Consider the following 72,089-nt stretch of genomic DNA (forward strand, 5'->3'; position numbering starts at 1 on the left):
AGAAATAAACAGCACATAGATAGTATATAAGACAGAAAAATTAGGAGAGTATATATTGTGAATACATGTTATAGGTAAGTTATAATACAGGTACTCGATTTAGAGGAAAATGTTTTCTCACATCGTACGTTAATATACGTATATTATATATGAAAATATACATACATATGCACATATCTATATTTATATGTACACGTATATGTCCATATGCATAACCAGTTAACTTGTATCATTGGGCACAGTGTGAAATACGACATTGAGATATCTAGACTGGGCAGTTACATTGGTTTGCGATTGTTCGCTTATGGTTGAAATTATGTAGCTAAACGAGACATTCTGTAGTACCAGGCTGTTGCATCCCTTAATAAACGAAAGTTAAGGAGGTGTAAACTGGAGGATTGTTCAGAAAATGTAAGGCCTGGCAGAGACCTTCCACCTAAAAGAAACGTATATAGGTCACGACTGCCAAGTCCACACAACTCAGCGTAAAAGTTAATATCAAAATTCTCTACTATTGTTTGCCACCAAGCTTCTCTAAATACAAAGGTTCCTTTGCATGCTGTTGAAGCATGTTCAAATACATTTGTAAAAACACGATGACAAATTATACACGTTTCAGGTGGAGTATCCACAAGAGTCCAAAGTTTCACTATAAATTTGCAAAGTTGAACTTCGTGCATGTCAGTAGGAATTTTCCAGAGCATGCTGGGATTTCTATTTTGGGTTATACATCTGAAGAGTGTGAATTCAGGGTCTCCGAGTATACGTGCTGATCTAGTTTCTGAGAAATGGTTGAATACAACAGAGTTTACAGTTCTTTTCCATTCTACTTTGGTGAGAAACATTCCACTTTGGAGATATGAGTGGAGATGTATTTGAAGGCAATACTTGTTAAGGAGATCGATCACATCCGGTATGAACCCATAATGTTTGTATTTTGGAAAGTCGATGTTTCAAAAAAGACGGTTAAGAAAGATCTGTTTAGTGAGGTTGTTTGTTTCCATCCGACATAGGCGACCAAAGAACTGTAATTTTCGTTTGTCTATTTCAGACACTATTGGCATTAGTCCGAACAGTGACTCACACATGTCCGATCGTGTTTGTTTGGGGAGATTCAGAGCATGTTTACAAATAAAGTGCTAAAAGATGTTAAGGGAGCGAATATCTTTTTGTCTGAGATCACACAATAGTTCACTTCCGTATAAGACGCCAGGAAGAATAACTCGTTTATACAATTTGGAAAAAGTCGCAGGGTTGAGGTGTTCATTGATTTTAAGGGTAAAATAAGACTGTTGTCCTTTTCTGCATGTATTGGCAATCCTATCGCTGGGATCCATTTTTGCATCAAGAAGAATACCAAGATGAGTGTAAGCTTTTGAGAGTTGAATAGCATCCTGGCCAAGTCGCCATGATGTGGAGTTAATACCTGTATCTGAGGGAGAGAAGCGCAAAGCACTAGATTTATTTGTGTTGAAGGTAAATCTCCACCGTATTGAGTAGCTGTAGGCTGTGTCTAGAAGAACTTGGAGTGACCGTGGTGAGATGGCTACACAGGAAATATCATCTGCTAAGGCTGGATTTGAAGATTTTATATTGTAGATTCCGGTATTTGTGCAATTATTTTGCAGTTCCTGTAGAAGGTCATTAATAAACACTAGACAAAGAAAGGTTGAAAGGACACCACCTTGCCTTACTCCTTGGGAAATGGGAAACCAGTCAGAATTCGTCTGGTTCACGGCAACTGAACAGAAAGTATCCGTGTGGCAATCATCAATGAGAGTCCATAAAGGTCCTGTCACACCGAGATGACGTAATTTGAGCATGAGACCATGCCTCCAGACTGTATCGAAAGCTTTCTGCGTATCCAGAAAGGCAACATAGACAGGACTACCATGTTCTAAGTTGTGGAAGATAGTTTCTTGGAGATTGAATGAAGCTGTAATGGATCCTAGTCTTGGTTGAAAGCCTTGTTGTTGTGGGTTTGGAAATTGGATGGATGGTAGTATGTGATGGTGAATCCTTAGCATCAGTATTTTCTCAAATAATTTCGAAGTAATTGGCAAAACAGTTTGCAATGCAATCAGGCTTGTCGAACAGTTTTCCGTCAAATTCAATTTCTGGATATGATTTTGTTTTTTGGGGACGCTGGCGTTTAACGAGTTTCCAGAATAACCTCACATCACATTCAGAGGCTTCATCAATGTCATGGAACACCGATGCCATGTATCTTTCATGTTCAGCATTTAACTCGTTTCGAAAGTCTCTTTTAGCTCGTTTGTAATTTTTATAAGATTCGTGTACCATACCTCGAGGACGGCCTTGACTTAACCAGATATTCCGTAAGTGGCGTTCAGGCGTCCATTCTGGTCTTAAGTGAGGTTTAAATTTAGCTGAAGGAATAAAAAGGGATGCAGCAGTGTATAACATATGGTACAAATCGTCGTTTGAAATTAAAATAATTACCTTCAACACAACAAAACATTAAAAATCAATAAACGACAATGTTCATCTTTAAAATGCGGTTGGAACACTTTTAACAATGAATTTCATACAATAAGATTATCCTTATAATTTTTAAATTTTCTCATCTATCTTTTGCGAAAAAAAATCTCTTTTCTTTGTTTAGTAACTTGTGTTGTAAGTCATCCATAAACTCTTTTTGATCGATTTGACAGTGTTTATCAGTATATCTTAAAGAAATGCAATTTACTCTCCTTGTGTGTCATACATCACAGAAAATTGTGGAATTAATTGTGGGAAACAATGATATTAGATCACCTAAACATTTAACCGACCATGGAATGGTAAAAACAGGTTTCTATATACATGTATATAAACGAGATAATCAGTTATAAGGAAAATACCTTCCAGAGACAAAATGCAAATAAAAACATACTTCACAATAGCACAACACTCAAGGTTACCGAGAAAAGACTGGATAATTTTTATCAAGAAGAAATAAAACCTATAGAAAAACGGAACGACCTTCCATGAATTGTACATGTGAAAGAATGATCAGGTGTTATATAGTAGCCTTTCCCCATATCATCTTTTTCTCCCGGAAAGCTGGCTGTATAGTAGTCCCAACGGAAAACTGGGTATATAAACATGGTCTGTCCGCACCGAAATCTGGCTATATTGTTAGATTTTCTCCCATTTCAGTCAGATTACCTCCAAGGAAAACTACATGTAACCATATAGTAATTTTCCCCTTCTTTCCATTTCGGTTATGTCTTTGCAATATTTAAATTAGCAATATTTGGAGAAGTATGGTGGCGTAAAGAGTAGCAGTTCATGCCGTCATGTATTTTCAAAAAGGAATTTTTGTTGATGATTGATTGAAATTTTCTGTTCTTGTATTCGTGCGATTTTTTGACGTCACTTTTTTGTATTGATTTATCGCAGAAAAATTGCATTTTTATTACCCTTTTTGTGCAGAACAGTTCTCAGAAAATATTCAAGGTACAAATGAAAAAAAAAAAACATATCAAGATACGTACAAAGCTACATGTACATCAGTTAAGCGGGTTGTGATTTTTTGGACGCTAGAGGCACACAGCGTCGGAGCGGGTTATGTCGCAAAAATTTAGAATGAAAATTGTTGCAGAATTTTGATACCTTTTGATCAATGTTTTTTCCCATTTAATATTTTGTACAAAAATTTAAAATAAAATTTGTCAAGTAAACCAATTTAGTTGTATCATCCCCGAAGGTTTCAAGATTCAATCACACGTGTTCTTTGTTTCTATGTAAATGTGTACCTCCGGAGAATTGGAAATAAAATACATTATTTATTGCTTGGATATCCAGACATAAAAAAAGATAACTTGAAATTGAAGAATTACTCGTTTTTCAACATCTTTCGGTTAGCAAATTACAAAATGATACACATTGAAACTTTCTTTACTTTTACATATACATTTTAGAATTCGGGGGTGGGGGTGGGAGGGTATAATTAGTCTCTATAAACAAACACATTGTTCTATAAAATATATATAATTTATTCACGTCTCCCCACCCCAACTCAGAACATAATCCATTCTTATAGAAATATTTTTCAAAAACATTAAAATATATGGGTATTATTTCGTTTGAACTTCGTGGCTTCATGGAGTTTCGCTCTCTGTGACACCACCATAGTTTCGCATTAGACCTACTGGGAGCTTCAAGACAGCCTGCCACACCTCTTTCTGTTACTACCCCTTCCCGTTCAGAAAGTTCTGAATTCGCCACTGTATGTAAATAAGTAAAAATATAATACACAGAAAAGGGATTTATACGTTTCTTTAAATCTAGAATATGGTTTAGTCCTGATTTTTCGAATTACTACTACATGCACTGCACACTAATACTGTTAGCTATTCTTAAAACAAATGCTTTAGGTAAACCAGCTATTACTAACGTGAAAGAGGAAGAACAGGATGTCATATATGTATTAATATATTTAAACTCACTAACACAGGATGTTGTTTTATGGATTAATTAAGATTAGCGTTAGATTGGCTGGGAGGTTTCACCTGTTGTACATATGCGGCAGGTAAAAATACCACACAGGAAACACGGAGTGACCTTTCTCCAGAATGTATGATGTGTTTTGTTTGCTGTTGCAGTAAATATTATAAATTTGCCCCTGTGGTCATCGTGCAGGTAGTAATAATCATTCTAAAAAAATTCACTGAAAGCAGTATTTGTCATATAAATCAGTTCTTTCTCTCTCATAAAACACACTTTCAATGCTGACTTGTGTGTAAAGCCCCTTTTCATCTTAAAAAAAAAATTCAAAACAATATTAGTATTATTGTCTTTTACACAATTAATTGGCATCAACATTTCAAACAGCTGGTTTGTTCTACATCAAATGTAAACGATAGGTTCATTTTCAAATTTTGTTCACATTTTATAGGGAGTAAACTTTTCTGAAACCATTGAAACACTTCTAAGTTTGTTGCTATAGATGCATACTGGATGTAGAGACAAGTCTTATCGAGAAGATTTCTATATTTATATCATGGCTGTCTCATTATGAATCAATCCGTACTCCAGCAGATCCCAGTTGCACAAAAGTTAGTTAAGCTTGACTAACAGTTAATGTCAAGTTATCGCTATATAAATGTAAGAGTTAATGACGAGTTAACTGTTAGTTAAAGTAAACTAATCTTCGTGCAACTGGGTCCAGCGTTAAATAATGAACTAATGTATCAGTATATGTTTAAAGGTGATTAAATAAAATTAACATATTCTGTTCTGAATTTACAATATATGTGATTTGAGTGAATAAAGACTAGTAATGTTTGAACAGACTTTGTGAATATATTCCAAAGATCATAACGTCATTATCAATATCACCATCATTACTATTAATGATTTCTTTCCGGACATAATCATATAAGAACAAGATATTACAGATATTATCTTGTAATTTCTGAAAATAAGCTATAGGTCCAGATTGCAGTAAGTCACAAAATGTTAAAAGTCCTGTAAGGACACCATTTCAAAATCACTCTGCAAATTATTCATGCAATAAATCACTTTCATTAAAAACCTTTTCCAGACTGTTGGAAATTAGCACATGTTATTCCATTATTCAAGAAAACTGGCCTCTCTGTTCCTTCCAATTACAGACCAGTGTCTTTGTTGAGTTGAATAAGTAAAAAGAAAGAATCAATTTTAAATACAACTACCTGCTTTCACAGAATCTTTTTATGAATATCAAGCATGATCTTCACCAGGTCATTCTACATTGTATGAGCTTTAAGAAACATATCACTCTATCATAGAAAGTGTTGACAATGGTAATTACTGCTGTATGGTCTTATGTGATTTATCTAAAGCCTTTGACAGGGTCACGCATAAGGGTCTAATCCACAAAGTTCAAATGTATGGACTCAATGGACCAATTCTATAGACTGGCTGGGCAGTTATTTAAGTAACAGAACACAAAAAGTAATGTATAGAAATTTATTTTCTCCCGTGGGAAATGTAAAAGCTGGTGTTCCTCAAGGTTCTGTCCTCGGACCATTCCTATTTTTGTTGAATGTAAATTACGTAGCTGATAACATGATATCTAATTGTAGATTATATGCTGATGATAATTCGTTACAACAAATTTCTGTCTTCTTGAGCTAAATCGATCTTAATCCTGATCTAAGAATATTAGATGAATGGTCAAAGAAATGGTTACTGAAATTAACCCTCACAAATTAAAACTGTACTTTTCCTCTAAAAATGTACAACAATTTCCTAAACTATATTTTGATAAATGCCAGTTAGAATCTGTTGCACAAACACTTGGGATTTTGTTTTCTTCAAACTTACGGTGGTCTGAATGATACATTGATAGCATAGTAAGAGACGGCTTACAAAAACTTAGATTACTTAAAAAATTCAAATTGTCTGTGTCAAGGGATGTCCTACCTCAGATGAAAAGATGAAGACAACGAATAGTGATCTCATAACTCCTGTAAGGAATACAAAATTAAGAGATGGGCAAACACGGACCCCTGGCATACCAGAGGTGGGATCGGGAGCCTAGGAGGAGTTAACATCCCCTGTCGACCGTATCAAAATCATTGTATAAAGAACGGTCTAACAATTGGTATGACACACGCCAGACAGCGTTTAACCCAACGACAGGTTGTATTGGCAAAGTAGATCGTTATAACGACCATAGAATTTGCGAAAGTCTTACTTTAAACGAGACTGTTGAAACCCCGTTAACATCAACTTGTTTGTCAGTAGCCTGCCTCGATTTGAAAGCTGGTCATACGCAGAACAAGCTCTTGCGTATCAAATCAGTTGAGAGACATAAACACTATCTGCAGGTGATGATGGAATATTGCTATATAAATACACGAAGTTGACGTAGGAAAAGCTGAATTCCTCCCGTTTGTCATCAAGTGGAATTGCTGGTATGGCGTTATAAAATCTTTGTTCAATAAAATATCCAAGTACGAAACAAATATGGAAGACTATGTGGTGTCTTTTATTTAATTTTCACTGGAATATATCAAATCGACATTGTTAATAGATAAAATGTCGTCGATATATTTAAATGTCGAGTTGAAGGCCACAGCAAGACATTTTTTCTTCTCATGTAGCTGCTTTTGAATAAGTAAGAATACATTCTGTCTCATAAGAATATAAAACAAGTCAACTAATAAAGCAGATATTGCATTATATATGTATATTTCATTTATCAGACCACAACGTGAATATGCTGCTCAAGAATGGTCTAGGTGCACAAAAGTTCAATTATTTGCAGCTAGAATAGTTACTGGTCTGACATTAATTGCTTCCAACAATTCATTATACCTAGAAACAGACTGGAAACCTTTGGAAGTTAGATGAAATAAAGCTAAGCTTGTAACAATGTATAAAATATCCAAAAATTCAGTTCCCGTGTATCTACAGAATATTGCACCTAATATTAGAAGCACAGTTTCTGGATATTCCACTCGAAATTCTTCCAATTACTCATTAACAAAAAGCAGGTTGCAATCATTCAGCAAACCTTTTTATTCCTGATACTGTCAGAAACTGGAATACGCTTAATGTACATACAAGGGAAGCAAATTTTATTAAAACTTTTTTAAAAATGTCTACTAAGCAATGTTATACATTTGTAAAACCACCAAAATACTTTTCATATAAGAAAGGATTTTTTAATATAAAAGGCTGAGACATAATTGCAAATTTAATCTCGTATTTGAATTAATCCTTGTAAACTTATAGACAATCCAAATTGTTCATGTAAACAATTATAATTTGCTTACCATCTGTGTTTTTGTGTGTAAAAATATTCTACAGGAAGACATTGTTTAACAGTGAACAAACTACATGTACTACCATTTAATGATGTGAAAGGCGAAGATAACGAACAGTGATCAATCTGATAACTCCTATAAGCAATACAAAATAAGGAGTTGGGCAAACACGGGCCCCTGGATATACCAGAGGTGGGATCAGGTGCCAAGGAGGAGCAAGCATCCCCTGTCAACCGGTCACACCCGCCGTGAGCCCTATATCTTGATAAGGTAAACGGAGTTATCCGTAGTCAAAATCAGTGTGTATTTAATTCTATGGGGGAATTGTTCTCTTCCTGATGTACAAAATGTAAAACTTTTCCAGACTGTGGCCGTTTTTCTGGGGGAAAATGATTATGAACTTGTTGAATATAATTGCGTAATGATATCTCCTGTACACTCTGTAAACACAAATAATATTCACGTATTGCATGTATTCCTTTGTAGCCGTTGTAGATTACACATAATGTATGACTACTTTATAAATCATTGTAAAGAGAGTTTTTAAGTTAATCCTTTCAATAAAAGAATCATCCTTGGTGTGAGATGGCCAGATACGATTAACAACAAAGAACTGTGGAAAAGAACCAAACAAGAACCAATTGAGATAACAATTAGAACAAGAAGATGGAAGTGGATTGGACACACATTAAGAAAACCTAACACCAGTATAACTAAACAAGCTCTAGAATGGAATCCACAAGGCAAACGTAAGAGGGGCAGACCGAAAAACACTTGGCGTAGAGGGATCAATGCAGAGTTACAGGCCATCAATAAAACATGGGGAGAAACCAAAAAAATAGCCCAAGACAGAAAAAAGTGGAAAGCTACTGTGGTTGCCCTATGTCCCCCATGGGACGAAGTGGATTAAACTAAACTTTCAATAAAATATGTTCCATTCAATCATTATTATCTTCATCGTCATTGCTACAGTATATTTAAATTCAATCAGATTTAGAAAAGTGTTCCCAACAGTATAAATGCAAGGTGAAGATAACGAACAGTGATCAATCTCATAACTCCTACAAGCAATACAAAATAGATAGTTGGGCAAACACGGACCCCTGGACACGCCAGAGGTGGGATCAGGTGCTTAGGAGGAGTAAGCATCCCCTGTTGACCGCTCACACCCACCATGAGCCCCATATCCTGATCAGGTAAACGGAGTTATCCGCAGTCAAAATCAGTGTGCCAAGAACGGCTTAACAATTGGTATGAAACACGTCAGACAGCATTTGACCCAATGCGAGGTTGTATTGACGAACTAGATCGTTATAACGACCATAGAATTTGCGAAATGCTGATTTCAATCGAGACTGTTGAAATCCCTGTACCATCAACTTGTTTGTCAGTAGCTTACCTCGATTTAAAAACTTACTATACCCAGAACAAGCTCTTGCATATCGAATCAATTGAAATATATAAACACCATATGCAGGTGATAATGGAATATTGCTACATAAATGTGGGAAGTTGACGATGGAGAAGCTTAAATCATCCCGTTTGTCATACAGTTGAGTTGTCAGTTTGCCGTTAATGTCTAATTTCAATAAAATATCTAAGTATGAAGCAGAAGTGGACGACTCTGTAGTGTCCTTTATTTCCAGCTCACAGGGATATATCAAATCGACATATGAATGAAAGCTATCATTGTTAATAGACAAAACGTCATCGATATATCTAAAAGTCGAATTGAAGGTCACAGCGAGAGATTTTTTCTTCTCACGTAGAAGTTTTTGAATAAATTCTGCTTCATATGAATATAAAAACAGGTCAGCTAACAAAGGAGCACAATTCGTGCCCATTGGAATTCCAACAGACTGTTGGAAGACCTGATCACCAAAGACCACGAATATATTGTCAATGAGGAACTCTAGCATATTTTTTATTTCAACTTCAGAGTACTTGTGCGTGGAATCAGAGTGGTGTTTAACAAAGTAAGTTTTTGAATGACTGATCACTAGATATGAATATTTCCGTTTTCCGTTTTTGTTGAAGAAGCAACTGTCTATGATGTCAAAATGTCTAGTCTTTAATTTATCGTGAGGAATGGTCGTGTATAGTGTTGAAAAGTCATAGGTTTTAATGCTATTGATTTGGGAAAAATTCTGTGATTTCAAGTTTACTAAAAGTTCTTTAGAATTTTTTAGAATCCACATTTGATTAACACCACTTCTGGCATATGTAGTCGCACAGTAAGTTTGAAGTTTCTCCTTCACAGCTGTTAACATTTTCGTGAGGAGCAAAGATAGGGGCTTGGTAGAGCATTACTGGGTCCAGCAATGTATCTTTGTTTGTAAGGGTTTTTATGTAGTTTAGGAATTCAGTATAGGTACGGTAACTCATACTCATTCGACCCATTGACTGGAATATTAAATGTGTCTAAAACTGAAGCATGGTTTTGAAGAATTTCGGCTTTTGAAAGGGCAGTTGGAGTATAAGTAAGATTACCAAAAGTGGAATTAATGCCAAGTTCATTTAAAATACAGTTGTAATAATGAGCCTTACAAACAAAGACAATGTTGTTACTAGCTTTGTCAGCTGGAACCAAAACATATTCCTCATGTAACCTATCTAATTCTTTTATCACTTCTGGTTTACTAAACACAGAAGGATAGATGGTACGTACTTTTGTTTTCATGTGTCTAATGCGGGATTTTAATATCCCTCTTATGCTTTTAACCCATTCTGACAATGTATCAAGTTCTTCTTTTTCATATTTAGCCCATCGTCTGGCATAATCTTCGACAGAACTCATAATAGAGATGAAGTTCTGTCGCCAATTAAAAGACCGAGGTTCTCTGTATTTAGGACCTTTAAGAATAAGTGATTTGAGGTCCTCATTTTCAACTATATCAACATCACCAGTAATGACATGTCCAGCTGGACTGTAGTTGAAAGAAGATGAAGAACAAGAACATTTTGGTGGATTACGTATAAGATGGTCTATATCTAAGCACTGCAAAGTTTGTTTATAATTAAAAAGTTTGGATGCAATAGTAGAAGTATAGCTGTAGGAAATACAGGGTGTAGACTTGAACTTGAAATAAGTTGGAATACATGACTGAACCCTTTTATGACGAAGAATGTTGCTTATGTTGACGGCATCTATTCCTTTGTTTGTAAATTTGAGCTTAAGGAACTGACGGCATGATTTGGAAGGAATATCATCCATGGTCCGTGTTGGTTTATAGAGCCTGTGGTAGGCAACATCCATAATCATAAAGTTCAGTCTATATTCAGGTGTTGAAAAATCCAAGTATAGACTAGCCATAGCTTCTTCAAATAACGTATGTAAAACCCTCAATGGAATAGAGTAAAGTTTTGTACGAATATGATGTGGACCCGATTGTCTGTTGACGTGAGGCAAAAGTGAATCAAACGTGACATCATTTATACTTGGTCTTTTATATGAACGATGTCCGTGACTGCGTTTTCGTCTTTGGGTATTAGGAAAGAGTCCCATCACATTAACGTTATTACCTTGTGGACTAGTCAAATTTCCCACATCATATACATTATCATTGCATCCATATGGAAATGTAGTGCCTAAGGTCCTGATCCAGTGATCTTCTCGTTGTCTACGAAAAGGGGTGCTTAATGTAGGATTGTTTGTGTGATGGTAAATTTTTTCTAAAATCCTTACCCTCATGGACAAGATGGAGTGGTCCGGTGCATTAAAATGCTTGTATAGAAGTTGGTTACCACCATTATTAATTTGAAATCTGTGCCCCGATATTCTTTTATTAAGTGAACCCTTGGTTTCTCCCACATAAATTAAGCCACACAGGTTACACTCAATGGCGTAGACAACGTTAGAAGATTTACAAGTCAGATTATCAAACGTTTTGGTGCAGAAACTACGTCCAGTTAGATTACTATTAAATGAATTTTTAGTGATCAGTATATCACAAGTTTTGCAAGTTTTTGCAGAACATTTTGAGGTTGAACACATGAGGTCTGAAAAGGAATTATCAAATATATCTCGTAAAGGAACATAACAGTCTTTAATTTGGGTATAAGAATTTTGGTTTCTGCACCAAAGCTGACAATCTGACGATTGTACAAACGACAAATCTTGGATATCTCGAAGGATAATCCGAGGGCCACCAACCGATCTGTAGGAGCCTGTGTCCCTTATAGACTCCACAGAGTGACACCTTTTTATACTGGGCGACGTGTCAGCCAGTATTGTTTCGTTATTGTGTATATTCATGAAGGAACATATATCGAGCGACAAGTATCCTCGGGGACAGACTGTCCACCAGCAGAGATACAAACTCGATGGTTAAATGCAAGGTGAAGATAACGAACAGTGATCAATCTCATAACTCCTACAAGCAATACAAAATAGATAGTTGGGCAAACACGGACCCCTGGACACACCAGAGGTGGGATCAGGTGCCTAGGAGGAGTAAGCATCCCCTGTCGACCGGTCACACCCGCCGTGAGCCCCATATCCTGATCAGGTAAACGGAGTTATCCGCAGTCAAATCAGTGTGCCAAGAACGGCTTAACAATTGGTATGAAACACGTCAGACAGCATTTGACCCAATGCGAGGTTGTATTGACGAACTAGATCGTTATAACGACCATAAAATTTGCGAAATGCTGACTTCAATCGAGACTGTTGAAATCCCTGTCCATCAACTTGTTTGTCAGTAGCTTACCTCGATTTAAAAATTGACTATACCCAGAACAAGCTCTTGCATATCAAATCAGTTGAGATATATAAACACCATATGCAGGTGATAATGGAATATTTCTACATAAATGTGGGAAGTTGACGATGGAGAAGCTGAAATCATCCTGTTTGTCATACAGTTGCATTACTGGTATATATAAAAAGGGGGAAAAAACCTTGTATATTCAAATTCAAAATTCAGTATACTCGATAGGAACTACATTTTGAAACGAGATTTTCACGATGCCTCATTTATCTCATACATAGAATGGACTAACATAAACAGCAGATATCCACTTAACATTCTTCAGTCTTTGATGTAACCTTTGAATTCAATGACAAATCTGGGTGCATCCATCATATCTGTGCTTATGGTATTTCAAAGTGGAGAGACGTAAAAGGCGTGCAAATGTAGGATATAGAAATGTATATGGTTTTGTCGGTACATTGTACATAGGATATACAAATGTACATGGTTTTGTCGGTACATTGTACGTAAACGTAGGATATACAAATGTATATGGTTTTGTCGGTACATTGTACATTACTGTAAGATATACAAATGTACATGGTTTTGTCGGTACATTGTACGTAGGATATACAAATGTACATGGTTTTGTCGGTACATTGTACGTAAATTCGTGAACAGCTATACCCTTTTTTAATAAGAATAAATGTGTTCAACTAATATTCGAGAAACAATAGTCTATAAAAATGGCTATTGTCTTACTTAATTCAATAATGCTACAAAACTGCAGCACTTACATACTAATCCCTGGGTCAGAAGTTGCTGATATACCTGGATATTTACATTGCCGATGTTTCAGCCTTCGATATCTTTACAAGTTGTAGTCAATAAAGTATACCACACAAGTATTTTTTATACAAATTTGTGAAACGAAAAGGACACCACGTCCTGTTAATCCCCCTTCATTATAAGAGAAGATCTTTACCAGTATCAAAGAGACAAACCATATCAATGTCTTAAATTAAAACCAAACTTTCAGATGAAAGTAAAGGATCTATCCAATTTCCGTGCACTTCCAAGCACACTACTACTTTTAGCTAAAGCGATCAAGTTTTGTTCAGCTTTAAGAAACTGAAATTTTCTTCCGTTTTACAAAGTTGTTCTGTGTCATATAGTTATTCAGTGTGTAGAAAAACTTTGTAAACATGATATGTCGTGAATAGACATAGTTTCCATTAATTAAAGAACACATGTCAGTAACTTCTCACTAACTGACAGACTTTTCTTTGTTCCTTATATAAGAAATAGAACTTGTCATTTGGAGTGATTGAAAAGCGTTGAAGATTAATCTAAAATTTGTTGCTATTAAGATATTAACTTTGTACAAAATATACGAAACGTTGGACAATCTGTGGTAAAATGACCTTGATTATTTAAGCAACTACATATTTTATTTAACAAATATATTTTCTTAGACTGTGTAAATGATTTCATCTATGTAACTGCAATATAGGACCCCTCCAAGTTGCGAGATATTTGACCTCACATTTGTGTTATCTGAAACCCAGAAATCATATCAATTACGTTACACGACAGGGAAGTCATCTTTCTTCTGAGAATTTTGTTTTTATCATTATTAGAAGTTCTTATATAATATTTAAATTCACTCATCCCCAGTGGTAATTTGAGCTTGACGATTTATAATGGGAAGATTGTACCAGTATTCCTATTTTATTCAGAAAATAAAAATTTACATACATTTTGTATATTGTTTTTGTTTTTTGTTTTTTGTTTTGAAAGCCATGTAAAATTAATTAAGAATGATACTTTACACAATACGCTTTTGTGGCTGTTTCGTATTGCTTCTTATATAATTTTACGTTACTCATTGATATTCTAATGGAATTTTGATAACACATTCCCTTTTTTATCATTAGTAAATATAATTAATATTTCATCATGGTACATATGCAGTGTCCCTTATTATGCACTTCAACCACTATATGTATTCAACGGAGAAAATGATATCTTTCAAAGTGCTGTGGATCTCTATACATAATGGTGTGATCTCTATACATAATGTCGTTTTTATGCCTGTGGTTTAGTACGCTCTTTATTCTGTCCTTTTCGATCTGATCTCTCTGTTTGTTGGACGTATAATTTTGGGTGTAACCTCTGTCTGAAGATGATAACATGAGATATCTTGAACAAGAATGCCGAAGATAACTTCACATTAACAAACAACAGTAAAAGAAAAAGAAAAACTTTCGAAACATTTATTCAAATGATTGTGTATTTTCTAATCATAAAGTTTTAGATTCCTATGCGATTACAAAATAATGGAATAAATTCAAGCTCGCGTTGTTACTTCAAACTCCGTGTTCACTTACGACCATGTATTTAATATTTTCCGCTCACTTAACGCATTCTTCCGGAAAATAGGCATTCTTAAGTTTGACGGAAGGGCAAAATAAATCACTGACTGCAAAAGAAAATACGCCCAAACGAAATACAGCAATTTGCATATAGCGAACAAATAATTATCTTTTTGATGTTGTACGATAGAGACTCGAACATTCAAACTTTCATGTGCCATTAACCTAGACGAAATATGTTGTCTGACTTTCTTACTACTTCTAGACAAACATGTCGTTCTATGCACGGAATCCTGGGAGTGACAAACAATGTGATTGATCCGAAATGAATGTCATGTTCAGCTGACTGATACAATTTATGAATGGCTTTTTATCGTTATGAAGGAAAAACCGGCGTCATAAATGCTTTGCATCTATATATATGTACAGAAATTTAAAAAAAGAAATGATGTTGATTTTCAAACAGCATTGCATAATAAATTAACTCGATGAGATCTAAAATGAATTTGTGAAAAAGTCAATTGAATAATTTGTACATATGTTCCTTGTCACAGTTGTTTAATGATAAAGTCAATTAAATGGGACATTAAAAAAGGCAAAAATGTTCGTCACAGTTTTTCCTTCATAAAAAAATATTTGCACAAAGGGCGTACGTTTGGTGAACACGATGATCTGTCAATCATTGCAAATACATCATCAATTTTCCATTAATAAGGTGAAAGCTGTATTTGCGCAGAAAAAAATAACAAATAACGTGCATAAGTTTACCATCCACCTCTACATAGTTACCATAATATAAGTCCCTTTAAATATCGATATTCATTTGTCGATTTTTCGCCGAGGGGGCCGACGTTATTGCACTGTGATTTGCCATCTGTCAGTGCATTTAAATTGAACCACACCCATCGTAGCGATTATTCAGTGAGCCAAGTGCCTGACCTACATTGGCGATAACGCTAAAGGATGACTAGGCTCGCGTGTGTTGTATACATGCAGACGATTGTAGTAAACGAACGGATTTTTGCCGGTGCGGGTGTTTCATTTTGTTTCTAGCTCTTTGTGATAGAGAGTCAACGTTTGAATGGAAATTGTTTTTGTTTGTAAACCATAAGTGTAGTTCGTCACTTGTGTTTAATCAGAGCTTACAAAGCTAGCCTACTGACCAGGTCTGGGCAAAAAATGTGGTTTGACATCTCTATGCCAGGATGTGATACAGGCACAATCATCGAATCCATGCCGGCTTTGGAGTATAATGTGTTCACATGTTGGGAGATGTAATCCGAAAAGTGTCGTAAAATTGGTCATTCTAACCGTGTGTGTTTTGGGTTTTCTTCCACTTGCCCGAGGTCTTTCCATTCCCGACCTTTATCCGTTTGGGAGATCAACCTCGGACAACAGAACACAGGCAACGGACGACGGAGGCTCACAGAAGATTCGTTTGAAGAATTCTTTCAAATTCTTCGGCAAAAACAAATCTAGTCTATTTGTAAGTAGTTGAATTTTTGGAAGCATTTAAACATGCCTTAACTTCCGGTGGGACTAATTATATGAATGAGGTACACCGATTGACTCAGCGCTTTCATGCTTGAATGCTTAATTTTACACATGCTAGTAGTTTAAGTTTTGCATGTACACTATATACCGGTTTCAATCAAAACAGTTTACAGTTGGTATTTGATTCTTTGTCAAAGATGGATATCCGCTTTCCTGATCGTTAATACTAAATGTCTTTAAAGAAATAACTAAGTTCTGGGATGAAATGACGTCAAATGGAGCCTAGAATTCTTTACTTTTATTCAGGAGTTCGCTCGACGAATCTTGTAGTGCCAACACACACCCTTGTGTATTTAAACTTTTTTTTTTTTTTTTTATCTATAATTAGATTATTTCCACAGCCCCTCGTAGAATCTTTCAACGATACACATATGTTTTATAAACTAATTTTGAATTTCCAACTCTAGGATTTACACGAGAGTTTAGATGCAAATATTTTTGATTTTTGCTGGACTTGTTGAATTACACAACATCTTTGTTTCGGTAGCATAGTGGACAATGCCACAAAAATCTAATATTTACAATCCTAAAAAATTCGGAAAACAAATAAGATGGACCAGTTTAATAGATCATATACTACTTCTTGTTGTTACTTGCATCTAAACTCTCGTATAAATCCTAGAGTTGGAAATTCAAAATCAGTTTATAAAATTAGTTCTATGCAAATTTCATTTATCAGATGCAAAAAAAACAACCCCAAAAAACAATAAACAAATTGCCGTTGCAGTCGGTGCTCCGGGACGCTAGCGTAAGGAGTTACATTTTTAATTTTATAATCAGAATTTACTGAAATAACATATTGAAAACAAGTCGAGTGGAGGCACTTGAAGTTAAAACAGATGTTTTGGCATGGCGGAAAGAGCGGTATATCACATGAACCAACACGGTGATATATCCGAATCAATAAACCACACGTGGGGGTAGGGAGTAGCCCCAAACTAACGCACAAATTACTTCAAGATAAACACAATTCCACCAGCAGTAGTGGAAAACCAATATTTGTGTGTGTAGACGTAGTGTACCTGTTTCCTACTGCTACAAGCCAAGGGTATTCTATTGGTACAAATAAAACCATCTACACGCATTTCTGGTCATTTAAAAGTCAATAGCCCCAAGACTGTTCTTGAACGTAAAATTAGATTTAGCCTTGTAATTTCAACATGTTACTGTTGGTACATATTTGAATTAAAAACACTAAGGACCGGTCCCTGATCAAATTAAATTCTTGTATCTAATGGCATCCGGCATTGATTTAGATAGGTAGATGATTTACATTGTAGTTTCTTATATATAAATAGGTATAGAAAAATCCACACAAGTAGGAGTATACTATTAAGTATCACAACCCTAAAAGAGCATACACACTGGTTTCTTCAATTCTGCAGGAGTATCTCATACTCCTGGAGAATTAAAGAACTCCCCTCCCCCCCCCCCCCTATATATAAACTTAAACTAAAAACAAAATATTTATTTATATCACAAACTAGTTTCTTTCTTCATCAAGAGTATGTATATATTTGATGTATGAAATATTACTGTGCTTTAAAACAGAAATTAATTTGATTGATATCATAATAAGATATATGGACATATGACTCTAAGAATATCAAAAGAATTTGTATAGGCATGCAGTGGTTTTATTAAGATCTGTCGAGTCCTTATCACTTACACGAACAAGCAAAGTACAAAATGCATTTTTAAGAGATATGATACGGGTTTTTCACCCTACCTTATGAAACAAGTGTTTACCTATGAAATAAGTGTTTACCTTATGAAATAAGTGTTAATACACTATTAATAGGAAAACTAGACAGTTTCACAATATATCTTCTATATAATATATATCGTCATGTTTTTTTGTTCTCAAACCCAATTAAATGTCTATCTCCGTTTAGTTTATTGTTCTTGCGGGTGCAACACTCCCGTAACAAATAACTGAAGGGCGTTCCTAAACAATTTCTGTTTTAGAACGAGATGCCAATTCTTTAATGTCGTAAGTTGTTTTGCTTCTTCGTTAGATCTTAATTATCCAAACATGAACAGAATTCTTGTATAATCTTCCACATCAGAAGATGTAATTAAACATCAAAATCAGGGTGCAGTTTCGCATTCAGCTTTCAGTCTGTTACTATAATTAAACATTAAAGTTTTTAAAATTCGCAGGATGATTTTTATCACAAGATCTAGATTGATTCCGCAGCAGAGGCTGCAACCTCGTGGTTTTTTCCCCACTGCAGGCGGGAGCCTCGAGTGTAAATGATCAAGAGTAGCAGATGGGGGGATTTCTGTATATGCAATCACTGCAACTTGTGTATGTCCTTCTACACCACCATGCATAGCCAATACATAATTTGTTAATTTGGACCGGTAGACTCCGCGTTCTATATTTTGAGCCCGTGAGATATATATTAAGCAGCAGAAAGTCTGTTACATAACTGTTTATTCGTAGTCAATAGTGGATTTCCTTCTGGAGGGAGGTTATTAGCCAAGTCTGATAAGAGGAATATTAAAATGTTAATTGTATAAGACAAATTAAAACATAAGTATTCCGTATGTAGTAAACCAGAAGTGCTGAAAGAATTAAATTACATGAGTAACATGTTCTGCAAACATTGAAATACCCATTCGGTAATAAAATGAAAGATTTTCTTAGTAAGTCTCGAAGATGTTTAAAGGTAAAAAAAAAAAAAAAAAAAAAAAAAGTACACATGTTTATTAAGGAGGAAGTGGAAACACTTATATATATATATATATATATATATATATATATATATGTCTGTATGTGCTCATTAATGTAGTTGGTAATTTACTATATGCCTATTGCATTCAAGCACCATATGCAATACGTTGTCGCCTGCACTGTTAAATGCCTTTTGACCTTGTAGTATAGATCACCGCAGAGGTCTCCTGGAGACACGCGGTCTTCTGTCGGTTGCCGTCTTGTGTCAGCACGGTTTTCAGTGTATCTTGTAATTAATGAATCTTGCCCGCCTTTTTAGTATTTCTTACACAAATTTTCTTTACTAGAAACAAGAATCTCATTAATTAAAATCTGTAAACATGACGTCACCGACACATCATTTATAGGTCAGAAACTTAGTTTAGTATTATGATAACATTAAAAATTATGGAAACTTATCACAATACATATAAGTTTGATAAATTCGGTATGGGTATTTAACAAAGTCAGCTCACCAATGACGTTATCATTGATCAGATTTCGTACATCTTTTGTAATATTTGAGAAGCACAAATGGTATGCTTTCTCTAATATACATGTATGTAGAAGTTTTACTAAAAAGCATGATAAACGTAGCTGGAGGGTCCCCGTGTCATGTCTACACATTCCATCGCAGTATAAAGACCTATTGCTGTCCTCAGTAACTTTATGAGATTTATGTCACTTTGAATATGCGCAATAAAAGCCCTGGCCATTCATGTGTTCACGAAATACCCGCAAACGTGCCCTTGTGAGGACATTAAGCTCGAAGACACTTAGTGGCGCACATTCCTACAACACGTTTTTATGTTTCTGTCGTGCATGGTTGAGTTCATAGGTAAATGTAAAAATCAAGATGCACACAATATTTATTTCCGTCATAATTTTACATAAACGATATATTTACTTGGATTTTTATTCACACACACACACACACACACACACACACACACACACACATATATATATATATATATATATATATATATATATATATATATATATGACAGTTATTTTCAAATGTAAAGGGTTCCATGGAAATTCGATATTCTGAGGCTTACGCAATACACGTTCTCTAGTAATCCTCAAGCATCATGCATTACAAATGTTTTAAATAAATACAGTTGCTGTTGATAGTATTTGCTAAACCTTCACACACGACTTCCTTGTGACCATTTCTGTTTATCTTACCCCCACTTCGGGCCTTGATAGCGGAAAAGCCGATAAGAATCCATTGTAAAATTGAGAGAAGCTGTTCAACACCCAAATCGAGGCTATTTTACTCCACCCTTGTTTACATGGCAGAAAGGTGAAGCTTTTTGGGGGCTTACGAAGGGGTTTCAGTAACCAGTTGCATTAACAGGGGAGAATGAAATTCCGCATTTTTAAAGATATGTTTTTCAAATTTGGAACCACCATTCCCATGTCTTGTAAAATAAGAATGTGACATTTAAAAGGTTCTTTCTTAATGTATTTTAAACACTTTTAATTTTATATTATGAACATAATGAAGGTCAATGTAGATTACTCAAGTTAATGTCGATGAAAAATTCAAAGATCTATTACAATAGATGATTATAACTAAACAAACTGAAAGTACATGTAAGCGTAGCTCTACACAAATTCATCGAGTCATTTTTTAACATGAACATGGAAGTAAAATTGAGATTAGGAAAGGTAATCATTGAAGTAAATATTGAAATAAATGTTTAAGCCCTATCAGCCCCAGGATCACTGTATTAATGATATTGAAGTGGAAACTGACTTAAATTCGTATTGCACAATGCAACACAAAAGTGTATATCCGTGATATTCAAGCACCACCTAGTTTTTCTATTTACTTAATGGGCACTAAGCTTAGAATAAATTTTAAAAAATCCCTACATTTCTTGTATTTCCATTTGCCAATAGTCGACAACGAAAACGCGATGAGGTTTCCACCTAAATCTTAGGACACCCGACAACAGAGCAGTAATTAGTTACCCTGAACTTGACATCCAACAGCCATGATTGATCACAACTGAAATGGGCAAAACGCCGACAAATGGTGAAATAGTCAGGCGGAGTCCAGCTACTGTCAATAAAACGATCTAGGTGGCCGTCGTTGGGCCACTGTATGTGTTTACCTGAGGCTAATTGAATGCAGCCTCCGGACTCATACCGTGTGAACCTAAGGATAACTATATCGGGCCACAAGGGCACTTGGCTCTGATTTATGTAACCGATTTTATCGCGTTTCCTTGATACACACTTTAGTATCTAGATAGGTAGCAATATATCCTCTGAATATTTATTTATGTGTATACCTATATCCCCCCCACATATTAATGTACTTATGATGACATATTTAGACGTATTTAGTAAATACGATCTGAATCTATTTGATAGGTCAACAACAATGGGCTTATAACATTCGATGAGCAGCTGAATGAGTATAAACCCCAGTCCTTTCCCCTAAATCAAAACACACCTCTGATAGCACCGTTTTGGGCCGATGTAGACGTTAGCAGAGATTGGAACAACGGAATAATCTGGTACAGACAGGAGTACAACTCGGATCTTCTTACCAGGGCATCAGGGGAGATTCAGAGCTACTTCATCTCTCAGAGAAACTTCCAGGCCAACTGGCTATTTATTGCAACTTGGGACAAAGTTGGTTTCTATGGTGCATCAGGACCAGGACAAAGTAAAGTGAGTGGATTCCCATTAGGAAATCTGTCACCCCAGTATCTCATCTCTTAAGTACACACGTAACCGAGAGGACATTTAATTATGCATGGAAGAAAATACATTTGTATAACCATACATGCCATTATTGAGTATAATTTGGGTATTGCATTTTCTTTGTAGAGCAACACTTTCCAAGCTGTTCTTGTAAAAAATGAGAAAAGATCCTTCGTTATTTTCAACTATTTGAGAATAGATTGGACTACCGGAAGTAACAGTTTGGGAAATACTCATACGGGATTAGGGGGCAGTCCTGCTCAGGTAAAGCCCCATATGAATTTTAGTATATAACACGTCTACTAAAGTACTCAAGTAAACTGTTTAAAGAATTTTTAATTTGGGAATGTACAATAACCAGAAGTAATGTTTAATATACGGATCGATTCTTTTTTAATTCATTACAGGCTGGGTTTAATGCTGGTGACCGGAAAAATTATTATTCCATCGAAGGAGCCCAAACAGACGCGGTCATCAATTTAACACAGACTAGTAACGTAGGGATTCCAGGAAAATGGGTTTTCCAAGTTGACGGAAACAGCATTTTGGATATTAAATGCAGCCATGCTGGTAGGTTTAAACCCGTTTATGTCAAATGCTATGACGTAAATAACTATAACCTTACGAAACATTCATGCTAATTGAATGTGTATTTGTATTTTTTAGAACAAATTGATGTTTTTCCAAAATCTGGATCCATGTTTGGAGGCGAGGAAATTCGTATATCGGGACCCTGTTTTAGTTCGGATTTCACGATCCTTGCCCGGATCAAAGAAACCAATGACACTTTTCAGTGCACAACTATCAATGACGTATCGGCAGCATGTATCATGCCAAGTGTTTTCAGAACCGGACAGGTGACATTAGAGGTGAACCCATATGGAATGGGTTGGAATTACTCCTCTACTTTTCAAATAGGTACGACATTTTAAGAACCACACAAAACTACCCCAGGCTTAATGTTTTCCTACATAACTCACAGCTATTGAATTATTCATAATTGTTCTGGCTAAACATGGTTTATTTTCCATTTGCAGAAAACGTAGTGTCTTTGACACCAAAAATCAATCGACACAATCCCGACTCCTGGATCATGAACCACAACGTAACCATGTCCTGGAATGCATCTCTCACTCCGTCCCCTTCTCAATTCCTGGACATAATGGCTTATCAGGTTAGCTGTAGTCATCTATTGATGGTTTCATACTTTTCCAAACATAAAACAACTTTAGTACCAAAGAAAATTAAAATATCTTTATATATATATATATATATATATATATATATATATATATATATATAGCTAACTAGATAGATCATCACGTACATATCAAGTGGAAGTATGGAAAGATATTTAGGAAGTTACACCTGCATTGTTGGAATTGAGAATAACGCCCAAAATCAAAGTGCATGAATTATGGTGGGAAAATAAAATATTTTTATTTTCCATGGCAAATATACTCTTCTCGGACAAAAAAACAAATATTGTTAACATAATTTTAAATTCTACAAATGCAAACCTAGCTGCATGTATGCTATCAAAGCTGCATGTAAGTTTCTTAATATTTGCCTGAATTCATTACACAATACATCGCACCTTAGGTTAAATTTGACAAGACAAAACTTGGGGTCCAAATGTAAACCAAAATGTATTAACAAAGAGCCATATTATGTAGCCATAAGAAAGTTAAAAAACGTTTGAGAATGTATCTCGGATTGAGTTGTGTATAAAATCTTTAAGGTATGATACATGTACATGGTTACTAGTCACAGTATTATGACTAAAGCTCAAACCGTGAAGACCACATTGTATGTAACCTACATTATTCATTGATATTTTTATTACTCTGGTACAAACCCATGTATATCATATGAAATTAAATCCACTGCTTTATATTCATTATTGAGAAATTTGTAAAGGAAATATTTTCTTGAATGAAATAAAAACCACCTTTATCATGTTTATAGTGCGATATCTTTGCGATTAAAACTAGGAAGTGAGTTTTTAGGAATGTTTTGTGTTCCATTTAGTTCGTGTATATTCTTGCTTTACTATACCATTAAACTGTAATTTCAATTATATAAATAAAATGGGTGGGACTCGATTCATTCGTTTAGTTTTCTTATCTTTGCATTCGGTCTGTTTGTATCTCGTTTCGATTGAACAGATTCAGAAAGGGTTTTATCTGGATTATTTGCCTTCCATTTCTTCTTTCTTTGCCAAGATATCTGGCATTTTGTAAATTATCTGGTGGAAAAAATAGATCTTAAAGCAATCACGTAAATACGGATTAACAACTCATTCTGTGATGACTTCATATACATATTAAGTTTACGTTTATTAAACCTCATCTTTATCTCGATTTACGTCAACATACACGTAAAAGATAATTTTATAGATATGAAATATATATAATTCATTGAATTATTTATAAAGTAGTGTAACACGTTTTGTATTTCATATATTGTTTAATACAAATATCTTTTTTCAAATGAAGGTTACTACTTTGTGCTGACATGTTTCGTTTTATTATAAGTACTGTTCCATGTTGGTTCCTTGTAGGTGTACCAGTAATCTCTTTCTGTGCTCTATTGCCAGATTATCCACACCTGATTCCATAAATATTGTAGATTAGGTTCGCTGTCATTGATTTGATATATTTTGTTTGAAGTAGATAACTAGGCGTTAGAAAACAACTTTGTCCGGAAATTTATCATCCAATAAATAATGATAGTACGTGAACAAAAGACGCGGGGAATGCTGTTTAGTGTTTTCTTCCTCACAACACGTATTACAAAAAATATAATTTCAGAGAAACAAGAAATAATTTTGAAAGTAAATTTGTGGTTTTTCTCTCCATTTCAGAATGCAAATGACAGCAAACCTCGTTTTGTTGTTGTCCGCAGTGAACCTCTTGACTTCTCCATTCCTCACAACACATCCAACATTGTATTCAACACTTTCACATTAAGCGGGATTTTATTGGAGAATATGACGTCACTGGTGTTACGTATTAGGTCTAACATTACTGCTGGATTTAGGTAAATTTTATCATTTTCGTTCCCCATCTACATTTTAAAACAAACGGAATGTAAAGAAATAGTCTGATTTTGCATAATGAAAACTTCATTGCAAAAGCTCTCAGAATAAGTAAAATTGCAGAAGGTGTATGTCAGACTTGGTCATCATAATTTATATATATGTAGTTGTAAACCTTTCAATATATCTTAGCAAAGCATTGGGATTTCAAGAATGATTAAGTATTTCACTGAATTATGCTCGGAAGTCCCTAAAGATTGACGACGGTCAACAGGGGGTGCTTACTTCTGCTAGGCACTTAATCACACCTCTGTTGTTTCCTGGGATCCATGTTTGCATTGTTCTCGATTTTGTATTACTATTCTTTTAACGAGATTGATCATTGTTCGATATCTTCAACCTTTTCATGAAATAGATTAACAAATAATGATACAATCCTGTTTTCTGTTCATGACCTCTAGTGTACTGTATAGTATACTAAAGCAGATATTTACTTTCGCATATAAGTATTAGTAATGAATTGAAATTACACCTCAAAAAGATGAAGTGAGTTCACAAATAGGAAGGTAAAAATGCACTGCAGGTCAAAGAGGACTAACTGAATAGATTAGAAGTTCTGGCTGTAGTAACAGTTTATATGTTTTTACATGTAGGAGCTATGAGATTAATCACTGTTCGTTATCTTCAACTTTCATATAGTTCCATCTGGTCTGATGTGTTCCCAGTAAGGTGGCTCTCGGCTACAAATGCAGAAAATATGTGCCAAAATTGGATGAAGAAGCAGTCTCCGATATCGAGTAATACAGAATCCACTTGTCCGTGTACATTAAAGCAGGCGTCACGTGACACAGGACGCTACTTTGTAGATCCATTGTGCAGCCTACATAATGAAATGAAAGTGTCAAATTGTTTGTACAACAAAGGTGCTGCACAGTGCTTCCGAAGAACGCTTCATAGGTTAGTACTAGTTTCTTTCAAAAGTTATTTTACTAATATGCACCACTTCTTGATGAACTTTGGATATGCATATTGAAATTAATTGCCTCTAGTAGTTGATGGGATTTTAAGAACATACTTTAGTTCATCGTAAGATTTCTATAAGAGTCTTATCAAGTAACAATCTGAAATTAATTGAATGTGTGGCCAACTTTGTAGCAACTACTTATTCTTCCTTGCAGCTTCTCTGTAAGTGGAGAAACTTGCTGTTACAACTCTGAAGGGGAGCTGCTGGATGCACGTGAAGCACCTCATGGCGGAGGGACTCGTTCTCTCTTTCATATCAATGCACAGAGTGGGGATATTGTGCCTTTTTTCTCGTATTTCCAAAATCATTTGGTGCCTTTTGTTCAGTGTTGTCACTTTTCTTGTAATAATTCCATGTGCCAACGTTTCTTAGAGCTCCGACCGCCGACATCGTGCCAAGCGTACACACCTCCAACACCTGGTAAATCATCATTCTATGTTTTAATGAAGTTGTCTAATTTAATTCAGCAGAGAAAAGATAAGCAACAAGAATTTCATGGCTACAGTTAAAGTGAAAAGATATGTCTATATACGTATTCCACATGATATCAATACACAAGCAAACCATATTGTATTGTTTTTATATTCCTAAAATATTGTTGTGTCTTATTGTTGGTTCAATTACTGACAGAATCATACAAATTCTAATCAACAGAATTTATTGATAGATCACGATGGATATGTTTGAAAAGCATAATGATGATAAAAAAACCCAAAAAATATAGTTTTATTTATTTGGAGATTTTGAACTACATCCACAGCTGCTTTTCTAAACAGTATCTTATGTTTACTTACACAAGATATAAACTTTTGACATGCCTATTTTCATTGAACAGCACAAGCGGCTGGTGATCCTCATTTGACAACGTTAGATAGGAAAGATTACACTTTTAATGGTATCGGGGATTTTGTCTTGCTGCAAGACGTCAATTCTTCTATGGTTGTGCAAGTACGTGCCATTCAGACGAGAGACACAAATGGTGAGTCATGCAGCTTTATAAAAATAAAGAAAAATTTATCAGTTTCTGACATAAAGACAGATATTGATCAAATAATCTGTAGATCATGTCTTGTTCTTATCGGTACATTTACCCCCAAACTGCATACTCTATCTATACTGCAATTACGTGTCCTTCCTGCAGTATGCAAATGCACTTTGCAGAAAAGAAATTCTGCAATATCTTAAAATAAAATAGATATTAGATTTTAAAATAATAAATTGAAAGGTTTCAAAATTTGTTGTATTTTACATTTCAGGAATTCTACAAAATGCTAGTGTATTTTCTGCAGTAGCAATGAAAACAAAATCTTCTGACAAAATTGAAATCTACAAAACGTCTGAAGGAACGGCAGATATTTTAGTAAACAATGAAACTGTGGACCTTGTAGAAGCTACCTCAAACTTCAATGATGTTAATCTAGAGCGTAGTGAGAGTGACGATTCAGTACTCAATGTGCTAGTAGTTTTTGAGAGTGAGGATTTATCGGTCTCCCTGGATGTATCGAAGGATTACCTTAATGTTCTTGTCATGATCAGTGGCGAAAGATATAAAGGTACCATCAGTTGATTACATATGATATACTTACCTGTAGTTACAAAACATTACAAAATACGTATTGATTTTGAAATTCACATTTAAGTGCTTGAAAGTAGGAGCGGTAACATAGCGCTCGACATTTATATTTATATATATTTAAGCAAAGTACACACGAATTGCATTAAGATTTTGATATTACAAAACATGTTATTAGATGTTTGATCTATTCCTTAACAAGCTCTTCTTACGAAAGCAGGTTATGTATTGAGTTGCCTTGACATAATTTGAACATTTTACTTGTATTAGGCCAAATACGTGGTTTGCTTGGTAATTTTAATGGTGACGACAACGATGATTTCGTATCACGACAGAACACTGTTCTACCTTCTGATGCATCAATGAAAGACCTACATTACAAATTTGGGATGACTTGTAAGTTCGTAACCAAAAAAAAAGTGTCCTTATTTTTTTCTTTCAAAAGAATAAAAAAGATCAGTCTATTATTGGAACTGCATTACACGAGAATTGCATATATATTTTATTTTAAAGGGGAGGTGCAGAGTACTGAATCGCTGTTTACACGTCCGAACACCGGGGTGAATACAGTAAATTATGAACCAGTGTTTCTGGACGATATAAGAAATCCAGAGTTAAACTTGACTTTTGTGGTAGAGTTGTGTGGTGATAATAAACAATGCCAGTATGACTATAGTGTGACTGGAAATGAAAATATTGCTAAAGGGACCATGAAGTTTATCGAAAAGTTCAAGGAAATAGAAATTGACGTGCAAGAAGGTACATTACAAACTTTTTCTTATTCCTAATCAAAATCTGGTTTTCAAATATACAACTCTGGTTTTTAAAGGCAAGGAAAAACAATTTTCATTTACCATTTATTGATATTTCAGTCGTGAGGTGCCCATTTAAGGAGGTACCAACAAATGGGAACCGATCAGTTAGCGGTTATTCCATAGGGGACAACACCACATTCTGGTGCTACGAGGGATTTCAACTCATTCAGGGTGCGTCCTTTATGGTGTGCAATGAAAATGGAGTATGGTCAGGGAGTACACCAATGTGTGTAAGGAAAGTCGGTAAGTTTCTCTTCCAAAACTCTGCTCATCTTTATACCGGTATTTCTTAGAAATCATAAAGAGAATTTAAAGGCTCGAACGGTTAAATGCAAGAGAGGTGTTGATTTTCATCGTATCTTTCAGTCAAGGACGACCCGGTCAGTGCTTTGGTTATATATATTGGATCTGGAGCTGGTGCATTGATTGCTTTTGTTGTTATAGCAATTGTTATCTTGGCCTTCGTGAAATGTAGACGAAAACCTAAACCAGACCCTGACCTTGAAATGTAAGGATATTTTAGGCTTTTTAAAGTTATCTAATTTTCGTATGAACTTGCATATTTCATTTTCGCAATGATTTTTCCATTTCTTTATCTTTTAATACTCTATTGTTTTCTTCTTCTTCAGAAATGGGCCTATTTTTCAAAATCCGTTTTTTCTAGAAAGGTTTGTATATTTTGGTTAAAATCAAATCGTCACTGTACTCGAGATACGAGTTAATTTTGACTTAGAAATTCATGCTTTCTTTTCTTTTCTTTACAGTTTATCCACTTTAGGAAATGGAGGAGTATTCAAAATCCCACGTCCTACCTACGTAGATCCCAATCTACTGGATGACTATTTTTTCTAGTGGCTTGTGATGATTTTAAGACAATATTTACTGTGGTGCATCACTCTAGTCAACAGTTATCAAAAACCAGTCTTTCAAACATTGCAATATTTTACCGCCTTTCAGTTCTATAAACAGTCGCTTCATTGTTAGATATATTTCCTGTTGATTGTTATAGAACGTTTAAGAACTATTTTAACAGACATGATTTAGATTATGATGTGTGTTTATTATCTTTAGGCTGATTTAGTGATTTTTATCATTCCAGTCATCGTCAATGTCTTTGTCAGTGTTATCATCATTTGTATATTTTCATTTCTTCCTTCATTTTATGCAATGTTAGAAAGATGAGCGAGAGCATGAAAGTTGAAAGAGTGCGCGGTGCTATGAAAGCCTGTGGTGTGATTTTGATAATGATAAAGATTGGAAGATATTTTGCTGAATATAAGTTTGTTATTATAACATTTTGTATGTAATGCCAGAGTAAAATTTTGAAATGGATAAATAAAAACAAAAATTACGATAAATGTAGCTTCTTACTGTTTTTGTTACAACTAGTCGATTTATCTTTCGTTCGTAACATTAGAAAAAAATTCTCGTAAGCATATTAATTTGTGTAATTCAAAGGAATTACATCATGATCTGAATGCATCACCATCCAGGAAACAAACGCAAGGGCAGGCATGTTCACCATGCTGTGTAATATACTGCACTCAAAAATAATGTGTCAAAAAACTCCTGGGGTTGCATGTGAATTATCCCCACCCCCTTGTTCTGGGAGAATTGCCAAGGCCCCGTGGGGTGTTTAGCACGCGACCTTTACGTAAGATTTGTGTACTGTGTATTACAAGGAAGATTTACAGATAACGAAGTAAAATCTTAGATTATGTATTAACTGAAAATTTATTACATAATGTTTGACATTTTTATGTAAAATGTATTGCATTTCAATAATACTACTTATTGTTACGAATTTTATTAGATTCAGATTACCTGCAATATTTTAAAAGTCATAAACGAATTCTATTAAGCTATCAAATGTCTTAAGGTAGTGTTGTAATCATTGTAAATCCGTGACTCCAAAATCTGCTATCATTTTACATATCGTAAAAATCCGAAACATTCACACCCAAACCAACGTGGTGTGCACAACTGTGCTCATTTTTCATGTAACCTTTGGCACTACTGGGAGGAGTCCATTGGTTTCTCGCGAGATTAAAAGCCAACAATCTACTAGAATGTCAACTTTGCATTGGGCCAAACACAAAATGTGCGTGCTATCGTGGCGATAAGTCTTCCTGGTCTCTCGTGTAACATTTCGCTTTTTAATCGGGGATTAGTTTCAAAATGAATATTCACGTCATATGACAAATTAGGGTTGTGTTAAAGATAAGAATTGAATATTTTGGATTTAAAATCTTCCTAAAGTTGTGAAAACGTCTATTACATGTGTATTACACCAGGGTTTAATCTCGATACCTACACCGAGGTAAAGCCACAACACATAAACTGGATGGACTGATCTTTGTACCATAGCTGTAGTTCTACACGTCACCACTTTGTTCTAGCTCATAGTGCCTATTTTATAACCAATACACCCGTTTCTAACTCCGCCCCCTGTCAATAGATAAGGACATAGGATAACCAAACAACTATGCGATAGAATTTTGTAAAATTATTTGAAATGTTTTTAAATATGGTCATCAATCATTGAACCATTTCAGTTTCATTCACAATTTGTACAAAGTCAGAAATGAACGCTTCAGGGATTTCCATTCGGTGTTTTGTTTATATTCCCGGAACGTAACAGGTTGTTTTTCACAAGAGGTTTTGCTTTCGTACGACTTAATGTGCATTTTGTCTATTTCTCTTGCTCTACGGGAGGTTTAAAACGTTTGCTTTCTTGTATATTCTCTTTGATCATCACATCAAATTCTTCCAATATAGAACAACAGTTGTCAGAAGACAACGCAGCGTGCCGGGGAAGCATGGCTCTTATTCCTCTTCGTTTCAAAAAGATAAAGCAAATATTTTTGAAAATCATGTCCAAATTCAAGGTCACTTCGTCAAAAGACTTGATGTTAAATGCAATACCTGGTCATGAGGAATTTATATGTGTGAAATATCAAAGCATTAACCCCCTTGGTTCAAAAGGTATAGCCAAGGTTAAAGTTTTTGAAAGTGGACCAAAGCCTATGGTCAAGGTCACAAGTCTTCGTACCAAATGAAAGACTTGGTCATGAGAAACCTATATGAGAAATATAAAAGCCTTTACCCCTTGGTTCAAAACATATAGCTAAGGTTAAAGTTTTCCCCTTAAAATGTGATGTCGACGCCAACACCAAGGTCATGTCAATAGCTCTCCAGAAATTTGTCCCGGCGAGCTAAAAATCAGCCAAATCATACATTTCAATTTTATACAAGTCAACTATTTTGGTAACAGTCATTTCATCAAAGGATTCTTCGGCCTCAAAGTATTTAGAGCCTGCGGGAACGCAAAATTCACCGGACTTACCACCCGAACACGAGCCTTGCGCTTCGCGTGGTATTCTTTGCGTGGTCAAGCGTGCCTAAAAATAGCAGTCTCTTGTCACTTTTGAAATTTTTTAGATTTCAGTAAACAAAATCTCATTGTTGATTTGTGTAAAATAGTAATTAATTATTAATATATTGATACCAATCTCTCTTTCTCTTGATCAAACATACAGACGATTTAATTTTAGAATCAACGTACGAATATATAGGTGTAGATATACGTGAGTTACAGTTATAATTTTCTTTAAGTTTGCATAGATGGTCGATGACATTTTGAAAAACCCAATCGTTGCCCCTCATGACTGTTTCAAAAAACCCATCGAGTATCTATAATGATCAAATAAAATCAAAAATATACGGTAACTAATATGCCAAGTACCTGGAATTAGACAGTTGGAAGTGAAAGTTACTGGTCTTTCGAACAAGACCTTAAACACAGATGTTGAAATCTCCTTATTGTGGTCTTGAACGCCATTTGTGAAACTTCACATCCAGCTGATGACGTCCCTACATCAGCGAAACATTCTTTAATAGGACACAAAACAGTATACAAACAACAATAAAACAGTATCAATGACAGCTTCGAATGCGGCATTTCTAAAATACAGAACATCAATTAAATAAAGTTCAGAAACAAAATCTTTATCCTGATTGTTTGTCAGTTTAGATGGAACCGAACTTTCCTGGCTGTTTTGGCTCATGATTCTTTCACGGATATCACTAAAAACTTGTCACATCCACAACGATCCTTTCTAGTATACAGTTTCGATTCAATATATCCCATTGAACTCGAAATAAAGAAACCACAGAGTATTCTTCTATATCTGTTTCAAATTTTATTGAACATAGATGTTAACTGTAAACTAATACCTCAACTTTATGACAAACGGGATGACTCCAGCATCTCCATCGTCAATTTCCCATATTTATTCAGTCCATTATCCCTTGCACTCTTAACTGATTTGATACGCAAGAGCTTGTTCTGCGCATAATTTTTCAATCGAGGCAGGCTACTGACAAATAAGTTGATGTTACAGGGGTTTCAACGTCTAGTTTAAAGTCCGCACTTCGCAAATTCTATGGCCGTTATAACGATCTAATTTATCACTACAACCTGTCATAGGGTCAAATGCTCTCTGACGTGTTTCGTACCAATTGTTATATACCGTTCTTTACACAACGATTTGACTACGGATTACTCCGTTTACCTGAACAAGAAATAGGGCTCACACGTGGGTGTGACCAGTCAACAGGGTATGCTTACTTCTCATGGGCACCTTATCCCACCCCTGGTAAGTCCTGGAGTCTGTGTTCGTCCGGTTTTTAAATTTCATTTGTACTTTATACATGTAGCTTGTTCTGAGGAAGGTACGGGTCGTCCCTATTATCCAGTTGCTCTTGTCGTTGGTCATACTGATGTTTTATGTAATCTGTTTTAGATTTGACCTTGTATCCACTATGTGGATCCGATACTTCTAGGTAGCGGGTGTTGTTGTATCATTATTTATCTACTGCATCATCTTGATCCGCCTGTATACCTTTTATCCTATTTGTTTTATGGTTTTTCTCTCTCATACCCCCCCCCCCCCCCGGCGACATAATTTCTTTGTCATTTATATTTTCCTGTGTCTACGTCTTTGTTGTTCAACGTGTATTTGTTCGTGAGGATCCGGGTTAGAATAGATCCTCAGTATCCCCTTGCTTGTCGTAAGAGGCGACTAAATGGGGCGGTCCTTCGGATGAGACCACAAAAACCGAGGTTCCGTGTCACAGCAGGTGTGGCACGATAAAGACCCCCCCCTCCGGTCAATGGCCGTAACCGCTGAGCATAGGCCTAAATTTGAAGCCCTTCACCGGTCTTGGTGACGTCTCCATATGAGTGAAAAATTCTCGAGTCAGACGTTAAGCAAGATACAATCAATCAAGTATTTGTTCGTTAACTCGTTTTAATTTATTTCATGCCAAATATCACTATCATTCTAATAACAGCGTGGCACTTCGCTTGATTGAATACACAAATTTCACTCACTAATTGATCGCATGGATTCAATAAAATTGAGTTAAGATGACCATGCTATGCCATTCTCTCAATGTGATTGGTCAATAAGAACAAACGTAAAACATGTTTTATTCAAAATCTATGAGAAGCCTCGCCCCAAAATCTGAACGCTCGATTTCGTTTCGGTCTTGGGTGTCGACATTGAGTTTTCAAACTGTTCCGGATTCTTTCACGCAATTTTTTCACGAAAGACGAAGATAACGAACAGTGATCAATTTCATAACTCCTATAAGCAATACAAAACAGAGTTGGGCAAACACGGACCACTGGATATACCAGAGGTGGGATCAGGTGCCTAGGAGGAGTAAGCAGTGTGCCAAGAACGGCCTAACAATCGGCATGAAACACGTCAGACAGCATTTGACCCAATGATAGGTTGTATTGGCAAACTAGATTGTTATAACGACCATAGAATTTACGAAATGCTGATTTTAAACGAGACTGTTGGAACCCCTGCACCATCAACTTGTGTGTCAGTAGCCTGCTTCGATTTAAAAATTGACTGTCTCCGTATCTCCGACAAGAAAGTCTGGTAAAAAAAAAAAAAAAACAACCACAGCAATCTCTCAGATACAATATCAATAAACAATTATACTTATACAAATATTTTCTTTTTAAAATATTGAATAAACTAAATAATTATACAACATGTATGAACAATTATACAATACAAATGGAAAATATACAATAGAAATGGAAATATGCAATACAGATGAAGTATTATACAATACAAATGAAAATTATACAACGGAAATGAAAAAAAAAATACAATATATATGTGAATGATTTTTTTTTTACAATGCAACTGAACAATTATACTATACAAATGGACAATTATACCATAAAAATGAACAATTATACCATACAAATGGACAATTATACCATAAAAATGAACAATTATACCATACAAATGGACAATTATACCATACAAATGGACAATTACGCTTTACAAATGGAAAAATCAAATAATGTAACGTTTGACATACCATAATTATATATTTCGCATGATAATATTTTAGCAAAATTAAATGCATATGGTTTTACGAGAAAAGCTACTAAGTAGTCATATGGAAAGCAGTCTAAGCAACCGGAAACAATGTTTGAAACTGGGAAATGTTTGTAGTGATTTTTTTTAGACTTGTAAAAAGATGTTCCACAAGATTCTATTCTTGGTCCTGTTATTTTCATATTTATATCAATGACATTATAAAGTGTGTCTCCGGGTGTTACCTTTACGCCTACTCCGATGATAACACTCTTTCAAACTCAAGCAACGCCATTAACGCAATGAAAAAGACTCTAGAATTAAATTGTTCCATTCTTGTAAAGTGGTTAACAGACAACCAGATGCAAGCAAATCTTGGTAAATTGCAATTAAGATGTCTAGGGAAAAACAAAAGAGGATAACATTTGTTTTGAAATACACAACAATACTATTTATTTAGAAAATTAAGTTAAGCTTCTTGATGTTAAGTAGACTACAGGTTTCAAAATTAAAATTAAAGCTGTCGTTTTGTCACAAAAAATTGAAATCAATGGAAAATTGCTCTATATATATTTCAGTATTAATACTAGTATTTTATCATTTCAAACACTTTTTAACCTCAAGACAGGCAGATGAATGTTATGTAATATTGGTGATTAAATAATTATTGTAATTCTTATATCATATTTCTTTACACTAAAAACAGTTATCTAACGTAGTTTTATTAGGTTTCTTTTGTTTTTGTACAAAATAAATGTTTTATTAGTCAGTGATGTATATTCCTGTCATTGAGAGATTTTGAGATTTAAAAAAATGGTTGTCATTATTTTCAGAGTTTAGTAACCATATCTTAATTGTAAAAAAGCCTCTCAACAGCTAAGCGTTCTTAAAAGAATAGGCGTACGTTTGAAAAAATTAGGAAACCTAACAATTTATCACTTTTATGATGTCAAATTTCAATTACTGTCTACTAGTCTGGTATTTTTGTGGTAAAAGAGACACTAGAAAAATGGGGGGGGGGGGGGGCAGGAAGGGGTTTTACCTTTCATATACGATGATTACAAACACCCGTAGCTATCATCGTTAAAATTCAAAATACCCTGTCTTAAACTCAGACGCAACAGAACAATGGCCTTAGAATGTTTTAGGGTCCGTGGGGATCCGGGTTAGAATAGATCCTCAGTACCCTCTTGCTTGTCGTAAGAGGCGACTAAATGGGGCGGTCCTTCGGATAAGACCGCAAAAACCGAGGTCCCGTGTCACAGCAGGTGTGACACGATAAAGATCCCTCCCTGCTCAATAGCCATAAGCGCCGAGCATAGGCCTAAATTTTGCAGCCCTTCACCGGCAGTGGTGACGTCTCCATATGAGTGAAATATTCTAGAGAGGGACGTAAAACAATATTCAATCAATCAATCATAGAATGTTTTAGAATTTTTAACAATGTCCCACCTACCTGCAATAAGAATTTTATTCAAATTAAAGAAACACCATATTATTTTTCATTCACGAAAACCGTGGTTTTACCAAAAGTTAACTCTACAACACATGGGTTGAAGTCTTTTAGATATGAATATGCAAAACTGTGGAATTCGTTACCAGAATATTTTAGAAATAGTACAACTTTTAATCAACCTATACTAAACCTAAGCAGTTGGTACGGGGGTTATTGAAGCTTGTAGCTAATTATGTTTATCACTACAGAAGTAAATACACATTGTCCCAAATAATAATATTTATATTGGGTATAACAGGCTTTATTTTATTTTCAATTAATTTATAATAAGTACTCATTACAAGTAGGCGGTTGAGTGCTATATTTAGCGTACTCCCTTTATCTTAAATTTGAGCATGTGTATATATGCTTCTGTGATATTGTAACAGTACTGTCTTGTATGTGTTGTGTTATTAAGTGGGTTTTATGTATGAAGTCTGAAAATAGCTCTTAAAATGCTTGTTTGCAAACCCGATTTTAAATAAATATTATCTTATCATTTAAAAATTGTCTTTTCTGTTTCAGTGGTTCTGAAGAAAAATGGATTTCAAACACCCCATCCTATTTTCACTATTTCTCAATTATCTCCCCTTGCAGCTTGGCTAGCTGGGGATATTTTGTGCATTGTTTATAACGATATCTGAGTCCCAATAACGATGGACATATTTTCTATCAGAAAATTTCATGTGAGCTGAGATGGGCTAATAAATGAGGGTTTTGAATTAATAGAACTGACGAATTTTATGCTAACAAGAGTATGTCAATGCAGTGGTGGTTACATTGTATCTCTCTCTCTCTCTCTCTCTCTCTCTCTCTAGCTGACCAAACCTACTAAATGAGGACGTCCTCACAATGTGTAGAAGAGAATACACACATATATTATTCTAAAGGCAAAAAAGTACTATGTTAGGTATAGCTATAAGGATATCTATAAAAGTTTATCTAATACTCTCTTTTGAATTATGAAAAAAAGGTTTTTGAGAGAGAATATTAGTAAGGACATGTCCTCACACCACTTGTCCTCACTTAGCTAATATTTTGTATCTACATCTTTCACATGCTGTAGGTCACATTTATGAGGACGTAATTGTGAGGACATTTATTTGTCCTCATAGTGCAATTCTTGTCCTCACAACGTCTGTCCATTGGTTGAAATTTGTCCTCACTTTACACGTTTTACTGGCTCTCTCTCTCTGTATTTTCGGATATTCCCATCCTATGGATTCACTTTTAATGTGTTATATGTTTTCTTGGTTCCATACATGGAACAGGGAATATCTTATGTATATATATTTGTTATTCTAAAACATGGGCATGTTACGAGTGTCATTATATCAAAGCATACACTTAAACCTGTAGCTGTGTTTTGATATTTAAACAAATTACACGTTGAGTGTGTTGAAGATTAGTTACGAATGTATATCAAAATTGAATTGGTGATTAAAGGAATGAATTGTACCAACCTCTCAACATGGATAATGTAACATCTCAGAGGGCATATAATATATAACTTCCATTTCATCGGAGTATTAAAACTAAACAGAGAATGAAAATTGTGTGAGAGATCCTTCCAAAAGTTTGCCAGATCAACTTGCTTAACGATGATCTCAGAAAACAATCTGATATTGTATAGTCTGGAAAATTCGTTATAGGCTTGTGATCATTACAAACTCTGAATATATATTTATATAATCATGAGTCTGGGTATTTTAAAATCTTGTAAGTTTCTATCTTGAACACCTTGACGCAGCGTCACATGTTACCCGTAGTGAATAAATACACTGGAGTTGTCGCTCGTTGAGACATTATATTCACCATGGCCTCGAAGTTTTGGAGCCGATTTTGGGGGAAGAAAGAAAACGTGTCTACAGAGGACGCGATCCAAAAATTGAGGGACCTGGAGGAAATGTTAAATAAAAAATCTGAATATCTGGAGCAGAAAATTCAAGAGGAAACGGAGAGGGCTAAAAATGCTGGATTCAAAAACAAACGAGGTAGGTGAATGTTCTACTTTTAGTATTATTTTGATTTTAAAGTATCTGTTACCAAACATCTAACATATTTTTCATCTGTGTCATGTGCGATATGACATAACAAATAACAAGGCTATTAATGATGTATTGGTAAATATATCCTTGCCTTGTCATTTATTTTTAGAATGAGCGATAGCAGATACCAAAGTATGAGTTAATGAAATGTTGATCATTTTTACCAATACGGTAACTTAAGTATTTGAAGCACGACATATGCCAATATGTATACAGATTTTACCAGGATATGGTCTATGGTATTAGAATATAAAAACCAAGGTATAGAAACAATGTAATGGGTCTAGACATTTCCGTATCCGCATGAAAGAAATTACAGTAATATTCCTTTAAACCTCCTAAGTGAAACAAAATTGTTTTAGTAATTTAGATGTGTTAATCTTCTTGGACAGTGGCCTTAAAAGCCTTGAAGAAAAAGAAAAACTTTGAAAAGCAGTTGACTGAGGTAGACAACACTCTGTCAACCATTGAACTACAAAGAGAAGATTTAGAAAATGTGGGAACCACAAGTACTGTGCTCCAGGTGATGAAAACCGCCCGGGACGCCCTCCAGAAGGCCAATCTAAAACTGTACGTACCACGGACGTTTACAGTTTTACCACGTTGATTTAAATGAGTGTTATACAAAACCATAAACCAGTTAAACCAGAACCAACCCTCGATCACTTACAAAATTGTACACCAGTATAAATTAATTATAATGATAGAGCTGAAACGATTGGATAGTAAATCACGAACTTTAAAATATTCGGTTACTTGTTTTATACCTGCATACAAATTAAAATACAACACAGTAAAACTTCGCACCACCATGTCATTTTGTCGTGACGGAAGAGAAAAGTTGGGTGTGGGGGTACCCCCACAAGAAAGTTTTGGTTAACATCCCTATTTTCCTTATATACCTTATATACCTCGGTGATAAAAAAAAAATTAAATAAATGAAATTGAAAATAAAAAATGTAATGAAAATAAAAACAAAAAATCTTAATTGTACATAGAACAAGAATGTTGCCGCAGAACCTCTAGTTGACTGGACTAGGTGTGGGGGTAATTTCTCTCTTAACGACAACACACTTACTTCCCTTTTATATAAAGATCTGATCAATATATATCGGCTTTTTAAAAAGTTTCCATTTAACATGATGAACTGTGTGATACTATCTCCGATCCTGGATTGAAAGGGGAAAAACTCAAAGAATTAACATATGGTCAACTTTTTTTTATATTACTTCTCCAGCTGTCATTTAAGCTTGAAATAACAAGATATCTATTAAAAAAATACATTTTTACGTCAAGTAACATAACTACATCGACGTATTAACAAATGCACGTACACATAGTTAAAAGAACCTTTGGTGATCTAGAAACGTACAAAGTAACACTTTCTTTTAAAAAATGACATTATACAATTATTGCTGTTTTTGAGGTCAATACGATGATTTAAACACCTGAGGAGTACAATATTCACCGAGCCCGAAAGGCGAGGTGAATATTGTACTTCGAAGGTGGCTAAATCATCGTATTGACCTCAAAAACAGCAATAATTGTTTTATTATATGATTAAAAAAAACCTTCAAGACCGGAAAACAAACCTGCTGAAATCTTAGCCGAACCTAGTGAGAAACGCGGAATTTCATTGGACGGCAAAAATAAGTATAATCGATCACGTCAAATTGGAAGTTCCCGACCTATTTTTGGTCCTATGTGGAAAAAATAATTCCTTATGTTCACCTGGAAGGTCACGTGCAGGTAAACATAACGTAGTATGATTTCTACATTGTTGGATCTCAGCCAATGAGAGAGCTAGGAATTATTCAATCATATAATAAATATGTATGTCGTTAGTTGATTGGTTGTATCTTGTTTAACGTTCCTCCTGAGAATTTTTCGCTCATATATGGAGACGTCACCCTTTACTGGTGAAGGGCTGCAAAATTTAGGCCTTTGTTCAGCGCTTTCGGTCTTTGATCAGGGGAGGGTCTTTATCGTGCCACACCTTCTGTTACACGGGGCCTCGGTTTTTGCGGTCTCATCCGAATTTAATCATTTAATCGCCTCTTACGACAAGCAAGGGGTAATGAAAACCTATTCTAACCCGGATTCCCACAGGATTATATGGCATTGACGAATATTTGAATACGAATAGAATAGTAACCGCGAATATTGATTCTTAGTATTCGTTTAAGCTCTTCTTATGATATACATTTTATTGTCTATGATTGAATTGATTTATACTGCAATGGAAACCATAGCGCTAGTGTCAACAATATAGAAATAGCAATCAATTAAAGCTACATTCAAGACGATGATAAAAATGCATTGTATGAATGTCAATTCACCAAACCCTTTTCCTGATCCGGTGATATGAACATGTAATACTGTGTTATCATTAGGTAATATGTACACGTAATACAATATTGTTCTTTAACAGGTATCAGAAATACATTTCATTTTTGAAAATATAAGCAGGTATGAACTGCGACGATTCACATCAACATATTCCATGAAGCGAGTTAACTCAGCGCTTCATCTGTTCATGAAAAGTATGCGTGCATGAAGTGTTACAGTTCATACCATCATGTATTTTCAAACTTTACTTTCATTTCTGTCTGAATGATCTGTCATCAATATAGACGTACATGTACTATATTTATCAAGATTTATACGCGTATTGTTTACATCTGCAGTAGGTTCATATGGAAGTGGATATGAGATCAAAGGCAAAAAATAATAATCAAACATTAGAAATGGAAATATCGGTGATATGTACACACGAAATACAGTATCAGTATGTGATATGTACACGCAATATAGTATCGTCATTAGGTGATATGTACACGCAATATAGTATCGTCATTAGGTGATATGTACACGCAATATAGCATCGTCATTAGGTGATATGTACACGCAATATAGTATCGTTATTAGGTGATATGTACACACAATATAGTATCGTCATTAAGTGATATGTACACGCAATATAGTATCGTCATTAGGTGATATGTACACGCAATATAGTATCGTCATTAGGTGACATGTACACGCAATATAGTATCGTCATTAGGTGATGTTAGTTACGTAAAACAGTATTGTCACTCGGTAATTATTATGCTGTTTTGCCAATTTTTCAGAGATGTAGATGGTATACACACCTTGATGGAGGACATAGAAGAGCAAAGAGAGCTCGCTCGGGAGGCACAAGAAGCTTTAAGCATGCGCATTGGTCAAGACGATGACGTAAGTTTAATCAGAAAACCGCCGTGGTAGCTCATTCGGTAGAGCGGTATATGTTATAAGTTCGAGCTCCGACCGTAACAGACCATCGTTAAAACAGTTACTACAGTGAAAGTTCGAGGGTTTTCAAAATCAACATTGAAACCCAAACCTCGGTCATGGAAACTCTTATTGTATCGGACCGAATCCATATCGTTCCACTTCACCTACACTGAGCTAGTGGTGACGTCTTTTTAAAAAAAAATGAAATCAGAACAGATATCAATTAATCCATCGTTTTCAATACAAAGTTTCTCCTTTTTTCAGGACGAATTGGAGGAAGAATTGCGTCAAATGATGGAAACAGACGAAGTTAATGATCTAACGGAGGAATTACTAAAATTAGAACCAGTCCCGGTAAAGTTGCCCCGTTCACCTAAGGATGAACCAGTTCTGCCAGCTGAAACATCCAAAAGTAAATGCTATTTTGAGACATTTTCAAGGCATTTGAAAATTCAACAATTTCTTGATAAATTCATATAAATTTTGTTTTACCAATTTTTAAAAATGTTTTTGTTCTAGAATTCAGTATACTGTACTATTTATATCTTTATTTTTCATTTAGTCCGCAAGAAGGAAAAGAAGAGCCAGGAAGATGACGATGGCCTTCGTGAACTAGCAGACTGGGCTGGCAGTTGAATGGAAATACTTCAACAAAATGTTAGTGAATATTGTGACAGTGACACTTTCCAGTGTGTAGAACACTTAGTTATCAACTTTACAATGTCTCAGCTGCAAAGTGACGGAAATTCAATTACAAAGTTCTCTGTATGGGACATACTTAAGCAGTTGATCAATATGCAGCTGTGTAGTGGTTTGTACAGATTTCAGGATTTACGTTGATGTATGAAAAATGGATTCTGTGACTTGTGCTCGTTATTCATCTGTATTGTACTGTGCGACATCAGTTTCACGGTGTGTGTAATCTGTATTTGCATAAGTCGATTCTTACATGTGTTGCGTTCATCTCAGATACTTGACATTAAATACGTATAGTCTTCATATAGCATTAGTGTAATTTCAAACGACTGAACTGTTGCTGTTAAAGGCCAGTAATATTTTGAAAATCTGTAGAATCTGAAGAATATTCTAAGAAAGGAAATTAAATTGGCTTACATGGAAGGCGAAGATAACGAACATTGATCAACCTCTTAACTCCCATAACCAATACAAAATAGAGAGTTGGGCAAACACGGACCCCTAGATATACCAGAGGTGAGATAAGGTGCCTAGGAGGAGTAAGCATCCCCTGTCGAATGGTCACACCCGCCGTGAGCCCTATATCTAGATCAGGTAAACGGAGCTATCCGTAGTCAAAATCAGTGTGCCAATAACGGCCTAACAATCGGTATGAAACACGTCAGACAGCATTTGACCCAATGATAGGTTGTATTGGCAAACTAAATTGTTATAACGACCCTATATAGAATTTGCGAAATGCTGATTATAAACAAGACTGTTGGAACCCCTGTGCCATCAACTTGTTTGTCAGTAGACAACTTCGATTAAAAAAAACCTGACCATACACAGAACAAGCTCTTGCGTATCGAATCAGTTGAGAAATATAAACACCATATGCAGGTGATAATGGAATATTACTACATAAATATGGGAAGTTGACGATGGAGAAGCTGAAATCATCCCGTTTGTCATAAAGTTGAGTCGTTAGTTTGCCGTTAATATCTACTTTCAATAAAATATCTAAGTATGAATGAGTTACCACTAACCAGGCGGTTACATAAATCACTTTTATTGGAGTTGAGAAATAAGATGCACTTTACCAAAAACGTGATTTTAAAATCAATAGATCTATGCTCGGCGCTTACGGCAGGGAGGGACCTTTATAGTACCACACCTGCTGTGACATGGAACCTCAGTTTTTGCGATCTACTCCGAAGGACTCTCCATGTAGTCGCCTCTTACGACAAACAAGGTGTACTGAGGACCTATTCTAACCCTGATCCCAACGGGAGGGTATGAACTGCAGCGCTTCACGCCAGCATACTTTTCATGAAACGGGTTTTCATGAATGAGGTTTCAACAGTCTCGTTCAAAGTAATCCCGTTGGAGTCCGGGTTAGAATAGGTCTTCGTACCTCTTGCTTATAAGAGGCGACTAAATGGGGCGGTCCTTCAGATGAGACCGCAAAAACCGAAGCCCCGTGTCACATCAGCTGTGGCACGATAAAGATCCCTCCCTGTTCAAAGGCCGTAAGCGCCGAACATATGCCTAAATTTGAAACCCTTCACCGGTAATGGTGACGTTTTCATATGAGCATGGTCGTTATAACGATCTAATTTGTAAATACAACCTATCATTGGGTCAAATGCTGTCTGACGTGCTTCATATCAATGCGATGGGCCGTTCTTCACTTGGCTAACCTCGATTACATTACCCTTCTCAATCGGCCAAGTTGCCGTTCTTTACCCACTGATTTTGACTACGAATTACTCCATTTACCTGATCAAGATATCGCCTCACAGCGGGTATGGCTGGTCGACAGGGGGTGCCTAGTTCTCCTAGGCATGCACCTAATCCCACTTCTAGTGTGTCCAGGGGTCCGTGTAAGTTTGCCCAGCTTTTAACTTTGTATTCCGTGTGCTAGTTACGAGATTGATCACTGTTCGTTTTCATCTTTTCACGCTAACGTAAAGTATGCTTGTGAGAAGCATTTATTTCTTGAATTGATTACGGATTGTCAGTATATAGGTCTATAGGTAGATTTATATGGTTTAGATGAGATTTCCCCCAAGGTATTGATTGATTGATTGTATCTTCTTTAACGTCTCTCTCGAGAATTTTTCACTCATATGGAGGCGTCACCAAGACCAGTTGCGGCCATCGAGCAGTGAGGGTTGTTTAGCGTGCCACACCTACCGTGACACGGGACATCCGTTTTTAATTAAGGTCATCTCCGAGAACCCGTGACATTCACACCTGATGCCGAGCGTTTGACGATGGAACTGTCACTACCTGTTTTAACGACTTAGGTCTGTCGCGACCGGGATTCGAACCCCAGCCATCCGCATGCGGGGCGAACGCTCTAACCTCTACACCAACGCGGCGGTCCCAAGGTATTATATCTTACAAAGCCTATTATTGCCAAACCACTTACAAAGCTTATAAATATGTCCTTGATTTCCTCTCTTTCCAGACTCCTTGAAAATTGCACAGGTAGTCCCAATACACAAGACAAACAATGTACTATAGATAAAGGTACTCATAGACCAGTTCGAGTGTTGCCAGCTATATCTAAAATCTTTGAAAATGCTATCAACAGTCAATTATCAGCCTATTTTAATGAAATTTCCATCCCTTTCTAGCAGCTTTTAGATCAGGCTTTGGATGTCAGTCTACTCTTTTAAGAATTACTGAGGATTAGAAGAGAGCACTTGACGAAAATAACTATGCCGCTGCCATCCTAACGGACTTATCCAAGGCCCTCGACTGTCTACTTCATAACCTCATTCTTTTTATTATATTCTTCCTTATTCTAAGTTATACATTGTAGTTGTTGTAGTGCTTCTTTTACTGCTGTGGTTTAAATTTAGTGCTTAAATTTTATAGGCAATGCTTTTGTTTGATTTATGAGGGGGTTATTCATATTTGGTCTTTCCTAGGGGATAGGAATGACCGAATATAAATAACCATCTCGTTCCCACAGAGATTATCCTGGACCAGTTGTGGAGATCAGAAACGAATCTTGGCAGCCGGTGTGTCATGAGTAGGGTAGGCCTACAACCCTCGGATTGTACAGTGTACATACCTTTTCCTTTTGATATTTTCAAATCTTAATGCCCTCTGAATCTCATTCCAGAGTCAAATGCAAACAGTGCTAGCCTCAATAGAACTATGAGCAACTTTAGGTCCCTTGATTTAGCATAGACATAAAACGATTAGAAAAAAAAAATTGTATACACTGGCAAGTCGAATATTTCACGACCGAATTAGTTGGTCTTACCAACCGGAAATAGATGCCACGAGAACCAACGGCAGAAACTTTGGGTGAAGGCCAACAGCGTGATGTCTACAGCTGACGAATTTGTCCATAATGATGAAAAACAAGGAACGTGAGCATGTCATTCTTTTTTAAAGCTTCATGTTATGCTGTCGTCTTGCGTATAGGATTTGCGATGTATTACCACTGATTTCCGCAATATGGAGGGTGTGTTGTTGAAATGGACCAATTATTTGACAGGTAACTTGACGCACGATATTATCGAAGTGTGCATGTACTATAGGCCTATAGGGCAAATTTAAAGATCTTGTGAACAATCTTCACGATCACATATATTATTGTATTTCGGTCGATAAATCGTTGCTTTTCCTTTTTATTCCTTTTTTTTTTTTTCCTTTTGTGGAAAATAAGGTTGGCAGCCCCGGTGGTTTGTGCTGGACAATGGGATTCTTTCATATTATAAATCACAAGAAGAAGTAAATCATGGATGTAAGGGGTCAATTCGAATGGCCGTATGTGATATCAATGGTAAGTACTTAAATATTACTGAAAGCATTAATCAAGTAGGGAATACTTCCTCTCTAGCAAGATCATCTAAACAGAGATTATCCCTCTTGAGTAAGTGTAAGTTAGTATATCTCGTGTAGCTGAGAAAAACACCGGAGGAGTACATCTACTTGTGTTTCACATGAAAAAGTGCTAAGATGTCTGATACTACTGCAAGTACATGTATAAAAACCAAAACAAAAACACGATGTGCATTGGATTTCGGCCTTCTCTCTTATGCAGCAACATTGATATGTTTCTTGACTGTGTTATCAGTTTTACAGAGGTAATTTCAAGCAACATTGAGTGTGTTGCACTTATTCAACATTGCATGGGATTTGTCTTTTTTTAAAAATCAAAACAACAAAACACTTGTTTATGGTAATTTTTATTTTCTCACTAAAGAGTGATAATTACATTTTAGAAAAGAAGGTCTTGCTTTTGGGGAAGTGTTCCTAACCTGTTGTTAAGGCAACTCTTACTACAGTTACTCTTGTTTCAGTGATGATGAATACATTTTCAAATAAGGTACACTTATTCAAGCAAGTAACAAGTTATCTTTTCCTTATTTACTTTCAGTGCACTCAACAGACAAATGTCGCTTAGATTTGATCATTCCTGGAGAGTCCCATTTCTATCTTAGAGCCTCAAATCCACAAGAGAGACAGAGATGGCTTGTCTCATTGGGAACTGCTAAAGCTTCACTCACCAATGGAAGGATTAAAGACACTGCAGGTTTTAAACAAACTATTTATCTGCTAATTTTATCATTGTTTGATATTTTTTTATATTTCTCGGGGTTCTCTGTAATGCAGCAATCTGCATCCTAGATGTAGCAAAATTATTCAAAACACAAGAAATTAGATAAATCCGAGTCTGCAATGCGTCCTCAGACTCCAGCAAAACCTGGGAGAAAAAAGATCTTTAGTACTTGAAAAAATCATAATTATGGGACTGATAATTGTCTACACAGAAATCGTAGGCGTTCATGCTTCAGTGAACTGATAAACAAGGAGAGAGACTACCAGGCACATACACACTTGTTTTGTTTAAGACTCCTTTGCTGGTCTATTAGTTGTTTGTTTAACCAGGAGATCTTGTCATTCAATTTTACTAGTGACTATGAGTAACAATGTTCCTGATTACTTATATTGTGCCTAATAGGCCCTATGGTGCTAACTTGACCCACCTCAAATTATCAACAATTCATCTGCTTACTTACTTCTTATTGAAAGTCCTGTATGGCAATATACTCTTAATTAGATTCTATCAATTGATTTCTAATTGTAAAATATGTACTACAGTAGTCTAATAATTTCTGCTATAAACAATGGTAAATATGATAGTGTGACTAATACTAATAACTATACCCCCCCCCCCTTTCCCAAAGATAAGGCCAAAATAAAATATGTGTGTTTCTGGTTTCCCAACCCTACCTACTTTTTTGCTGCCAACCCTAAAGATTTTATTGACAATATATGTAAATAAAATAAAAATCTGCAATGTTCAAACTGGCATTTTTTTCTTTTCACGTTCGAGTTTCTTTGATTTGCATATTAACTACTATTGATCTTCAAAATGTTTGAAAAATAATTTTAATTATATCTATTCAAAGTGTATCAAAAACTAAGATTTCAAATAAAATGTTTTACCTACCTACTTTTCGGGGAAGGGAAGTAGGAAAAACACATGTGTATTTTATTTTGGCCTAACCTAAGAAATTTTGAAAAACCATGAATTCAGTTCTCATCTTGACTAAATCCTACAGAGAACCCTGAACACAGATTTTATTGAATATGATTGTGTAGGAATTTGATATTCAACTGCAATCGTAAATGTCTTTTAAATAAAATACAAGTATTTTTTTTTTTTTTAATTGTTCAATATAATATTTTGCTATCACATTTGAATTATTCAGGAGAGGTTTCCCCAGATATTATCAAGACTAAGAAGTCAGAATTAAGACTCTACTGTGATCTCTTGATGCAACAAGTACATTCAGTCAAATCAGTGACTCAGGAAGGCAACCCAGTCAATGTAGAGGTACGGAAAGTTACCCAGTCAATGTAGAGGTACGATCCAGTCAATGTAGAGGTACGGAAAGTTACCCAGTCAATGTAGAGGTACGATCCAGTCAATGTAGAGGTACGATCCAGTCAATGTAGAGGTACAGAAAGTTATCCAGTTAATGTAGAGGTACAGAAAGTTACCCAGTCAATGTAGAGGTACAGAAAGTTACCCAGTCAATGTAGAGGTACGGAAAGTTACCCAGTCAATGTAGAGGTACGGAAAGTTACCCAGTCAATGTAGAGGTACGGAAAGTTACCCAGTCAATGTAGAGGTACAGAAAGTTACCCAGTCAATGTAGAGGTACAGAAAGTTACCCAGTCAATGTAGAGGTACGGAAAGTTACCCAGTCAATGTAGAGGTACGGAAAGTTACCCAGTCAATGTAGAGGTACGATCCAGTCAATGTAGAGGTACGATCCAGTCAATGTAGAGGTACGATCCAGTCAATGTAGAGGTACGATCCAGTCAATGTAGAGGTACGATCCATTCAATGTAGAGGTACAGAAAGTTACCCAGTCAATGTAGAGGTACGATCCAGTCAATGTAGAGGTATGATCCAGTCAATGTAGAGGTACGGAAAGTTACCCAGTCAATGTAGAGGTACGGAAAGTTACCCAGTCAATGTAGAGGTACGATCCAGTTAATGTAGAGGTACGATCCAGTCAATGTAGAGGTACGGAAAGTTACCCAGTCAATGTAGAGGTACGGAAAGTTACCCAGTCAATGTAGAGGTACGATCCAGTCAATGTAGAGGTATGATCCAGTCAATGTAGAGGTACGATCCAGTCAATGTAGAGGTACGATCCAGTCAATGTAGAGGTACAGAAAGTTACCCAGTCAATGTAGAGGTACGATCCAGTCAATGTAGAGGTACGATCCAGTCAATGTAGAGGTATGATCCAGTCAATGTAGAGGTACGGAAAGTTACCCAGTCAATGTAGAGGTACGGAAAGTTACCCAGTCAATGTAGAGGTACGATCCAGTTAATGTAGAGGTACGATCCAGTCAATGTAGAGGTACGATCCAGTCAATGTAGAGGTACGATCCAGTCAATGTAGAGGTATGATCCAGTCAATGTAGAGGTACAGAAAGTTATCCAGTCAATGTAGAGGTACGGAAAGTTATCCAGGACTTGTTCATATGTAAAGTAAAATCACTTTTGTTGCAAGATCCATTGTATATCGAGTGCAATGAGATATTAGTATATTATATACATAATATCCAGTTATGGTTTGAAGGAGTAACACATGTTCACATTATGTTTGAAGGTCATATTAATTAAATCATTGTGTTTCATAGAGCCACTCTTTGTAGTATTGTTAGATCCTTGTGTAGCAAATTACCCTGGTAGTGTTTTAAAGGTACATGTATATACAATGTATACCGTATCATGAAGTATTTTTTTGGATGTCATACCAAAAAAAATTTTAATATAATAAACTATATGAAATAATAAACTGATTATTTTTGATGAATTGATATTAATGAAATACTGGTGTATTCAATACAAGGGGAAAACGGTGATTTTCTAATGCATTTTCATGGTGGAGTAATCGTTTAATGTTTGTGATGGATGTGTGCAAGCATGTGGGAAAGGTAGTATTAGAAACATCATGGAGGAAGAGGATTTTGTTTACAATATGTAGTCGTATTAGAAATGATGTTAAACATGAAATTTAAATTCCCTTCACACAACCATTGCTCAGTGTTTTTCCCTGGCTACTCTGATCTTGGACCCATGGCTACTCCGATCTCGGACCCATGGCTACTCCGATCTCGGACCCATGGCTACTCTGATCTCAGACCCCTGGCTACTCCGATCTCAGACCCATGGATACTCTGATCTCGGACCCATGGATGCTCCGATCTCGGACCCATGGCTACTCTGATCTCAGACCCCTGGCTACTCCGATCTCGGACCCATAGCTACTCCGATCTCTGTCTACCTGTCTTTATTGCCGAATGTGTTCCTCTAACAGTCTGCATGTCATCTACGCTCATATGTTGCTATAATTGTTTACTTTCTAAATTCAGATTGCAGCACACTTGATCATGAATATTTTGAAATAGGATGTTTATTATCCAAATTGGATAGTAGATAAAGAGGAAATTAGCTTTTTAATCCTATATAAACATGATAAAGTTAATTGTATAATTGCATAAAGTTTATATACATGTAACTTGTACAGCTTAATAAAAAACATGCTAACACAGAATACATGCTTTTCTTCCTTTAGTGATATTCAATTAATACAGCACATATACCTACAGGTGTAAATGAGGGACAATTAATACAGCACATATAACTACAGGTGTAAGTGAGGGACAATTAATACAGCACATATACCTACAGGTGTAAGTGAGGGACAATTAATACAGCACATATAACTACAGGTGTAAGTGAGGGACAATTAATACAGCACATATACCTACAGGTGTAAGTGAGGGACAATTAATACAGCGCATATACCTACAGGTGTAAGTGAGGGACAATTAACACAGGGCATATACCTACAGGTGTAAGTGAGGGACAATTAACACAGGGCATATACCTACAGGTGTGAGTGGGGACAAGGCAGACTAAAATTAACACAGCACATATACCTACAGGTGTAAGTGAGGGACAATTAATACAGCACATATACCTACAGGTGTAAGTGAGGGACAATTAATACAGCGCATATACCTACAGGTGTAAGTGAGGGACAATTAATACAGCACATATACCTACAGGTGTAAGTGAGGGACAATTAATACAGCGCATATACCTACAGGTGTGAGGGACAATTAACACATGGCATATACCTACAGGTGTAAGTGAGGGACAATTAATACAGCACATATACCTACAGGTGTAAGTGAGGGACAATTAATACAGCACATATAACTACAGGTGTAAGTGAGGGACAATTAATACAGCACATATACCTACAGGTGTAAGTGAGGGACAATTAATACAGCGCATATACCTACAGGTGTAAGTGAGGGACAATTAATACAGCACATATACCTACAGGTGTAAGTGGGGAAAAGGCAGACTAAACTTAATACAGCGCATATACCTACAGGTGTAAGTGAGGGACAATTAACACAGGGCATATACCTACAGGTGTGAGTGAGGGACAATTAACACAGGGCATATACCTACAGGTGTAAGTGAGGGACAATTAACACAGGGCATATACCTACAGGTAAAAGTGGGGACAAGGCAGACTAAAATGAAATTTAATTTAGTCTCCATCGGTCTGAAAGAAATTTTGGTGGACAAAAATCTTTTGATCAGCAATTTGAAATTTTTAAACTCTATTAATGTACATGTATTATGGAACTATAGGGCTTATAGTGAATCTTTACATTTTTTCAGAGTATTTTTAATCAGATTTAAAGAGATTTTCAATTATTGTTATGTATGGAAGTTGTATCATTTTCTTATAGCAGGGAATGCATACAAAAGTTTGTTATTCAATATACTCATTACTGTTCTTTAAACAAAAGTAAGGAGCTTTAGATAATGGGAATATTTTGTATTGTGGGCAATGTACTTTTGTTGATCACTGTAATATCTTACACTTAGTTTTGGAGATTTATACATATATTATAGCAGTCAATAATACTACTTGATAAGTCATACTGTATAATATTGCATTATATTGTATAGACCTGTTTTTTTCTTTACAGAAACTGAATGAGGCTACATCCTTGTTAGGTGCAACATGTGATACCTTCATTTCCACACTGGAGGACTGTATGAAGATTGCCAATGCCAGCATTGCTTATGAGTCCCCACACCAACACATTAGTGATTCTCCATTCCCATTGATAACATTGAAACCTCCACTAAAAAAGGTATCGTATGTGCTATGTTATACGTATGTATGATATCGATATCAAACTGTGGAAAAATTATAGCAAGGTAGATCAAAATTTGTAGATTTATAGTGTATATTCAAAAGTTAAAGCATCGTAAGTTCTATTGAAGTGTATGGTATTTTTGTTTGCTATTTTGTATGTAGGATTCAAGATCATATTCAGTGTCTGACAAGTACCCACCCACAGCAGCACCTAGAAGACGGACTTTTTCAGACAGTTCTCCAGAAAAACTAAGTCCTCGTTCTAGATCTGCCATGTCCCTGTCCCCACAACTAGAACATTCAAAGGAAGACAACCATGTGTTAGATACAGAAACACTCACTACTGAACAAACACTGCTAGCCCCCGAACAAAACTCTCTAACCAAAAACCTGAAACGATCAGCTTCCTTAAAAAGTTTGGAGAATGGGGACGAAGAGTTCAAGGATGCCATTGATGAAAAAATTCCAAATTTTTTCTCTGCAATGGAATGCAGGTATGCGTAATTATTCTCTGTATATTTACCCAGTATTAGCAGTGTGGGGAATTAACATGCTACAGATAGCTTGAATTTATCTCAGATTTTATCAGTGTAGTCCAATCCTATAAATCAAAATTGATCAAGATGTCATACATATTCAAAGACATGTGTAAAAGAGGATATGTGATTAATTGAGTGTATTGCCAGGCTACTGAATTGTTTAGAGAATGAATGACACTCTTATTCAGATAAAATTAATTCATATCTCTATATTCTTTGAAATTGCAAAGTTTACTGTAATAACTGAATGACAAAGTAAAGTTTACCAATTACAAAGTAATAAATAATGATTAAACTTGTAATTACTGCCAACTACATTGATTCTGGTGACAAATATTCCAAGATATTAGAAATATTGTTATGGTGATGGAGCTGGAGAGATTGATAAAAAAGAGCAAGTTTGATAATAAAGTGAAAGAAATCATTCATTTGAGTATAATTTATCTTTAATAAAAACATATATAATAAACTTCAGTTTATTTTCTTTTAACACTGTGGTCCATCTCATTTGCTGTAGGCCTATCCTGATCTTACATGTAGATGAGATGACTCAGAAAGATATCTTGTAAAGGAACTTTGGCAGTGAGAGAGTTCACAAAAATGCTTACACTGATGGCTGCATGCACTATCACTGAATGAATCTTTGAATATTATTATTTCAGTTTTATGGATATACAATTAGAAATTGATGGTGGAATTCCTATAGAGCGTTTCCTGTCAGCTTGTAGATGCATGGTTCCTATATTTGGTATGTCCATTGTTATTGGTTGATAGAATGAAAGATATGCATACATGTATACAAACAGAAAGATAGTGGAAAGCTTTCTGATCTTAAGTATACTACTGAGCCTCATAGGGAAAAATCAATTGATCTTATATGTGAAAACCTGCAATTCACTTTTGCATGTACCAATGTAAAGTATGTGTGTTAACTCTTTGCCTATCACGCCGCCTATGACGTAACAGTAGCATTTGCTTTCGCTGCTCAATGATGACGTTACCCTTTTTCCCACAGTGCTTTGGAGTTGATTTATGAAAATTCAGAATTTTTAACACATTTCTTCACTATGTTTTCCATTGTTATATATTCTGTTAGTTTATCGTGGATAGTTCTGATAAAAGATGATACTTTAAGACTGTCGAATCGAGTTAAAGTGCGTGATTGTGGGGCAAAGGTATATGCGTTAAAATGCGTGATTGTGGGGCAAAGGTATATGCGTTAAAGTGTGTGATTGTGGGGAAGGGGGTTAAACAAACATATTTAAAAGTGGGCACAATAGGAGCTGACAAACTATTTTGGCATAATCATGAGTTGGTGCTTCTGTGTATGATAGTTAATGAATAGAATTTCACGTATTTTAGCACAACCACAAAATTAACACTGTTGCTACCAGCTGAAATAAGTATGCATACAGTTGTTTGTTTTTAAAAAGTTGATTGAATATTTTGATAGATGTAATTTCAGATTTAAGCACTGCATAGAATTTACTGGTAATAAAAAAAATGGAATTAATAAATCCAAAAATGTTCTTTGTAGACAAATTAAATTCCACTGCATTTGCTCCAGTAAAAATGGACTTTCAGGGAAATATAAGGGTGAGTTTAGAATCATCTCAGGATCATCACTATTGCGTAGAGAAAATGACACTGACACTGTATTTAACATTTTTAGTGTCACTGTGTTTACTCAGCATGTCACTGATTCAGGGAGAACATAGTATCAGTTCTAGATTCATTCTATTTGTCATTAGATAATTCATTGTACATGTACTTATAAATAGTAAAGTCTCCATATTTATTGATGACACAAATATTTGGAAAATTGACCTGTGTCATGCAATACATTTTATGTTGAAGAAGAGGTGAATTCTTATTCCAGAAACTACAACAGAAATATTCCACAAACACATCGTCATTCACCACGCTGCAGAAAATGGTGATGATTGAGGTGGATTGTAAACAGCATCGGATGTCCAGTTCTGCCACAGTAGCTCTTCTGTGGATGAAAAGGTAACCCCCCACATCCACTGTCATAACTTTGCTACATCCATATACTACTGCAAATGTTCATAATTTTCTTTTCTGTGTGAGAAGTCTTTGTGGAGATTTGCAGTTTGTTGAAATTAAGGCCAGTTTGTAGTTTTCAACTGTACATCATGGACATATAAATTTGCAAACTAATTTTACCATGAATAATGGTAAAGTGGTTTACTACATGCAGTTTGCAGTGTCATTAATGATCATTTCATGGGATGATTGGGCAATGTTAAGTACATACATATAAGGGTAGCCAATTACTGGGCTGGCTACACTTAAAAGCTGCCAGTTCAGTCTAGTGATGTTTATTATTTTACATGAATAAATTTACTAATAATTAAACCTTATTTGTGACATCTGGGCCATCATATGAAATTTTGTCTCAGTCTTCCTAAGAAATAGAATGTCTCAGGTGGTTGGGCAGGCTGCAATTTCAACCTCGAGTACATATATTGTACCAATGGTAGATTATCTTTAATTTGATGCAGTTAGATTATCTTTAATTTGATGCAGTTGAAAGTGAAATACTTTATGATCAACATTAATTTTAAAGCCAGTAAAAGTTTTAACAAGATCACAATAAGTATATAGCAAGATCACAATAAGTATCTACCAAGATCACAATAAGTATTTACCTATGGAGAACATTACTTACTTGTCACACTTCTGATTTTATAAATAAAATAATGGAGTTGTTTACAGTATTTTGGAAAAATAATTTGAAATAGTTTAAATGCAAATGAAATAAATACATGTTCAGTTATTTAATTTGCTAATCTGTAACTTTCTGTTTGAATAAATTGATTTCAAGTACACTTTGTGGTTGTTACAGAGGTTTACAGTTCATCAAAGAATTCTTGCTTGAGATTGTGAACAATCAACAAGACTTGTCACTGGCTGCTGGCAATGCCTACAGTAAATCCTTAAAACCCTTCCATGGCTGGGTTGTCAGAGGGGTTTTTGCTGTAAGTACATTCTCTTTTGGTAAGACTATTTTACAGTAAAACCTGCCTAATCCAACACATTGCTTTTGGAGACCAATTTTGTGTTGGATTAGACAGGTTGTTGGATTACGCTACTTGTAGAAAATGGAAAGAGAGTAGTTTAGAAGCAAAATTGGGGTTGGAATTCTTGGTGAAGCAAACTACACAGCTGTCACATTAGACAGTTTGAATTGTACTTTGATATGACCACACAAATATATTTTTTGTCCATTTTCAACATATGCTAATATTTTGAATTTCCATACACATTTGATTGTTGCTCTGTTTTGACAGGTGGCAGTGAAGGCTTTGCCAAGCCGTGAGGTGTTCATCTCTCTGTTGGCTGTTCCGGGAGGAGAGAATAAGGGGACAGACTTCACACATTCCTTAATGACAGACATGGAAAATTACATCACTGCTCTCGATGAAATTCTACGTGTTCTAAATGATTTTTTCACTGTGCATACCCTTGACAATGAAGAGTCGGTATAAAAGCCCTTATATATGTGTTCACAGCTGTTTATTCACGTTTACTTCTCTATTAATTCTCTCTATTTCATGACATCAACACATGAACTAGGCAGCGTCACTATAAATGTAAGGATCTCTACTCTTTTTTTTTTTTTTTTTTTTTTTTTTTTACAATCAACAGTGACATGCAATTATATCCAAAACAATTTAAACACCATCCCAGTGAAACAGGAATTTTCACAAAAGGGCACTTGGAGTCTGTTTGTAGGCTAAATATATTTTCACATAAATATTGAAATTAATACATGTACATGTTGGACTCGAGTTTCTTCCAACTTGTGTATCCTAGGCATGGTATCTAATTTACTCAACCAAGATACGAATACCATTTTCGCTTCCGTCTTGGTATCAGCATTCAGAAGACTGCAAGGTAAAGCGAGTGTTCAGAATTATCTTTGCAGTTCAGATAGAATCTAAAATTTGAAAAATTTTGATGAAGTATAGGGAACATTTTCTCTTGGCTTTCAAGTCATTTAGCTGTCTTCAATGGTAAGCCTAGTCAAAGTTATAATGTGAAAAATATTGGTTGAAGAAAAAAAAAACATTCATAGGTACTTCTGTCCATTGTCTGTACGTAATTACAATGTTATTAATTCCATGCATCCATAGGGAAATGCTGTTGATCCAATATGTGTAGATAATTTTGTGAAAGGACTATATATGATAAAGACTTTTTGTTCCCTCCGAAATTGAATGTTGTGCTTTCGTTTCAAAATCATTTGTATTTTGTGCAAGGATCTTGATGCAATTCTACAGTTGTTATTTTCAATTTTCATAGGTATTATGACATCATAAGCATGACATTTTGTCACCATTTTTATATTTCTACTTAAAATGACTATATTTTTAGTTTTTCTTTAAGAAAACATTGTGCACAGGTTTGTACAAATTTCATGTTTATGCCATAGATTTATCTTTCCGTTAGACTTGCATGATGAAAAAAAAATTTGTTTATACAAAGCCATGCTTGTTTTCTAAATGTTCACTGAAAAATGTAACTGAAACATTGTTGAGTGTGGCGGAAAACATCAATCAATCAATCTAAATGTTCACAACAGTAAGCATTTTAACTCAGTAAATTGGGGAATTTTGTCACTTATGATGCTATGTACTAGTACTCCATAGAGCAGTAAACAGTAGACAAGTTAGGTGAAACTGTATTCAATAACAGAAGATTTAGTCTTTTCTTCAAAGCATTAGGGGACTAGAGAGGCTGTTGTCATATATAGTACTTTTGTAAATTTGTGATTACAAATGAAATACTGTTATATGATTTGTGGTCCATGAGACACTAAACGATTTATATCACTTGATGTATGTGGGAAGAAAATTTATCCGATTCAAGAAAATAGTTCAGCCCAAGATTTAGAGAAGGACTTGCATATAAAATGAGTTTATTTTAATTTATTATATTTAAAGATATATGTTACATCTGTCAATTCTTGTGTTTTATGTACATATTTTACTAGGTATGCCCTCATAAGGGAAAATTATTCCAGCACATTTATTTTGCAAAGTGTTCTTTTGATGACTATTATTCATTGTTAAAGACACCTTGGAGATAGCATCATTATTTATTTTTATGTTGTTTTTCTTTACTGTATTTAAACAGCACAATATCTGTTTACTATTTATTGATAAAGATACAAATCTTCATGAAATTCCATTACCCGCTTTAATATACATGTAAATTACAGAAAATAGGGAAATATATACATGTAGTATTTCCTGGTAACATATTGAACAAAATGATCATCAGTAAAACTGTTTCCTTTATTTCAGCTATTGTCTGAAATGTACAACATGTAACATAAAGACAAAATTGTTACTTGTCTGGGTTAGTTTTGGTTGTGTTACAGATTTCTTTAATATTGTTTATATAGACACAGGAAAAAAAATTCATGTGATAATAAATTGTCAATAAAACCCACTTTATGTCTAGTTTTTGTGGCTTTGTACTTTTAAAAGATGTTCAGAATTATGAACTTGATCGGAAATGTCAGACACTCAACTAGCAGTTCGACCTTTAAAATCTAACTTCTTAGCAATTGAATTAAAGGTCAAAACCACTGTCATATTCTCCCATATCACATGTTGGGCAGGTAGGTTTGATTGATTGTATATTGTTTTACGTTCCTCGAGAGAATATTTCACTCGTAAAGAGACGTCACCATTGCCGGTAAAAGGCTGCAAAATTTAAGTCTGTGCTCGGCCTTTGAGCAGGGAGGGACCTTTATCGTGCAACACCTGCTGTGACACGGGACCTCGGTTTTTGTGGTCATATCCAAAGGACTGCATAGAACATGGTTTGTGATGAAATGGAACGACGTTTACGTCAAGAGCCATACTTCCTGCTACGGTGGACGCTTTGCGTCTTCATTGCATGTTGTATTCATGCTTATATGTGTAAGGATTATTCGTTGTGTATTCTATGGTTTTTCTTTTAATTATCAATTGTAAATTTTAGTATGTTGTACAGCGCTTTAGAGTATTTTTAGATAAAGCGCTATATAAGTGTATTTTTATTATTATTTATTTATTGCGCATATGGCGGGACATTCCCCAGGCATTTCTACATAAGCTGATTCGTTCAATGCGTCGCAGGTGTGAAGAATGCATCGATGCAAATGACGTCATACACGCTATTAAACTTGCGAAACTGTTTTTCAGTGGCTGTTTGTATCAACCATAATAGACATAATGCGTGATTCGATGTTTGAATTGAATGACAATGCATTATATTACTAAATAGCGATATACATAATACATAATGCAACATAATATTTTGGATATGAATCTATGAATAAAATTATTAAACTACACAGTTTATTTTTTCGCTAGTACGAGGGCTTTTCGATATGCAATGTGTATTGTACGATATCTCAAAAGCATTCAACTCAAATAGTGAGATGAACATTACATCCTTTCAAAGTATTCCCCGCGGTTTGAATACAATGAATGGATATGTGAATGTTGCAATAGTATGCAATTCTTGATAATTGGCAATTGAATAAAATCTTATTGCGACACTTCTCTGAAATGTCAGGACTAAAAGTTAATTTTTCAAAAACCAATACAGTATGGATTGGATCAAAAAAATATAGTCAGGATACCCTTTCTAAAGACTTTCATCTGAATTGGGGGACTTGTAAGTTTACTCTACTTGGAATTAATTTTGATGTAGAATTACAGAACATGTCAAAACTAAATTATCAGCCAAAGCTAAGCAAAATAAAATCAATCTTAAATCAATGGGAGAAAAGACATTTGACACCAATAGGAAAAATTACTGTTATCTCTGGTCTTGCCTCTATTAAATCATATTTTTATGGCAATTCCAAATCCTGATGACAGCTATTGTAAAGAATTAGATAAACTATTCTTTTCTTTCTTGTGGAGCCATTCTCAACATAGAATTAAAAAAGAGGTAATCGTAAAGCAATATGAGGATGGTGGGTTAAAAATGATCAATGTAAAGGCTTTTATAGCCTCTTTAAAATTGTTTTGGATGAGACAACTCCTTTTTTCAGATAGGGGTTTACATAATTTTATACCAAATTTAGATCTTAATAAAGTTACTACATGTGGAATAGAATACATAAAAAACATTAAGACATCGCTGAAAAACAAATTTTGGGTTGATGTATTTGATTCTTGGATTGAGCTACAGCTTAAACAAAATCCATTTACAGTAACAGTAGATACTCCAATATTTTACAATTCTAACTTTCTTGTGGGTGGGAAAGCATTTCTTAATAAATCCATGTTTCTCAATAATATTAAATACCTTAATGACCTTATTGATGAAGAGGGTTTGTTCCTGACTTATGAATCTTTCTGTAACATTTATCCAAAAGTAAAAATCAATTTTTTAGAATATATGAGTGTCATAAATGCTATTAAAGCATGGATGAAAAAAGTCATGTTTGATAAAAAATTAATTAAATTAACAAACCCTCTGATTATGTCGAGTATATACACTCTTCTACGATGCAAAAAATCAAGACAATTTTATACTCTTCTCAATCAAAACTGCACAGAACCTACTGGTAAAAGAAAGTGGAATGAAATATTTGAATTAAATGACACAGAATGGAAAATGATCTTCAGACTGCCCTTTAAAGTTACAAGTAATTGTAAACTGCAGTGGTTTCAATACAGAATTCTGAACAAAATTTTAGCTTCAAACTCATACTTATTCAAAATCAAAATTAGAGATGATAAGAATTGTACATTCTGTCAGATAGAAGAAGGAACAATTGAACATTTGTTTTGGGAATGTGATAGTGTTCAGCATTTCTTAAGAGAATTTGAAGTTTGTTTTGAACATAAGACCAATCTTCAAATATCAATAACAAAAAATAATTTTATTTTTGGATTTTTGGATGAAAAGAAAACTATACAAAATAATCTTGTTCTTTGGCTGAAATATTATATCTATACTATGAGGTGTAAAGGGAAGACACTGAATGTAAATGTTGCGATATCGCTAATGAAAACATTTTATGAAACTCAAAGACATATTGCATATAAAAATGGTGAAAAAGATTTGTTTGATACCTGCTGGAACCGCTGGAATCAATTATTTCATTGAGTGTTTGTTTGCTGTTGTTGTTTATTTTTTTTGTGTTTTGTTTGAAAATTATCTTTTTTATAAATTTCAATATATATGTACCCTTTTAAAATATATTAAATAATGACTGAACTCATCTCTCTCTCTCTCTCTCTCTCTCTCTCTCTCTCACTCTCTCTCTCTCTCTCTCTCTCTCTCTCTCAGAAAATAATATATACATATACCTTTGATAGTTCTTCTAAACATTTTGTACAAGTTTCTTTGCAGAATGTATGTATATATATACTGTGTGTATGTTTAAAAAAAAAATAAATATAAAAAAAAAAAAAAAAAAAAGATTTGCATAATATTCATTGTATTCAAACCGCGGAGAATATAAATCAAAATTTATCGAATATAAATAACAAGATTATTGAATATAAATCAAGATTTATCGCATATTAATCTAGATTTATCGCATATAAATAAAATATTTGCATATAAATATCAAGATTATCGAACATACATCAAAATTTTCGCATATAAATATCAAGATTATCGAAGATAAATCAAGATTTACGCATAATAAACATCAAGATTATCGAATAGAAGTACAAATCAAGATTTACACATATTAACAAAGATTATCGAATGCAGATCAAGATTTACGCATATAAACATTAAGATTATCGAATATACGAGGGTTGTTCGATATGTAATGTGTATTGTACGATATCTCAAAAGTATTCGACTCAAATAATGAAATGAACATTACATCCCTTTGAATTACATAATTTCAATCTCTGAATCCATTTCTGAAATGCGCCACGGTACGCTGATTTAGGTAGACCCCTGAGGCACTGAAAGATGGCTGAGCCAAGAGCTTGTCGGGACTTGTATAACGATGACCAGATAAGAACTTTTTAAGTTTTGGAAAAAGGAAAAAGTCGCATGGGGCTAGATCTGGAGAGTATGGTGGGTGTGGCAAGACGGTAACCTTCTCCGACTTCAAAAATTGCTTCATAAGCTCAGATGTATGTGATGGAGCATTATCACGAAGTAGACGAACATGCCTAAATCCTGACACAGGGTGTCGTTTATGATAATATTTCTTGAGATTTTCTAGTATAACATCTCGGTAATTACAACCTGTAACACCTTTGCCCTTCGGCACCGGAATGTGTACGGCTGTACCATCACATGAGAAGAATATGCAATAAAGAACCTTCTTTGTGCTTAAGTCTCTTTTGGCAACTACAGGCCTTCTACCGTGTTTAGTTAGCCATATTTTGTTTCCAATTTTTCTTACTGGTTCGAAATAGTGAACCCATGTTTCGTCACCAGTAACAATGTTTGCAAATTATCTTCGATTGAATTGGGGAAACATTTTGAGCAATTGCTTAGCGGTTTGTACTCGTACCCGTTTTTGGTCATCTGTCAATATATGCGGTATCCATCTGGCAGAAATCTTTCGTACTTTCAAAATACGCTTCAAAATGAAATACACCCGCAATAGTGATATGCCAACAGCTTTGGCAATATCACGAATCGTGTATCTGCCATCACTTTCAAATATTCCCCTGACTTTTGAGACCTTTGCCTTGCCTGTTGCAGTCACAGGTCAGCCAGATTTTGATGCATCTTTGACGGACTCTGTGTCAGTCAGAAATTTCTTTCTCCACGTATGAACTGTCTCATAAGATACCTTATCAGACCCACAAACTTCCCCCAATTCAGTAAAAATCTACATTACCGAATGACCGAGTTTTGTGCGAACTTTTATATAAGCTCTAATTTCTTATATATTCTCAACCCGTTTCCCAACCATTTTTACAACAGTGGTCAACGACTGGCTCTATTGAAATGACTATAAGTTTAAAACTATGTGGAGCTGAAGACTCGTGTTTATACCTTTGGAAAGGTATTGAATAGAGCTATTCACAAGTATCATCATCCACAAAATCATTACCCACGAAATCGTGCAAAGCGTTATCGCGCTGTGGTACAATACACTTTACATATCGAACAGCCCTCGTATATATAGGGATTTACATCATATTAATTCTCTGTGTATTTGTGATAAAAAAACCCAACAAGATCGTAAATTTCTATACCGCTTTGGTTTTAATTTTTACTTCATACATGGTAAGAAATTTGGACAACTCCTTGTATAATGTACTATACATGTTACAATAAAATTCAAAATCATGTATGTAGGTGGTTTTAGCAATGGTGTAATATCATGAATCGCGATTGAATGTAACAGGAAGAGAAAGAAGATATACAAATTCCCCGAAATGAAAATTAGCGTGGATAAACAGATTGAGATTATTAATTGTAAAATTAGATACACTAAACACGTGTACTAAAATAGATTTAACATCTTATTCCAAAAGGGTAAGGATGCTCTACCACATACTCCCCTCCTCTCAAAAATGACTTCCATTTCATTTCACGGATCTGGAAAAAACCTTAATACAACATGGATTCATAGTAAATAAAATATATACAAAATGTATTTGAAATGATAATTATATCATAAAAGGTGAAGATAACCAACAGTGATCAATCTCATAACTTTTATAAGGAATACAAATAGAGAGTTTGGCAAACACGGATCCCTAGATATACCAGAACTGGTGCCTAGGAGGAGTAAGAGTCCCCTGTCGATCGGCCACACCCGCCGTGAGCCTTATATCTTGATCAGGTAAACGGAGTAATCCGTAGTCATAATCAGTGTACCAAGAATGGCCTATTAATCGGAATGAAATACGTCAGACACCACCCAGTGATAGATAAGTTGTATTGGCAAATTAGATCATTATAACGACCATAGAATTTGCGAAATGCTGACTTTAAACGAGACGGTTGAAACCCCTGTAACATCAATTTGTTTGTCGGTAGCTGACCTCGATTTAAAAATTGATCATAAGCATAACAATCTCTTGCGTATCGAATGAGGTGAGAAATGAAACACCAAAATGCACACATGGGCACTTGTTTCATAAAATTCGCAATCTATACTATATAATAAATGAACACAAGGTCTTCATCTTTTTTCGGAACCAAAACGTGGGTCACTGCTACATCCCTCTATATTTATGTTTTTTGTTCATTTTAGCTTTTTACAAGTAAATGCAATGTTTACCGGAAAACACCTTCTTGTATTCACTAAAGGTTCCTTTACCTCACCCCTCCATAACACTAATATTGACCTTCTAATTAATACTTCACTGCCCATACTCAAAATCCAGTTTCCGAACACCTCAAAACTTCCGTTTTCACGACCGCGATGTGTCACACGCGCTCTCATTGGGTATCAGTATTCTTGGAAATATTGATAGTATTACATGATAACTACATAAAACTCGAAACAACACTGGCTGTCTTTTTTTGAAAACCTAAATTTGCCGACTTTTTTCACTTGATTTTGTTATATGAAATAATAAAATGACCACATTTTGGTAAGTTTTACAGTAATTCAAATATTGATAACATGGTTATATTAATATGAAATAGCATGTTAAGACAAAAGAAGAGATTCCCGAGAATGTCAATACCCAATGAGAGCGCGTGTAACAGATTGTGGTTGCCAAACTGAAAGTTTTACCCATTTGAGTGCAAGACACTCAAGCTTGTGTGTCGGGTAATTTTTTCCGCCTGGGATAACCCACGACTTGTATATGAAATACTCGTAGCTTTCTTAAATTCTGCTTGCTTCTGATACAATACCGCTCCTAGTCCCTGGCCACTGACATCTCAAATGGCTTATCATCATCAGGGCCACTCAGTATCAGAGCTGAAGATAATTTCGCTGTCAAATGATTAAAAGCTTTCTGTTTTCTACTTCCCCATCCCATATTTTCTGTTTGGTCTGTGTATTCTTCTTTTTCTTCCTAGTTGGTGGTATTAATTCTGTCAGTAGTCGTGAAATTTGACTGAAATTTCCAATAAACTATCTGTATTAGCCGACAAATCCTATAAATCTCCGTACATCTTCAGGACTGATGTCGATGGAACTTTTTGCACTTTTCTGGACTAGTTTCCACTCCGCTCTATGACCTACATACTCTACTTTAGTCTTGAAAAACTTATATTTCTTGAGTGATAGTTTCAGGTTTGCAGATCTTATCTTGTCAAATAATAATTGTAATATGTGCAGATGTTCTTTAAATGTCCTAGAACATATTATGATGTCATCTATGAATATATAATATATTTTCAAATGATAATCTCCAAATATTTCTTACATTAATCTTTGGTATGTAGCAGGTGCTCTTGTCAATCCAAATAACATCCGATTAAATTCATAAGAGCATATGTTTAATATCATTGAGCTTGAATCTATAGGCATTGATATTGAGGTACCTAAATTTAGATTAGAAGAACCAATCTACAGCTGAGACTGATTATTGAGTTATACCAATTTTGTCTGTCATCTATCACACAATTAGTGAATCCACTTTTGTGCACTGAGTGAGAAACAGAATGAATGGATATATGATTATTCCATTAACAACAAATATAGACCTATGCTTATCTCTTACGACCGTAGCAGTGAGTGTGTGACCGGTCAACAGGGGATTTTACTCCTACTAGGCACCTGATCCCACCTCTGATATATCCAGGGGTCCATGTTTGCCAAACTCTCTACTTTGTATTCCTTATATCAAGATATAGGGAGTGCTTACTCCTCCCAGGCACCTGCTCCCACCTTTGGTATATCCAGAGGTCCGTGTTTGCCCATCTTCGCTAGCCAAGGGTTTACAATCAGCTCCGCTTCTCTACAAACCCTTGGCAGATTTAGTGCGATTTTCGTAGCCTCAACTTTCAGGATATGGTTGGACGCAGGGAAAGTCCACTGCTCAATCAGAGAACGTGTTACGTTAGATCACGAGCAAAACAAATTAGGAATATAAATAGCTACAACTGTCACTTGGCCGTGTATCAAATACATATCCAAACCAATGATGCCACGTGCGCAGTTCAGACTCATATCTGCGTAAAGAAGTGCATTTTATTTACTACAGTACCGTACCATAAGTTTAATATCAAACATCTCTTGTAATTGGTTGTTTTAGGTTCTATCTATCCCAGATTTAGACAGTTGCGTCAAGGTTATTTTCCTCAATTTGGAATTCACCTTACATACGTGGGGTTATATTTAGACGTAGACTCAACAACTACATATATTTCATGGGTTCATACATGTTTATTTCCTAAATGATACTCTCGCTGATTTCTTTTGCAATCATGCAATTAAGAGATAATTAAATATATCATTAATAGCGAGCAAAGCTCGCGTCGCGACGAGCTCGCTCCAATGATTACACATGATTTGCTCTTCATCAGCTGAAAAAAGATGAGTATTACCATAATGCTTCTGGAAAAATGTCGCCGTCACTGCGGTATACTTCATTGACAATTCCGTAATTAAAATAATTAGATTGTTTAGATAGTACCATAAACGTTTTTAAATTCCAGACAAACTTTCTCATAGCTTCAAACGTTTTGTTTTTGCTTGGTTTGAGAGAAGAAGAAAAAACATTGCAGCGAATATGACGTCACAATTTGTAACTGTTTACATCCACCGCGTTATTATCTTCGCTAGCCAAGGGTGACTGTTTACATCCACTGCGTTATCATCTTCGCTAGCCAAGGGTGACGATACAAGAGGAACCCCGTGTATCGTCACCCTTGGCTAGCGAAGATGCCGAGTTATATTTCTCGCGTTAAATGATTGATTGATAATATCTTGCTTAACGTCTCACTCGAGAATTTTTCACTCATATGGAGACGTCTCGCGTTAAATGAAGAGGCGGATAAAATGTCTATAAGTCGTGTTGCAAGATGTTAATGGGCTTCGCTCGTCTCAACAGTCACACCGTACAACATATTATTTTGAATGATTTGCATACCACATTGCGTAATTCTCTGAGCGCAGCCATTTCTAAACAACTTTTAAATAGTAGCTGAAACACACATTTTCATTGGATAAGCATGATGTAATCCAAATAGGGTTGTTTTCTCCATCCGCTAGAGGGCGCCACTCAAAGCTACGAAAATCGCACTAAATCTGCCAAGGGTTTGTAGAGAAGCGGAGTGGATCGTAAACCCTTGGCTAGCGAAGATGGTGTTTGCCCAACTATCTGTTTTGTATTGCCTATAGGAGTTATGAGATTGATCACTGTTCGTTATCTTCACTTTTCATACGAGAGATTGATCACTGTTGTTGGTTATCTTTGCCTTTCACGATTGATAAATCCTCTTCAATGACTGGAACAAGTTGACAAAGAAAAACAGAAATTATAATCAAACTTGAAAGTGATTTGATGGCCAGTTGTTGGTCAGACTTGTGAAATTCAGTTGTGTAAGACAGATTTCAATAGGGTAATCAGAAGAGCTTACATAGATAAATATATCAAATCATTACAAGAAAGTATACATGTAATTCAGATTTGATGAATAGTCTGAAATTGTTGATTAGCAATTACATCTTTATTCAGGTATAACAATTGGTCAAATACGTGAAATATTTAGCGAACTCTTAAATGTGTTGTCAATTCTTGCATTACGTGATTTATATCGTTTTCATATACTAGATTTTAAGGATATCTTGTTTGTGATTCATCATGACAGAAACACCAGAGCAAAATAAAACTTTGATTGATACTTTGCAAGAAATTAATATTGTTCCCAAAGCAGACACAAGGGATGAAATGTGGGCGAAAGCATACGTTGAGGAACATGGTCTTACGGAAGCAGTAAAACTGCAGCTCCTCTAGAAAAATCAAAAGTAGCAAGACACCATGAAACTAAGTCTCAACCTGTAGCTTATATTCATCCATCGAAACTAAGTGTATTATCAGGAGCATCTGGTAAAGGAGAAACCAGTTGTGACCTTTGGTTGTTTTTTTTTTTTTGTTTTTTTTAGGTCAAGTGTTTTTTACAGGATAAAAACCAAGCTACACGAGAAGATAAAATCTCTTGCTGTGACCTTCAACCCGACATTTAGATATATCGGCGATATTTTATCTATTAACAATAATCGTTTTCATTCATATGTCGATTCGATATATCCCTATGAACTCGAAATAAAAGACACCACAGAGTCCTCCACAATTTTTTGTATATGTAATATTTATTCAACTATCACATTTTATATCAAATTGATATATCACATATTCATCTACATGCATATACAGATCTCCATATATATACGTACATATATACACCAACACACACATAAAACATATGTACACGTTAATGTGAAAGTCGTTTTAAATATAAAAGAAAAAAGAACAGAAAAAAGAAGAAAGGAAAGAAGAAAGGAGAGAAAGTTAAATAAATGAAAAAAATACATAATAATGATATAAATGGGGAACATGTTCATTTGGGTGTAGTTAGCAAAATTAATTTTCGAAAAAAAATGTTAATGAATACATACATGAATTACATGTATAACATATCACATGTATACTGCCAGTTGTTTTTAAACTCTGTATATTTACATTGTTTTAACAATAAAAATTTTCATTTCATGATTCGTTCCTCAATGATTGTTTTTAGAGCCCTTGTACCTAACACAGGGTGGTTTTTGTACTTACTTGAAAATATATAATTCTTAATTATCAAAGTTATCAAATTTTGTACTTTGTAAGAATTTTTGTTCTTATATTTACCAAATAATATTGCTGTTCCGTTAAAAGATAATTAAGATATTCTAAACTTGTACAAAAACCACTCTTCAATATCATTCCAAATCTCCTTTACTAAATAACACTCAGCAAATAAATGTTCATTTCATTCAATTTCATTATTGCAGAAAGAGCATGTTGGGGATTCTTTAATCTTAAGTTGAATTTGTGGGAACTATTCTATGTAAAATTTGTAACTGTAACCAATGAAGTTTTGATTCCTGTGACTTTAAAAGGGAGTTCAAAAATTTTGCTCCATTCACTTGAATTGAAATGATATCCATATTCATTGAATTTTAGTCTTGAGGTACTTGTTTCTTTCTTTCTATCAATGAGAATATTATACATATCTTTACATCTTTTCATATTGATGTAAAATATTCTCATAGAGTTAGGCATAATTGGTCCATAGGAAAGCATCATATCATTTTGTGTTCTATTAAAAAACACTGTCCATCTCTGCCCGTTTCAGACCACAATATTCAACAAAATTTGTTTTTACATAAAAATTTTAAAGGCATCGAGGCTTAAAAAATTCCAATCTAAGTCAAACAAATCATTGATGAATAAACAAAACCAGCATTAAAATTACTTTTAAGAAAGACAGAGGACTTGCCCATAGTGATTCTTGGGTTATGTCATATGTGTTCTTGAAATATATTTGTATTCGTATGTTGTTCTATATGACATATTTCAAGCTAACTTCTAAAGACGTCAATCCAAAAATTGTTTGTTATTTTCTTACATAATTGTGCAGTAAAGTATGGACCCATTAACCAAAGATTTTTAATATCTGTATGTAATTGTGCTTTAAGTAATTTTACCCACTTTGAATCTGAATGAATTAATCTTCTTATCCAACTTTATTTTAATGCTAAAATAAACTCAGAATAATCAACCATTCTAAGGCCACCATCTCTGTAATCTTGAATGATAGTAATTTTTTTTTTATTTTGTGGATTTTACTTCCCCAAAGAAAAAGATAAATTTCATCTTTGAATAATTTTATAATTTCTGATGGTGGATTGGGTAAATTAAGTATCAAGTGATTTAGTTTAGGGATAATCATGGTCTTAATTAAAGTTACTCTACCAATGAGAGTTAATTTCCGTCCTCCACATCTGCTTCATACTTATTTTATTAAAAATAAACATTAACAACAAACTAACAACTAAACTTTATGACAAACGGGGTGATTTCAGCCTCTCCATCGGCATCTTCCCATATTTATGTAGCATTATTCCATTACCACCCGGATATGGTGTATATATCTCTCATCTGATTCGATACGCAAGAGCTTGTACTGCGTATGATCAGTTTTAAATCGAGGTTGGCTACTGACAAACAAGTTGATGTTACAGGGGTTTCAACAGTCTCGTTTAAAGTCAGCCTTTTGCATATTCTATGGTCGTGACAATGATGTAAAACTTATACGGTACCAATTTTGATGCACCAGATGCGCATTTCGACAAATAATGTCTCTTCAGTAATGCTCAACCGAAATGTTTGAAATCCGAAATAACAGTAAACTTGCTAGAGCTATTTTAGGGAAAAACAGAGTGCCAAAAAGTGGAGTCAATGATCTAGTTTGCCAATACAATTTCTTTGGGTCAAATGCTATCTGACGTGTTTCATCCCGATTGTTAGGCCGTTCTTGTCACGCTGATTTTAACTATGGATTACTCCGTTTATCTGATCAAAATACATGTATTGAGCTTACGGCAGGGTGACCGGTCGACAGGGGATGCTTACTCCTCCTAAGCACCTAATCCCACCTCTGGTATATCCAGGGGTAAGTGTTTGCCCAACTCACTAATTCTTATTCTTTATAGGAGTTATGAGATTAATCACTGATCATTATCTTTATTTTTCATGCTAGCAAACTTGTTGCATAAGCAATTAGGAGATCAATCCGAGGAGAGGCCCAATTCTATCTTATATCCCTTATAGGAGTTATGATATTGATCATTGTTATTTTCACCTTTCATGGGGGCCTCCGTGACCGAGTGGTTAGAGCATCGTGCTCAAAATCACACGGCCTCTCACCTCTAGTCGGCGAGGTTTCGAATCCCGCTCGAGCCGTTAAGTGAGAAAGTTTCCCAGTTTACTTGCGGAAGGTCGGTGGTCTCTTCCCAGGTACATTGTATCTGGGTTCTCTCTTCCACCAATAAAAAAAATTGACTGAAAAATTGTTGAGTGTGGTGCAAAACATCAATCAATCAATCAATCACCCTTCATGCTAGAAAACTTGTTACACACGCAATAGGGAGTAGAGGCTGGTCGAGTGATAATGGGACTTCATCCTTATGCTGATGTTAATTATATTTTGTGGAAACTCACAAATGTGTATGGAGAGGTGGATGGCAGAGAGACAGATACTATTATGCGTGAGATTTATGATAACAAACAGAGCAAGGATGAGAATGTTACAGTTTGGAGAACTGTAGAATGCATTATAGGTGGAATCTTAACTACAGGAGCCGTTAGTAAACCAAAAGCAGATGAAATGTTGCACGGCATGCTGTGGAACACATGAAATCAAAGCTATCACACGCTTCGAGAAAGAAATGTTTAATACATTTGATGAACTTTAGTAGCTTAGAGGAGAATTAAAAAAGGAAACCAAATTGAACGAAGATATATCAAAGAAACACATTTCGATGGAAGCTGTTGTAGTTGAAACAGAACAGAAAGAGAATTTTGCAGGATTTCTCAGGCATATTACGCACAGGGTTGATAACGTGGAGGACGATCCAGTTATAGAACACAAAAAGGAAAGTGAGGGGATCAGGAAATGAAAGATATCATTCACATAGGAAATATGACACTGACAGAGATCAAACACCAGATTACCCATTGATAAAGTGCAGGAAATGTAGGAAAGAGGGTCATATTAAAAAGATGCAAAGAGAACGGATGTAGATGGAAAACACATGTATTGATATGAATTAAACATTTTATTATTCCAAATGGTAAGGATGCTCTATCACACCAACATTTTTCTGAATTACAATTACATTCGTCTGTATACATTTTTCCCCCTTTTCTCACCCTAACTCTAACCCTGATGAAAAAAAAGTGTTCTAACACTTTCACTGTTCGTTATCTTCACCATTCTTTTAGTCAGTGAATGCAAAATGAACGCACCAAAATAAGATTTGATAGTATTTAATGGTTAAAACAGTAAGAATGATAAGCCTTTGTTCTATTTGACTAAACATATGTACATGTACCTGTAAAAAAATCAGTGAATACTGTAAATCAACTTACATTCACGTGTGACAAGTATTTGCAAGAACATCTTTACACATAGTGTGTATGTGTTCGCGAATATTGTTTGTAACAATCTCCCATATGTGTTTCTCGATTAGATATTAGTATACAGTATGAAACACCCATCCTCGTGTCGTCAGGGCGTGCTATAGGGCGATGTTTTGTTCGTTTTCAAGTAGTACATTTTGTTTCCCTCGACATTCTCTGTGTAGAACCCCATCCTGTTGTCAGACCGTCCGGTGGTGTTTATTCCATCTCCTGATTTACATTGATCCAGACTCCCACATTCCCAGGCCTTGAATTTTTGATCGGATAAAATGGATTCCGTAAAAAATTGGTGAGCTCGAGAATGGCTACATGTATTTACTACAATGATAAAAACAGCATTACAGGGGAAGACAACACAAAACTTTTACCTGATAAATGATAGAATTAATTATATGATAAAAAAAATTTGTAGTATTTTATTACTGTTCGCTAACTTCACCTTTCATTCTGTTGATGCACGGCCTAGATAAGCTTCAGTACTAATTTGAAAACGTTAAAAAT

At 35.1% G+C, this 72,089-nt stretch overlaps 4 protein-coding genes and 1 long non-coding RNA gene across 7 annotated transcripts in view; 3 read left to right on the plus strand and 2 right to left on the minus strand.

Annotated features, from left to right (window-relative positions):
- Positions 1-15,558: 15,558 nt before the first annotated feature.
- LOC130052276 (sushi domain-containing protein 2-like) lies at positions 15,559-29,636 on the plus strand. The gene is made up of 17 exons (XM_056156736.1): positions 15,559-16,315; positions 21,491-21,793; positions 21,953-22,090; positions 22,234-22,396; positions 22,493-22,744; positions 22,864-23,000; positions 24,693-24,868; positions 25,566-25,823; positions 26,045-26,310; positions 26,726-26,869; positions 27,147-27,443; positions 27,734-27,859; positions 27,977-28,222; positions 28,336-28,521; positions 28,645-28,786; positions 28,908-28,946; positions 29,043-29,636. Exons 1-17 carry the CDS (start codon positions 16,082-16,084, stop codon positions 29,128-29,130), a joined length of 3,195 nt encoding a protein of 1,064 aa, XP_056012711.1. The 5' UTR covers positions 15,559-16,081; the 3' UTR covers positions 29,131-29,636.
- A 2,391-nt stretch (positions 29,637-32,027) lies between these two features.
- Positions 32,028-37,771, minus strand: LOC130052298 (uncharacterized). 2 transcript variants are annotated; one of them, XR_008800637.1, is made up of 3 exons: positions 37,647-37,771; positions 32,515-36,068; positions 32,028-32,151 (listed from the first exon to the last, which is right to left on the minus strand). It is a non-coding gene; the product is annotated as an uncharacterized LOC130052298 (long non-coding RNA). The 2 variants fall into 2 exon arrangements; XR_008800636.1 differs by lacking the exon at positions 32,028-32,151 and having other exon boundaries at positions 32,466-36,068.
- Positions 37,772-37,957: 186 nt separating this feature from the next.
- Positions 37,958-42,506, plus strand: LOC130052289 (charged multivesicular body protein 4b-like). The gene is made up of 5 exons (XM_056156763.1): positions 37,958-38,177; positions 38,624-38,801; positions 41,363-41,468; positions 41,772-41,919; positions 42,070-42,506. Exons 1-5 carry the CDS (start codon positions 38,000-38,002, stop codon positions 42,141-42,143), a joined length of 684 nt encoding a protein of 227 aa, XP_056012738.1. The 5' UTR covers positions 37,958-37,999; the 3' UTR covers positions 42,144-42,506.
- Positions 42,507-45,453: 2,947 nt separating this feature from the next.
- LOC130052285 (pleckstrin homology domain-containing family A member 8-like) lies at positions 45,454-57,959 on the plus strand. The gene is made up of 11 exons (XM_056156757.1): positions 45,454-45,702; positions 45,874-45,990; positions 46,588-46,743; positions 47,927-48,051; positions 51,756-51,923; positions 52,091-52,422; positions 53,130-53,215; positions 54,005-54,063; positions 54,347-54,477; positions 55,337-55,469; positions 55,782-57,959. Exons 1-11 carry the CDS (start codon positions 45,663-45,665, stop codon positions 55,977-55,979), a joined length of 1,545 nt encoding a protein of 514 aa, XP_056012732.1. The 5' UTR covers positions 45,454-45,662; the 3' UTR covers positions 55,980-57,959.
- Positions 57,960-71,419: 13,460 nt separating this feature from the next.
- LOC130052279 (uncharacterized) overlaps positions 71,420-72,089 on the minus strand; it is a 9,523-nt gene continuing 8,853 nt past the window's right edge. For both annotated transcript variants that reach the window (XM_056156743.1, XM_056156742.1), the window contains exon 6: positions 71,420-71,906. In XM_056156743.1, the coding sequence (XP_056012718.1) occupies positions 71,677-71,906 (230 nt within the window). In that variant the 3' untranslated portion in view covers positions 71,420-71,676. The remainder of the gene's footprint in view (positions 71,907-72,089) is intronic.

Source organism: Ostrea edulis, chromosome 2 (genome assembly GCF_947568905.1).
Source record: "Ostrea edulis chromosome 2, xbOstEdul1.1, whole genome shotgun sequence".
Classification (NCBI taxonomy): domain Eukaryota; kingdom Metazoa; phylum Mollusca; class Bivalvia; order Ostreida; family Ostreidae; genus Ostrea; species Ostrea edulis.

Coding starts and splice junctions, on each gene's coding strand:
- LOC130052276 (XM_056156736.1), top strand. CDS start 16,082: ATGTGTTCACATGTTGGGAGATGTAATCCGAAAAGTGTCGTAAAATTG. Junction 23,001..24,692: donor TGGACATAATGGCTTATCAG/GTTAGCTGTAGT, acceptor TCTCCATTTCAG/AATGCAAATGACAGCAAACC. Junction 28,522..28,644: donor AATGTGTGTAAGGAAAGTCG/GTAAGTTTCTCT, acceptor CGTATCTTTCAG/TCAAGGACGACCCGGTCAGT.
- LOC130052289 (XM_056156763.1), top strand. CDS start 38,000: ATGGCCTCGAAGTTTTGGAGCCGATTTTGGGGGAAGAAAGAAAACGTG. Junction 41,469..41,771: donor GCATTGGTCAAGACGATGAC/GTAAGTTTAATC, acceptor TCCTTTTTTCAG/GACGAATTGGAGGAAGAATT. Junction 41,920..42,069: donor GCCAGCTGAAACATCCAAAA/GTAAATGCTATT, acceptor TTTTTCATTTAG/TCCGCAAGAAGGAAAAGAAG.
- LOC130052285 (XM_056156757.1), top strand. CDS start 45,663: ATGGAGGGTGTGTTGTTGAAATGGACCAATTATTTGACAG. Junction 51,924..52,090: donor TGAAACCTCCACTAAAAAAG/GTATCGTATGTG, acceptor TTTTGTATGTAG/GATTCAAGATCATATTCAGT. Junction 52,423..53,129: donor TTCTCTGCAATGGAATGCAG/GTATGCGTAATT, acceptor TTATTATTTCAG/TTTTATGGATATACAATTAG.